The sequence below is a fragment of the Varanus komodoensis genome, unplaced genomic scaffold (assembly GCF_004798865.1).
Source record: "Varanus komodoensis strain SLA01 unplaced genomic scaffold, ASM479886v1 scaffold1, whole genome shotgun sequence".
Taxonomy (NCBI): Eukaryota; Metazoa; Chordata; class Lepidosauria; order Squamata; family Varanidae; genus Varanus; species Varanus komodoensis.
This window is the reverse complement of record NW_025335268.1, coordinates 90067801-90138597: the sequence shown is the minus strand read 5'-3', so window position 1 is coordinate 90138597 and position 70797 is coordinate 90067801. Positions and strand designations below refer to the sequence as shown.

General features: G+C 41.6%; 4 protein-coding genes across 7 annotated transcripts; 3 read left to right on the top strand and 1 right to left on the bottom strand.

The window, feature by feature from the left end:
• Positions 1–12196: 12196 nt before the first annotated feature.
• On the top strand, positions 12197–22924 carry LOC123025575 (endothelial protein C receptor-like). Its single transcript, XM_044434408.1, has 4 exons — positions 12197–12420; positions 16863–17114; positions 19560–19829; positions 20554–22924. Exons 1-4 carry the CDS (start codon positions 12354–12356, stop codon positions 20664–20666), a joined length of 702 nt encoding a protein of 233 aa, XP_044290343.1. The 5' UTR covers positions 12197–12353; the 3' UTR covers positions 20667–22924.
• An 865-nt stretch (positions 22925–23789) lies between these two features.
• Positions 23790–38253, bottom strand: DNAJB11 (DnaJ heat shock protein family (Hsp40) member B11). The gene is made up of 10 exons (XM_044434398.1): positions 38069–38253; positions 36126–36282; positions 34874–34971; positions 31641–31773; positions 29487–29629; positions 28882–28964; positions 27572–27629; positions 26447–26558; positions 26102–26261; positions 23790–24617 (listed from the first exon to the last, which is right to left on the bottom strand). The coding sequence occupies exons 1-10, from the start codon at positions 38134–38136 to the stop codon at positions 24553–24555; spliced, it is 1077 nt and encodes a 358-aa protein (XP_044290333.1). The 5' UTR covers positions 38137–38253; the 3' UTR covers positions 23790–24552.
• Positions 38254–38446: 193 nt separating this feature from the next.
• TBCCD1 (TBCC domain containing 1) lies at positions 38447–51237 on the top strand. Of its 4 annotated transcripts, none has more exons than XM_044434364.1 (8): positions 38447–38832; positions 41115–41476; positions 41812–41961; positions 42997–43369; positions 44621–44807; positions 44917–45414; positions 46521–46674; positions 49667–51237. In XM_044434364.1, exons 2-7 carry the CDS (start codon positions 41141–41143, stop codon positions 46648–46650), a joined length of 1674 nt encoding a protein of 557 aa, XP_044290299.1. In that variant the 5' UTR covers positions 38447–38832; positions 41115–41140; the 3' UTR covers positions 46651–46674; positions 49667–51237. The 4 variants fall into 4 exon arrangements, with proteins under 4 accessions (XP_044290299.1, XP_044290322.1, XP_044290311.1 ...); XM_044434387.1 differs by having other exon boundaries at positions 38449–38832; positions 42997–43363; XM_044434376.1 differs by lacking the exon at positions 38447–38832 and adding an exon at positions 39127–39166.
• Positions 51238–58765: 7528 nt separating this feature from the next.
• On the top strand, positions 58766–63876 carry CRYGS (crystallin gamma S). Its single transcript, XM_044431181.1, has 3 exons — positions 58766–58786; positions 61707–61985; positions 63583–63876. The coding sequence occupies exons 1-3, from the start codon at positions 58766–58768 to the stop codon at positions 63853–63855; spliced, it is 573 nt and encodes a 190-aa protein (XP_044287116.1). The 3' UTR covers positions 63856–63876.
• The last annotated feature ends 6921 nt before the right edge of the window (positions 63877–70797 follow it).

The following is a 70797-nucleotide window of genomic DNA, read 5'->3' as shown; positions in this document are numbered from 1 at the left end:
TGTGTTGTAAGCCGCCCCGAGGCTTCGGCAAGGGGCGGCATAGAAATATTCAAATAAATAAATAAATAAATAAATAAATAAATAAAATAAGTGTTTGAATTTTATTTCTGTAGATTAAAACATACAGTTATCACACCAAAGTATTTTGGTCATGCTTTTTTGCATCATATATAGAGTGGGATAGTGTAAATTGGTGTCCTGCAACAGCCAAGAGTTGGACCCGGTGGCCTTCCTGGCCCCTTCCAACTATTCTATGATCTTGAGATAAATTTCAGTGATGAGGTTTCCATTTTCAGCATTTACTTATCTCAACAAATAAGTAGATTTTTGCATTGGGTTATATTTCTTTGCAATGGTGAGCTCATTAACGCATTAATAGTGTTAATGGTTAATAATTGTCACCATTAGTACTTCCTGAGTTGAATTTCCTTCTGATCTTGCTGTTTACAGTTATTCGCCCCCCCACCCTACACACACATCCATATATACTGTACAATAACCCTAAAACTTCTGCATGCATTTGAAAGGGGTACTATAGTCCATAAATGCTTATGCAGAATAAGGAAGGGCACAGCCCTCTATCGTCCTCTCTCAGTGCAAGTGAGTCTCCAGACATGCAGGCTTACATGCATCCGGTGCAGTGTGTGAGTTGCAGTGGCAGCCATTTGTGCCATCCCGCATCTCATCTAGCTCTTTATGGCCATCTGGGTGAAATGCTGCAGAGGGGGAAGGAAGGAGACTGGGCACAGCCTGGGCATGGCATACGCCTTCTTCCCTACCTGCCTCCTGACGTGGCCCTTCAGCTCTCTCCAAGACTGATTTCTGAATGGCATCGCATTTCTTGGAGAAGCAATGAGCTCAGTTCTTCCGTGCTGGCTAGGAGGGAGGACGGGGTGGGAGTACCAGCTCTGAGAGCACCTCAGAGCTGGACCCCAAATAATCTTATGTCTTCTCAGACCCAGACAATATCAGGAAGCCATAGGATTTTGGCCTAAATATGTTAATTTTTTTTAATAAGTTTTATTCTTAATATACCTAACAAAAAGAAACTAAGAAGCATCAATCATCGAAAACATCAGACCTACTGGGTCAGCCCCCCACATTTTTTTCTTTTTATGTTAAACTATAAACATATTTAATTCTATGCATAGTCCCATTTCTCTAGCCAATAATAAAAAATCCCAGGTTTCATAGAAGTCTGTATCTTCTTTCTCCCTCAGAGACAAAGTCAGTCTATCCATTTCCGCACAGTCCAAAATCTTTTTTAGAATCAGTTCATCAGAAGGTGGTTCTTCACTCTTCCAGTGTTGGGCAAATGCAATCCTTGCTGCAGTAATTACATGTAGAGTCAGATACATTGCTTGTTTACTAAGATCATCAAGTACAATGCCTAATAAGAAAACTTCAGATTTAAATGTTAAAGGTTTTTGTAACATTTCCTCAAGCCATTTGTGTATTTTAATCCAATACTTTTTTGCTTTATCACAAGTCCACCACATATGATAAAACGTACCCGATTTGTATTTACATTTCCAACATCCATTTGACATATTAGGAAGCATCTTAGCTAACCAATTTGGCGACAAATACCATCTATAAAACATTTTATACAAATTTTCTTTATATGAAGTTGCTAATGTTACTTTAATATTTCTTTCCCACAGTGTTTGCCATTTCTCTAATTCAATATTATATCCAAAATTTTGTGCCCACGTTATCATAGTTTCCTTAACCTGTTCATCTTCCATTCTCCTCTCCAGTAGGAAATTGTACAATCTTTTAATCATTTTCTCATCAGATTTAAGAATCACGTGTTCAAATGCTGTTGACTCCTTATAAAAGACCCACATTCTATGATCTTTGGCATATCTTGATTGCATTTGAACCTTGTGCTACCAAGAAATATTAATTCGTTGTTCTTGTATTTCTTGATTCAGTTTTAATTCTCCATCATTATCCAAAATATCATCATATCTCATGATTGTATCAAAATTCAATGCATTTGGATATACGAGAGCTTCCATAGGTGAAACCCATCTTGGTAATTTCGTATACAGTTTTGTCTTTAACTTTTCCCATACCGACATTAGTGATTTCCTAATACAATGATTTAAGAAGCAACCATGTACCTTACACTTTTCATACCACATATAAGTGTGCCGACCCATTTGCAAGTCATGCCCTTCAAGATACAAGATTCTCTTATTTCTTAAAGTTATCCATTCTTTTAGCCACATTAAAACAGAGGCTTGATAATACAACATCCAGTTAGAAAGACCAAAACTCCCACTCCCTTTAGCCTCCTGGAGCATTTTTAATTTAATCCCTGATTTCTTCTTTTTCCATATAAATCTTGAAACTTGAGTGTTTAAATCATCAAAAAAATCATCAATTTTTATGGGAATCACTTGGAATAGGAACAAAAGCTTTGGTAACATATTCATTTTAGCTAGTGCTATTCTTCCCAGCAAGGATAATTGCAGATTAGCCCATTTTTCCAAGTCACTCTTAATTTCCTTCAATAGTTTATCATAATTGTCTTCTTTCAGGGTCGTACACTTAGCTGTAAAAAGAATTCCCAAGTATTTAACCTTTTTAACAATTTGAAGTTCTACTTGTTCTACCAGGGTTTTTCTCTGCTCCAATGTAGGGTTTTTTTTACTAACAATTTCGTCTTGTCTCTGTTTATTTTCATCCCAGTAACCTCGCCATATTCTTCAATCCTTTGTAGGAGTTTAGGCATTGTTACCAAGGGTTCCTCAATTATAAAAACTAAGTTGTCTGCGAATGCTTGCAATTTATAGCTTTCATCTCTGATTCTAGTGCCCTTAATATCCATATCATCTCTAATATTTCTATTTAACACTTCTAGAATCAATAAAAACAACAGTGGTGATAAAGGACATCCTTGTCTTGTGCCCTTTTATATGTCTATAATGTTTGTAAATTCTTCATTAATTATAATCCTAGCAGACTGTTTTTGATAGATGCTTAATATCGCATTAATAAATTTTTCACCAAACTCCATTTGAACTAGTTGTTGCTTCATAAATTGCCAGTTGACATTGTCAAAAGCCTGTGCATCCATGAATAATAACGCCATTGATTTTTCAGAATGTACCTCGTAATACTCTAAAATGTCCAAGATGATTCTCATATTATTCCTCATTTGTCTTTTAGGTAAAAAGCCATTTTGGTCTGGATGTATAAAAGTCTGTTAGATACTTTAGTCTTTCTGCCATTACAGAGGCAAAAATTTTGTAATCCACATTTAATAGTGATATAGGTCTGTAGTTCTGGATCTGTGCCAAGTCCATATCATCTTTTGGTATTAGTGTAATGTTTGCCTCTGTCCAAGTATTTGGGATTTTAGCATCTAGCAATGCTGCATTACATATGTCCTTAAGAGGCATAGACAGGATTCCTTCGAAAGTTTTATAGAACTCTGCTGGTAACCCATCCGGGCCTGGGGTTATGTCATTCTTTTGTCTCTTAATTGCCTCAGTTATTTCCAGGGCTTTTTTTGTCACAGAACGCACCGGAATGGCGTTCCGGCACCTTTTTTTCCAATGGCTTTTACGAAGTGATTTTGAATTGCCTGTCGGCATAGCAGGTCAGCAGCAAAGATCATTAACATAGTGCCTGTGGGCTGCTTTCGTGTCCACGCTGCCCGGCTTGGGACGCTGCTCGGCTTGGGATTGGTGTGTGTGGTCATGTGCTGAGTGCTTACTGCCGGCAGAGACGTGAGTTCCGGCACTTTTTTTTTTTTTTTTACAAAAAAAGCACTGGTTATTTCTATCATTGTTACTTCTTCATTTAACGCTTAATATGTTAATCTTTAAGATACCACATGGCTCTTTTTTGTTCCAGCTTCATTCCATTAATGATGTCCCTTCACCATGCATATTTTCATGAAAATATTTCTCCAGCCCTGCTTAGTTGTCTTTTCCTAATTTTTGTCATGCAATTGCCCTGCCTCGTTCACTGACTTTTTTTTTAGACGTCCGGAAGACATCTTCATCTTGGAATCCTTCTGTGTTTCCCCCCACATCTTCATATGTTTTTACCATGAAGAATCTGTTACAGGAAGAGCAGTGGAACAGCTACAAAATGTCTCTTGACTTGTAGTGCTGCCCAGAAGAATCCCAAGAAGCACCCGATGCTTTAGCTTTTCCAGTCATCTGGATTACCTTTTCTGCACCTTTTCCAGCTTCACTTTACTGGAAGGCAGTGACTAGGTTTGCACAGTGACTGAGGGGAATGAAGTCTCAAGAGCTCATTTTTTTCCACTTTGCCTGATGTGTGCCAGTTGCATGCTGAAGGGATTTCCATAATTACTCTTGGCAGCATGACTTGTCATGCCATATAAACTCAGCCCAGGTGACTTGTTCCTGTGGGTAACAAACAATCCAGAACCCTGGGTTTATGTGTCAACAAGTCACCCTGGCCAGATTCACATGGCACAAGTGGCGCTGCTGCTGCTGAAGGTAATTATGTTAATTCCCCCCTCCCCAGAATAAGGCAGGCACATGCATGGGCTGGAGAAATAAACCATCATGGTTCTTTTTTCCTTCATAAATGTGCAAACTTGGTCAGTTACTAGATTCACACAACACAAGAATGGTTAAGAAGCCAATGTGCTTTGTCCGTATGAGTGCTGGACATGTGTCAGCTAATTTTCTAATTCCACAATGGGTGTGAATTGTCATGACAACTGAACCTGGCAAGGGTAGGTAGCTGGGACGGTTAACAAACCACTCAGAACCTACAGTCTGTTGTTAACCTACAGTTGCTTGTTAATCACTCCAACAGGGTTCAGAAGTGACAATAACCCATGCCTGGCAAGAATAATTAGAGAAAGCACTCAGCACGTGCTGGAATGATTAATATCCCATTGTGGCTTGTTAAAGACTCATGTCATTCAAAAAAAGCCCAAGTGAATGATTACCTGTTGAGCCAGTATCCTGGGCAAATATGAATTGGGATAAAGCTTGAATGAAATGGTTTTGGAAACATACACACCAGCATATTGGGAAAGAAAAAAATGATCCGTCAGCAATTCTGTAGTATATGTCAGTTTGGTGCTGGGATAAAGCTCAGCATTGTGTTCCCTGTTTCCTTTTGTTCGTAGTTTAGTCAGTTTTCATTTACGTCAGATTGACTATATTCTTCATATGAATCATGGTCTAGGAGAACTAGCAGCACTCCCCACTGAATATTTTGAATAATTTGGAAATACATCTGCATGCGTAATCGTTGTATGTATGATGATTCTGTACAAGGTGGCTGGGGAATGAATAGTGAAAATGATGATGTGGAAGATTGGATAAAACTAGCTCTTTCTCCCTTCCTTTCACATGCATGTATATATACGGGATGTGTCTCTCTCTGGGAAGTTGTGGTTAAGAATGGTGTATGATGCCTGTATTCAGCCTGTAAGTTAAAAAATCCCCACCTATGACTGTGGCCTCAAGGAAATTATTGAATTTCCCATTTATCACCCATTTATATCACATCCCTGTTGTTCCTTTTGATTCTTCAACTCTGGCTTCAGGACCTGGGTCTTCTAATCATAATTCGTCAACTGATTTCAGATGTTCAGCTTCAGTTTTTCAGCATCAGTCAACACATCCATGCCAGGTCCAAGCTAAAGCCGGAAAACCACATTAAGAATCCTAGGCTGCTAAACTAGGTTTGATGAGAAGAATGTTTTGAAAGAAAGGGTGGAACTTGGATGTTAAAGGCACTCCTAAATCTTTACATGTGGTCTTGCATGTAAATGGAACAAGAAAAGATACACTTCTCAAAGCTTTTGCAACCACATGGAAGCTATCATGCTGACATAGGGAACTGTTTTATCGTCTCTGTGATTGACTAGAATATCCTAACCAGATTGCTACGTTCAACTACTGGCCTCATTTGCCAAGCAGTCTGAGTTACAAGATGCGCATGCTTTTATGCACATTTGTCATATTTGAAATGTCATGGGACATTATCATTTTTGGCCTTACTGCCATAAAACTGAAAATTCAAGGCACTTCTGAGTTCAGTGAAATGAAACATGATCTGTTTTTCTGACTGAAAATTTTCACATAGTAATTACGCTTTTTTTAAAGGGCTTGTTACAATACCTAATTGACAATCCCAGGAGTGTACCTCCCAAAGCAGGCCTTCTGAGCCCATGGTCAATTCAGTCTGCCTTCCAAAGAAGTAGGGGAAAGCGGTCCAGCTGTTTACAAGTTGCTGCACAAATAGGCAATATCACATCCTATTGAGTTTAGTAATTCCAGATGTTCAAGCAATTCCCTCTACACTAAATATCCCAGCATCTGTTTCCCCACTTCTCTCTCTCATACACATTTACATTGACAGCCATACATTGCCTGAGGATGCATCCTTATGTACATTCATTATCTAGGAGCAGGGCCCACAATTGAATAGAGGGACTATGTAGCCATTCATAGGATTGTCCTGTTAGAAACTAATTCTAGGAACTTTTGAATTATTAACAGGAGCAGTGGAGGGGCTTCAGATGCTCAGCATAAGATAAGTAATGTGCCCTGGCAATTATTAATGGATGTTTGCTGTGGAAAACAAAAATGTATGGGGGCATAACATACAAAAGGAAGAGAAAAATGCCCTAACCAGCACAACCTTAAATGGGGTTATATAGGTATTCAAGAACAATTGACAAGGATAGGTTCAGTTCAGTTCAAAAACATGTCGAACTGTATAGCTTTTGTCCAGCTATATTAAAAAGAGCTACAGCTTGGCAGTGCATATTCCCATTAGCACCAAAAAGATGCAACCGGCCAGTTCATTAAGGGATGTGCTTTGTATTACAGATGAGTGTATATGGATTTGCATCACCAGTGTGAGGAGGCAGGTTTTCATGCTGTTTCTGCATGAAGGTGGGTTGTGATGTAAGTAGATTATAGTGGATTTACATGTTATCTCAAGGTGTTTGTTCTGGTTTACAATTTAATACCAGATCTTCCTCACTAAAAAAAAAAAAGCAAAAAGACTGGAAAAGTTGGGAGAGATCCTTGGGGATAAAAAGGTCATGAAAAGGGCCCAGAAGCTTCCGTGAGTGAGGATACACAAATACACAATAAATTCCTCATGTAACAGAATGGTTTCCTATGGCAAGGTTTTCAGGCAAGGGTGCATTTTATCTCCTATCTGTAAGCTGAACACATCATAAGGATAGCTGGGTTAGGATCAGAGGAAGGAGTGAAAATTGCTCGAAGACACATCAATAATTTAACATACGTAGGTGATACCGTATTACTGGAGGAAGGAAGCGATGAAATGAAACAATTCCTGATGAATGTGAAAGAAAAAAGGTCAAAAAGCAGAGCTGCAGCTGAATAATAGGAAAACAAAAATCATGACTATACAAAAATTACACAACTTTAATATCAGCAATGAAGAAACTGAACTTTAATGTTTACACTAAAGAACTTTTGCATAGCTTGATTCAGTGATTAATTCATATGGAGACTGCTGTCAAGAAATTTGAAAAAAGACTGAGACTTGGAGGGGTAGCAGTGAAGGACCTAGAACAGATGATCAAGTGTAAGGACATTTCACTGTACACCAAGGCCAAGATTTTCCACACTATTGTATTACCAATAACTATGAATGGGTGTAAAATCTGGACAGGGAAGGAAACTGATATATTTGAGACATGGTGCTGGAGGAGAGAAAGCTGAACAAGTGGATCCTAGGTCAAATCACACCCAAACTTCCTTTGGAAGCAAAAATTATGAAATTAAGACTCTTGCACTTTGGGCACACCATGAGAAGGCAAGACTCACTGGAGAAGATGATCATGCTAGGGAAAGATGGAGGGCAGAAGAAGAAAAGAAAGACCAGGTATGAGCTGGATCCATAAAGGAAGCCACAACCGTGAGTTTGCATGTGCTGGGCAGGTCTGTTAAGGCAAGGTATTTCGGAAGGCATTCGTTCATAGGGTTGTCATGAGACTATTACTTGATGGCGTGTAACAGCAGAGAAGGCCCATGATAAGATAATAGAATAATAGAACAGTAGAATTGGAAGGGGCCTATAAGGTCTTTTTATTTATTTATTAGATTTATATCCCACTTTTATCTTAAAAAGAACTCAAAGCAGCTTATATCATTCTTCCAGTCTGATCTCCACAACAACATCCTGTGAGGTAGGTTGGGCTGAGAGTGTGACTGGCCCAAAATGATCCAGTTGGCTGTGTGGCTGAGTGGGGACTAGAACCCAGATTGCCTGAGTCCCAGTCCCATGCTCTTAACCACTATACCACTCATTGAGTCCAGCCCCATGCTCAGTAAAGTACTACAAGTATAAATGAATGCATAATTATTTGCCTCGGGACTGACTCCCCTCAGCTGTTTATAATTGTTTAATTGCCTTAACAAGCTGCTTTTGTCCATGGAATGATGCCCGGACATACTTCTTTTCCTTCACTAAGGCTATGTAGTTCTGTCTCCAGGCAACATTATCAGTTCCGTACCAACTGGCTTACTGAAGTTTATCTGTCTTGAAACAGAACCCTTGTGGGCTGCAAGGTCTGTAGTACACAGCATATGGCACTTTGCAATACAGCTCCTTTTGTTTCCAAGGCATTGTAGTTCCAGTATCTATAACTAATGGAATTGCTTCTGTGTGAGTCCATGTTAATGAATACTGTGCAGTATATCCTGTTTTAAAATGCCAATCTGAGACACATGTCTGTCTTTTTCTATACCACTCACCTGCCAAACCAATGCACCTCTTTCTTCTGGTTGTTGTTCCTTTTTTAACAGAGACTGGACATCCTTATGGCTAAGCAGTCTTCAGATAAAGTCAGTCTAAACAATTATTTGTATTGCCCTCAACCCTTTTAAAGGTTTTTCAACCAAGAACGCCTCTTCCCACCCATCTTATTTTACTTTGCATAATGAACTTCAACATCTCTATTTTTCATGTCTTGTTAAATGACCAAAATATTTTAATTTTCCATATTTTATACATTTTCTAATTTCTTGATCTTCATACATTCTCTTTATACTTTTTGCACTTTTTGTAATACTCTCTCTGTTCATGAAATGCATAATACCTTACCATAAATCCACATTTTAATTTTTCCTATCTTTATGAAACATCCTACTTATTTATTTATAGGCTGCCTTTTGCCCTGCAAGGAATCTGGGGCAGCTTACCTAATTCACCTTCTCCCAATTTTGTCTTTACCACAACACTGTAAGGTCTGTTCGGCTGAGATCCAGTGTCTGACCCAAAGTCACTCAGTGAGCTTCATGGCCAACTGGGACTAGAACTCAGAGTCCAAGTCCAGCAATTTATTGATTTAAAACATGTCTATGCTGTCTTTATCGAAGTGGATCTCAAGACAGCTTACAGCCAGAGTGTAACAGCACATTTTAGGTTTAAAGTTCACATTTTGTGCCATACAATGGAATGGAAAGTACATACCACCAGTATATATCAACAGAACTGAAAATCCATACAGTGCACTTTCTCAGGGTGAATGTTAATTTTTTTCTGTTACATATTACATTTTCAGCTTAAAAAAGCTTCCCTGAGCCACCTCTATTCTAAGTCTTCTTGCATTATTATGATCCCATTGCTTGCTCAACCAAATTTCAAGCTATGTATATTTATAAACATGCTGAACATATTTATTTTGAATGCTCAACTATTTCTTAGGCAACTTACTGTTTACTAATTATCACACACATTTTTAGCATTCATTTTTAAACCATGTTCATTAACTTTATCAAGTTATCTTTGAAACCATAAAAAATGGGGTATGTTTACAAGATGGGCCATTTCTGGAAATCTCCCTAACATACTTACGGAAATGCGTGTGTACCTGAGCAGATTGTTAATTCTGCAATTATTCTGAGGGCAGTACTACCCCATTCTCTTTCAGTGGTTTTACAGATGAACACTGGACAACTTTGCTGGGTACCTCCCACAAACATTCCAAACTTCATTGCTTTCAAAACTGGAATGTGGCAAGGAAAAGAGAATGATTTAACTTTGTCTGATTTGGCACACCAAAGTAGCCTCACAAACATCACAACACTTGTGCATAGCTGCATGGCTATGCAGCTGCTTTTTTTGTTAAAATTAAAAGAATTCTCCACAGTTATTTGGGCATTTAAAAGTATTCCTCTCCAACAAAATTAATAGATAAACCATTCAGCTGGTCACCGAGGTCAGCAAAATGTAGGATACAACTTCCCTTCCTCTAGTTATGGCCCATAGAATGAGGCCCCTCTACTCACACCCCAAGGTGAAATTGTGAAGATGGGAAAGAAAAGTCAACAAACTGATTCTGCAGGTGGAAGCTACTCCCAATACTTGTCATATACTAGAGCTACAGCCCTTGGCAGGAATGGTATAGAAGGGGATGCTGAAGGCTAACCCTGAAGTGTGCAGGCCAGCAACCCATCTGAATGGTCTCCTCATTTGATTTAAGATTGTCTGTTTAAAGTGCTGCCCCTGTTCAGTAGTTCCTTGGTGGATGATGGATATTCCAACATAATCATGGAAAAGAGGATGCCAGTGGTCATGCTAGCTGGCAGTGATAAGAACTGTATCAGAACACATCTGAAGAACACAAAGTTGGGGAAGGCCGCTTTAAAATAAAGAAAGGAGGAGGTCGTTCCTAGTTGTTTGTTTTCAGTTTTCCACAGCGCTACATATCTTATTGTCCTTCCTCTGCACACATCTGGCTTTTGGTTGCTTGGTTGAAAGCATCTGCACACATACAGAGCGTGAGAGAACTGCACGATTTTTGTTCACTGAATTTATTTACTCTATAACTGAAGGAGCATGCTGCTATGGCTGTTGGGCGTTTCTTCTTTAGGTCAATTACTGGTGAATAGTCCAGGATAGCTGGAGGATTGTGGAGCCAAACCTTAGGCCTGGTCTCCTAATATTTGAGAATCTCTTAAATGAAATACCCTTCAGAACATGGAGAAGGTGACACACTTCCAGTTGTGTGTGTGTGTGAATGCTTGCATGTAAAATACCAATAGGCAGTGTCAAGAGTGAAAAAACCACCCTTTGAGTTTCCATTGGGAATGTACAGTCAAAAGAACATTTACAGTTTATTCAGACCTACAGGAAATACATACAGCATGTAGGCAGTCCCTGAAGAGGCTGCAGTGATGGAGTCTGTGAAAGGAACTTTTATAGCCTATCAGTTACATACGGTTTGGAGAATGGGTAGGGGGTCAGGTGGAGAATCATGTGCACAGTATGCTAGAGGCATATTAGAATTTTTTAAAAAGTGATTGAATGGAGTTAAGACAACACAATATAGAAAGCATCTTCAGGACAGGTAAACAGTTAACATATCTAAGAGTGTACCTCCAAAGGACTCTCTATGGTGCACATGGGAAGCAAGAAAGATCAGGAATCCCATCTTAGTCGAAAGCTGTTCTTACAGTGTCAGGCTTTTAAGCAGCCCTATTCCTGCAAAGTGTTTGCTCATTTTGTCCTGACAGCGGTTTGGAGAGAGGCAGGTCATGCTCAATTGACTGGTGGTGAAACACTTCGGAATGCAGGATTTGTTTCTGAAGACTCGATGTGGTCTAGTGGATCTGCTCCTGTGAGGAAGCACCTCTTGGCATCCTTGCAAGTTTATAGGCAAAAGAAGTATTACAGATAATATAAGTTTCCTCTTTAACCAAAGGAGTTGAAACCGGTAGGGTAGACCCTGAATTAATCAGGGAAGTGAGGCATATTCGGTAACAGGAGTTGTGCCTTTGCACCTATGGTGAGTTTTAATTTCCAAAGTTAACCATGAACTCAAAGCTCAACGATCTGCAGAAACACTTTTTCTTGTCCCCGCCCCTGTGTAAATTGTATTGTGTTTATATATACCCTCTTTCCACTTTGAATCACTGCCCCTGTGTAAATTGTATTGTGTTTATATATACCCTCTTTCCACTTTGAATCACTTCCCCTCTTCTCCTCCCTTACTCCAGTTTCACGCAAAAAACTCTTGGCAGTAGCTGGGAAATGCTGGGAATTTAAAATCCATTACGACCTGGGATGTGGCGGCAGCAGGCTGTGGGGGAAGAGGGGCGAGGCCTGGCAAGGAAAAGGAGTCAGTTCCTCTGCCGCAGATGAGCACATTGGGAGGCAGATGGGAAGTACGCCCCACCCTCGCGCCCGCAGCCAACCCTGGCCGCAAAAGTTGGGAGAGCCAGAACTCTCCCCCAGGAAGACAGCGCACGGCAGCTTGAGGCATAAAAAGCTGGGCTCCCCTTGCACAGGCGCTAGCCTCTCACAGCGCTTTCAGCATCAGAGCTCTCCCGGCTTTTGCAAGCCAGTGCTCACCAATGGGAATGGTGCTCCTGCAGATACTCCTCTTATCCCAGGCTCTCGGCCGCTGGGTCTACGGTGCAGGTAAGTGCAGAGGCGTTGCGCTCCAAGGGTGCTTCCAGACCGAGCGTGAAACCGTTCCAAACCCTGTTTCTTTCCTTAACGAGGTTTTTTTTGGTAAGAAAAAGGCTGGAAGGCACAGCCAGAAAGACATCTTCATCAGCTGATCGCCTATCAAATTCTGGGAATGAGACGCGGTGATTGCACAGTGAGCACTGTGTTTGGAAGCACCCTCTGGTGCAGCTGGCTTAAAATACCTGCTAACGAGGTCCGGCAAGGTAAGGGTGGGCATGCCGAGTTGCTAGGAGTAGCAGGTATGCTTGGTCTGTATGACTACCTCTTCTTCCATCTCAACCGGTCTGATCTTTAAAAATATCTGCAAACACCCTTCCATGTGTACTTCTTCAGAGATCCTCTACAAGGACAGGCGCTCAGTTTATGGCATGTGCTCCCTTGAAGTAATTTGCCTGGTGTCAACAATGTTATCATTTAGGTGCCAGGCAAACTTGTCCTTATTTATTAGGCATTTGAATAGATTTTACTGACTTACCTGAGCAAGCTTTATGTGGCAATCCTAAACATGATTGCTAGGGAGTAAACCCCACTGAACACAATGGGATTTACTTCTGAGTAAATGTGCATACAACTAGGCTTCTAATCTCATTTTTTCAAGCCTTGTGAAAAAATGTATATATGCTGTATATCACCCCTAAACTCTGAGATGACAGAATGGTATAAAGAAGTTTTAAATAAATAGAGCAAGGGTGTTATGTAATTAAAAAAAAAAATCAGGATAGTGGAAATTTGGAAAGCCTAGTGATGATTTCTAAGTGAGGCTTAAATGAAAACAGCTTCATGTCTTGCAAAACTACCATCCAACACACAGAGCTGCAAATGGGAACCACAAATCAAATTCTGTCTCATGTTTTTATATTCTGTTATGGAACAGCTCCTCTTGCTCCACCAAGGCAAACTTGCCCAATCCGTGCTTTTTTTAAAAAACAGACTCTCCAGAGTTGTTACACAGTGAAATTAGAAATAGGTTCTGTGGAGGACTGGCTTTCTGAAATAAGTAAGAATCTCTTAAAATAAGACACATGTACAAGAAGTTTCAGTGAATCCCAAGGAAAAATCCACTCACTGATCTTCCCATGACTGCAGATGGGCCTTCTATGCTTCTACTCTTCCTTATTCCTTGCATACAAATACCGGGTGCTGACAGTCTCCATTTGGCTGAGTGCTACTCTCAATCTTGAATGCAGCTTTTACTTTATTAAGAACTTGAGTTAGCACTGTGACCTATAAGGCAGCTTCTCTACAATGCTGTGACAGGCTAGGCCAGGCCAGGCCAGGCATCTTTTCCTCTACTTCCTACAAGAACCTGCCTTTGAAGGATGGAAGGCAGATCAGGCAAAGAAGGAATGGTTAGAGAGTGGCCATGTTTATGCAGCAGTTTAAGTCAGTAACCCTGGCTTATGAAAAAATTATGAATGAACTGCGCACACTTTTCATTCCTTCACTTCTCTCTTCATGTGAACAAGTAAACAGGTTAGGAAAGGGAGAGCTTCATGGTAAAGCTGAACTTTGGATGATTTATTATGCTTAACTAAGGATTTCTAAGCCGACTTCTAACAAGGCTGGCTGACAATCTTGGCTTGAATGCAATAAACATAATGCTAGGTTTTGGCATAATAAAAAGCTCGCTTTCCTGCTTTGTTTACCCACAAAGTTGTAATGATAGAGTATATAGATTTGTGTGTCTCCCTCTGTATAAAGCAGTTGGTAACCTGAAGAGTTGTTCTATAGTCTTGTAGTCCAAAGATGTGTAAGCTGTCATACAAGAGGTTTGGAGATTCTCATAAGAATAAAGTTATATATTAGGCAATTCCTTATCCCATGAGTCAGTTTCTGGACTCAAATGTTATGCTGAGCCAGAAGCGGAGAATGAGGAGTGCATTGGATTAACTGGTAGCAGGTCCTTTGCCAAATGCATTTGTGGAAAGATCTGTCATCACAAAAACCTGATGAAGAACACCATTGATGGTGGGGATTTGTATAAGTCTCCATGAACTTACAGGAGCATTCCACTGGAGAGGGTTAGCATCCTGCTCAACTATTACTAGGAAGATCCATCAGAGCTAATGTACCTGTATTTGAGGACTTGCTGCAGTGTAGCACCAGCCATTCAGAAGCCAAGATGAAAATACTGTTTAGACAAGATAGCAGATCCCCACTCGTGCTGGGTTCAGATGTCACAACCAACTGTGCCTGGCATAGGTAATTAAGGGAAATCAGCTGGCATCCACATGGGTGGTTAACAACTCGCCATGGATAATGAACCATGCTTGTATTGTGTGAGATGGTACCTCTGTTGCTCTTGTCTTGCCTAGTCTCTGGCCACCATTGTCATGCAGACCCTGACAATAGGGATGAAAGGGCTATTGTCTTTCTTTACCTTTCTTTTAGCCCATATGTACAAGATGCTCCATAATGTATGGCAGGGATGGGTGGCTCTACACAGCCCTCAAAGGCTTTAATCTCACCCCTGCACTAGCAATCCTGCTTGGGCTTATTGGGAGAAGGGCAAGGATAAGGCATCTTTTCCCGTGTTCCAGATTGAGAGTATATTTGAGTGCACAAAGTCACAGTCCAAGCAACACTGCATGTAGCCCCTGGGGTCAAAAAACTGCTCACTACTTGTAGAGCCACAGGGCATGGCTCTTGCAGTGTAGAGACAGGTGCTCCTGCAAGCAGCAGAGCTGAATCTCTTTCTACCATGGAACATCATCGTGAGCATATAAAAACCTGGCATATTGGAGAGAATGTTTAAGATTCCATTCTGGCCCCTCAGGTCTCTACCATGATGGCTTCCATTACGATCCCTGTGCTTACCTGGCTAGCTATTAAGGCCATGCTCTAGTGGAAGGGTGGGCAAGTTGGAGGCCCAAACATCTGGAGGTCCACAACTCCTATCATCCCTCATCATTGGCTTCATTAGCTGGGACAGGTGGGAAATGTAGGCCAAAGCATTTGGAGGGACATAAGTTGCCCAACCTTAGTCTAGTGACCATGGTATAATGGTAAACTTTGCATTACAGGAGCTTACCATCGGAGAGTTCCAAAATACAGGCAGATGTGTTGATCTTTATCAATAAACTAGTTCTAGCAGTTTGTATCTCCATCAGGAAAGCCGTTCTGTAATGTCAACAGGTCTAAATTGCCCATTCAAGCTCAAGTCGCCCCTGAAATAATTTTACATTGCAGAGAACAATATACTGTTGCAGGAAAAATCTGTTTCCACCTTGGTAATTTGGGGATTTAAGCTAAGCTCAGAGGGAACAAGGGGTCTGAGTAGGGCAGCAGATGACATCAGCATCCCTGCCAATAATTTGTTTATAAGATTTATATCCCACCTTTTTCTTGGAAAGAACTCAAACAGGCTTACATCATTCTCCTCCTGCTCTCAATCCCCACAACAACAACCCTGTCAGGTAGGCTGGGCTGAGAGTCTGTGACTGGCTCAAAGTCACCCAGTTGGCTCCATGGCTGAGTGGGGACGAGAACCCAGATTGCCTGAGTCCCAGTCCGGCAACCTTAACCACTACACCATCCCTGCAAACCTGGCTCTGTTATACCACTGCTAGTGACTCTATTTTGGGAAGACTATTTACCTCTTTCTCAAAGGCAAACAATGGCCTGTGATTTAGCAAGACACTGATTTCAGACTAACCCGAAGTATCTCAGCATAGCTCTTACTGGTTTGATCATACAGCTTATCTTAGAAATGAGAAGTCAAAAGGATGTCTCACTACTTTTACTGTTTTTAATGTACATGGTGGGAAATTGGGGCAGCGAACACCCTTGCAATCTGCCTTCTAAAGCAACCACCTCATCATGCTTCACAGTAAGACCAGCCCTATGATAATATGAGGCTGGTATTTAACAAAGGCTGACAGGTCAGCGTGTGACTGTCTGTAAGTGGCTTCTTATTTCTTCTGAGGTGGATAAGTTAGCAATTTTTTTCTCCTATTAGTTGCCCTTTTTTCCTTTTGCATTGGAGCAAAAGGAGTTACGAGGTGTCAAAGGGGCCTCGGGAAAGGGTGGTCCCTGCCTGTGTGGAATACAATGGGAGGGCAGCCAGCCAAGCAGTGCCACAATCAATGCTGCAGACAGGAAAACATCTCTTGGGAGGAAAACCCAGCAGGGAACTTCTTCCTGAGTATGCCATGCTTCCTCTGGTAACAGCCTACTTGTTTGTGGGTGCTCCTGTGAACAAAGGAGAGGGAGGCCTGGATAATGCAAAAATACCTTGCTGCCATTCCCCTTTCAGCCCTATTTAAAGGTATGGGATGGCAAGAGTTTGGGGAGGGCACCATCAGTCATTCGGGGTAGCCACAGAGTGCATCTCTTTTAAACATGTGGTTTCTGCTTCATTTTCTTCCTCCTTGTTCTGCTTTTTCTCACAGAATTTCATGACTTCACCATGGTACAGCTTGCCTACTTTCCAGAAAGAATGTCAGCTGACATTTTTGGGAATGCCACTCTGGATGGGACACTCACCCACAGCCTGAAGTACCACAATGGCCAATTCAATGTGAGTCAGCTGTTTCCACTGGAGTCCTCGGACCTCTGGGAGCAGAGGAAGGAAAGCTTGCTTGAATACCTAAATATCTTCAAGGATTTGGTCTCCATCATTGCTCGTGAAAGGAAAATACTATGTGAGTAAAAGGCAGGGAGCCGGATGGTAATAGCTAAAGTTGTCATAGAAACTGGCTTACTGCTTAGGAAGATGTACTGCTATACACTAGTGTCTGGAAAATAGTGTGGCCGACTAAGGCTCAGGGATTTGCAAGAGGGGGGAAAACTATGATGCCTTTTAACCAATGGTCAGATTTAGCAACCTGTACCTGTGTAGATAGGGACTGCAGGTGGCGCAGTGGTTTAAACCGCTGTGCTGCTGGGCTGGTTGATCGAAAGGTTGCCGGGTCGAATCTGCACAACGGGGTGAGTTCCTGTTGCTCAGTCCCAACTCCTGCCAACCTTGCAGTTCGAAAGCATGCAAATGCAAGTAGGTAAAAAGGTACCACCTCGGTGGGAAGGTAACAGCGTTCTGTGCACCTTGGTGTTTAGTCATGCCGGCCACATGGCCACGGAGACTGTCTGTGGACAAATGCTGGCTCCCTCGGCTAGGAAATGGAGATGAGCACCACCCCCTAGAGTCAGGCATGACGACTTGATGTCAAGGGGAAACCTTTACCTTTACCTTTACCCTTACCCATGTAGATATTGATGGATTGCAACTCCTTCATACCTCACCTTTGGCCATGCTGGCAAAGGATGATGGGAAATATGGTCCAACATGATCTTGAAGGTTGCAAATTGCCCACTGCATGCCCTATAGAATTACAACCAGGGCAGTAATTGCACTGAGTTTAGAAGAACATGGTACTAGTTCCATGTCTACCAGGTGCTGAGAACTGAGTGCTGTCTCATGACTACCAGTAGCAGCATTGTAGTTTTGTTACAGGGCTTTTTGCTTATTCACGGGCATAGGAGCTGTGCAGACAGACCAAGGGCACAGCTTCTTCCCATGGTCTCCTTTTCGCACCAATACCACCAAATACGAATTGGCTCCATGATCAACACTTACGCATATGATAGGAACAGAGTTGAGTTACTGGGGCTAGTCTCTAGCATGAAGTTAGGTTATTAATTCTTATAATAAAACATAGTATCCCTATTTTAAGAGGTACTGGCCTTCCCAGCTCTGTTAGCTCAGATCCTCTAACCGGAGACTGGAGGAATGGAACCTGAGAAGTTGCTTAGGGAAAAAGGATGCCCTGCCCCCTGGACAATAAGTCCATTGTCTTGATAGCTGTAATGAAAATAAAACCAGCTAGCGTATATTTGTGCATTTGTGTTGTATCCCTAGGTGTACACTATGAACCATTAAAACACTTCATTTTGCTTCATCTATAGTGAAGCAATCGATCACCATCCCTACAAGAGTGGGTTGTTTAATGGGTAAAGAGGGGAGACTGGATTGCCTACAGCAGGACCTCTGTGGAGCTGGCCATGCTGATAGAAACATGAAATTCTGTGCTCCTCTCGGCATAAAGAAAAAGGATTTTTGCCACCGCTGAAAGAAGCAGCCGTTTCTCCCAGCACGGTCTGTGTCTCTGGTTTTGCTTAATGTCTGTGCAGGGTGCCACACAGAGCTACTCAGCCGCTGCATGCAATCCAAATGTTATCTCAGTGTATCTCACCTTGGAAATAACAAGAAGATTCCTTCAGAGAGTAGAGCTTGAGGGCCATGCTCACTCCAGGGGGAGCAACCTGTATCTTTACATGCCAGATTGGTGAGTCTAGTGGGTTGGTTAGGTATATGCTGATCTTAGGCAATTCCTGCTTCACTTGTCAAATAAGGCCACTTCTCCTTACAGATGAATTCAGGGTTAACAAGAGATTACTTGCTAAAGAAATCAAGATATTGCACAGCGCAAGGGTACAGTGCAAGGCTTACTTAGTGGTAAAGCTGGGATGGTATTGCACAAATGCATAGTTTTAGTCGAGCAGACCCAATTCTTGAATACCATAAAAGGCAGATCAGATTTCAGACTGTGAACAAACACTGAAAACCAAGTCTCTGTAGCTGTCTGTAGGCATTTATCTAAATAGACATAGTATATAGATGGAATGGGGATATTCACACATGCCCTCTCCCCAACAGTCCCCCCAGTGCAGGTGGACTCTTTTTAAAAGTTTCAATTATTCAGAGCAGAGGTTTGAAAAGAGTTTTTGAGCACATTTACTCTGAGAGACCTGCAGCCTCCAGCTCAGGGTTAGGGCAGTGGTAGGGTCTACTGGAGGGGAAGCAATGCTTTCTGTTGGACAGCACCGCTCTGCCTTCATTTCTTTTTCAGGTGTAGGGGTTTTTTAAGGGGTACATCTAAAAATATTCAGTGGGAATTCAGTAAGATTGCTAGCTAAAAGCTTATCATATTGTAGAGAGACACTTTTGAGAGTGTCAGCAGTTCTTAATATGGGAATGGGAAAAATGCTATTTTTTTGAGATGATGAAACAGGGACAGCTTGACATCTTACATCATACATGTGTGAGAGATACAGGGGACATCTTTCTAATACATCCTCATTGGTTGCAGACCCCCTACATGTGCATTGTAATACTGGTTGCCAGCTCTTTGCGAATGGCAGTAACAGCTTCTATGAGGTTTTGCTCAATGGGATGGAGTTCCTGAGATTCCATGCAAGCAACCACACCTGGGTTCCTTTGGAAAACTCCGCCAGGGCCAGATATACATGTAACAAGCTGAATGAATTTCCCCAGAGCACCGTCAGCCTTCAGCTCTTCCTGCAAGAAACATGCATCAACTTAATAAAAACTCACATTGAAATGAAAGAAGCCTCAACTGGTATGTGAAATCATGGTTATACAATATCTGAGAAGCAAACCTCCTTTGCCCTGGGCAATGAGTCCAAACAACCTTGATGTCAGTCAATGGAAAACCTTATCCAGATTCCCATAAGCAAGAATATTTATCATATGCAGTGCTCACACTTCAGAACCCATATTGGAAATGAGTGCAGAAATCTACCCCTTAAGCACCAAGTTCCATTGCTTTCATTGGTGGATGGGTGGGGAAAGCATCTAATCCTCATCACAGTAAAAACCCTCCCCCAATAGTTTCAGAAGGTGGTGGGGCACGTTACATAGACTTTCCAGTGGTCAGTCCTTCAGAATCCTCCATCTTTAATTCTAACAACAAATTTATGCCAGTATGTGCACTGTTCACTTTGGCATCCAATCTTTCTTGGCATAGAGAATAACATGGCTGCACACCAGTCAACAGAAATTTACTTTTAGCATTCTCTGCCTTGCAAGACAAATATACGATCCCCTGCTGAGGGATTGGTTGAAATGGTCTCACTGGAAACACAAAGCCACTTCAGTCATATAGTGTTCCCTGTGAACAAATCATCAGACACAAATCCCTTTTTCCAAGCAAGCCTAAATTTGCAGCACTTTTGCTAGAGATATGGCACTAGTCCAGCCTCAGAGATCTAAAAGATCTCAATCCTGCATTCACCCACTGAAGATATAGAAAGGTTCTCAAATCAACTCTTTTTGCCTTGCAGGGAAACAGAAAGGACGCGTTCATGCTCCGCTGGTGCTAGGAATCAGCATTGGTGCCCTTGCTCTAATAGGCCTAGCTGTTTGCATCTTCTTATGCACTGGTGGGAAGAGATAGCAATACATATCATCACATTATGTGGACCAGGTGGTGAGTCAAACCGAAATGAAGAAAATGATGCAGACCCTTTCATCTGTGACTGACTTCTTGGAGAAGAAAAGCATCCGTATGAACTTGTATGCCTTATCTCATAGCTAACTATGAGCACCAGTAAGGCCACTAGGGTCTTTTTATTTTCCAACAGGACAAGTGACATCTCCGCTCAGCTGTTACTATAATACATAGTACTTGGAGGTGCTGTTGAAGACATCCCAGAAACTTCAGCCAAGACACAGCTGTGAGAATTCTGAGACCAGCTGTTATGACCATAGCACACTGTTCTTCTCTTGCCTGGACTGGCTTCCATTCATTTTTGGGCCCAATTCAAAGCACTGGTTTTGACTAATAATGCTTTACACTGTGTGGGATCTTGGTACCTGATGGACTGCCTCCTCCCACATGTACCAACCTGTGTTTTAAGGTAACCCATGGAAGCCCTTCTTTGTCCCCCTTATTCTGAGGCACAGAGGCTTTCCCTCTCCCCACTTAGGGATGGTCTCCCTGAAGAATCTCAACTGCTACCCACATTACCTTACTGCCTTTTCAGTGCCAGGCTAAGACTTTTCTGTTCTCTCAGGTACTTTAGCCTTTGTTTAAACTAAGGAGAGATGGGCAATATGTGGTCCTCCAGATGTCAGTGGACTGCAACTCCCATCAGCCCTAGATGGCACACCAATAGTGAGTCTATGAGAACTGCAGTCTTAACATATGGAGGACCAGACATGTTACACTCTGCATTGAAGATCTACTGCTTTCGTCTCTGGTGTGAGGCTTTCTCTCCTCTACTTCATGTTGTGTTTAGTTATTTTATCATGCTGTGCTAGTATATGTCCATCTGGCTTTATGGTGTGCTTTTAGATTTTATTTTGCAATCTTTCATTTTATTATATTGTTTTAAATTGTGCTGTACAACACCTAGAGAAATCTGTTTATGAGGTGTCTAACAAATATTTACATGCTTCACTCAATGGAAATCGGACAAACACCAAAGCATAGCATAAAAAGAATTAACATGCATGGACCTCTTCTACCTCTCGTCAGCCCACCACCCCACACTTTTCTGATGATGCTTCCCGAAAGTGAGAATTACAGCTACTATTTAGTTCATTTGAACAGCATGAAATGTACTGAGATGGGATTTATCCATGGTTATACAAATGGAATTTAATGCCACACAGTGTGGCATTACTGGGTCAGTCAAATTAACAAATATGCCTGTCAGCTGCTATTAAATAGGCTGCCCAAATGGAATTTCTGATCCTCTGAGACAGCTGAATAGAAGTTTTGTGGAGAAGGAAACAGTGAGGGGGGATCATTGCTTTGATGGTCCATTTGTGGACTTCCTGGAAGCATCTGGCTTACCACTGAAAAAACAGAATGATGGATTACATAAATTTAGTCCTACAGGGATGTTCTTATGACCCTGGATCTAGAGAGGGGCATTGCATTATTGATTCCTAGACTTTAGAAAAGGCATCACTAAGGTAATATCGTAGAGGATTTAGTGAGGCAGGTATTACCTAAAGTAACCTATTACACTTCAGCAGATCTTTGATGCCTCTTGTTACATCTCCAATACCCTATTCTCTTCCTTCTACCGCCATCTATAGCATTAAATGTACAATGACAAGTTTCAACAAAGACAAATCTAACATCTCAAAAATATCTTCCAATGGGACTTTAAGGGGATTCAGGAGAAACAAGGATGTCAGCTTTAAAGTAAATCAAGCCAAGATAGAACTAATCTTCTCATAGACGCTACTACTGTGCATCTCATTTAAGTGTATCTTTTCCAGAAATCAGGATCCAATTACCCTTTATAAACATCCTTGAGACTACAGTAGTATGTTTTGAAACAGTATTTGGAAATGTCATATACTTTATCCTTTCAAGAAGCTAACAACTGAACAACCACTTCAGTGGTTTCTTGCACATTATTCACTGATGCTCTGAAGAACTTTTGAAAATTCAGTTAAGTTTTTCTGTTAATACCCAAAATTACTTTCTGCAGAATAGGAGGCATGTTGCTTTCAGCTTTGAGGTGGCAGGGGTGCTTAAAAAGCAATCTTTGAAAGTCTTTTTTGCTGTTGGTGGAGGTCTGTTTCATTATACATCAAAGCTTCTAAAAACTTTTATTATTAAGGGGAGGAAGGAAACTGGCTTTCCGCATGTATCAAACACTGACTATTTTGATTAAAAACATTCTAACTTATAAACAGTTTGTGGGCATTTTTCCAACACTAGTCTGTCACTAGTTCACTAGCTCACTCTAGTGGCTTCTTTCATAACTTAGGGAAGTAACTTCATTGCCTGGTATTTCAGATAGCATTAGCAGCTACCAATACAGCATTTTCATCTTTAACACAGAAAAGAAGCAACATTTCACTCTGATCACTAACCAGTGGGAGAAGGGATCCAAAAAGAAAAACTCCAGCTAACTTTTCATTAAAGAAGATATAAGCACTATTGCAACACATATAAAACTCCTTGTAAAACATATTTTGCTGTGTACATTACCCAAGATACTGTTTGGGTAAGGAAAAATTGCATACCCTCCTAATCAGTGTACTTTGCATGACTGTATGGGAAATCAAGTCCTGAAAGCCTTGCTAAGGCATGGGACTTATGGGCCATGTGCGAGACTGTGTTGCATGTAAGTCAGTTTCTGCAAAAGTACAATACCATGCATTTGATAGAAAACATATGGGGAACCCCAAGGTTTCCTGGTATCTGTGTCTCCATTTTGCATTTTATGTAACATAATTGTTACATAGTAAATGAGTTGGTGCCAAGGTTCCTGGCTTAATCAGTTGCATAAAATGTAAAGACAGAATTATATTGAACCACAGGCTAGGGAAGAAGTCATATAGTTTGATTCAAAGAAATAGGGGAAAAGCAGCAGCTATTGCCTGAAAATAGAGTTAATGGTACATTTGTTTTAGCTACAATAATTGAATGGCCTAGCAGCAACAAGGTCCTTAACTTCACTTAGAATAATGGAGAAGTCTTTTCTACCCTCTGACCCAGGGAATGGGGGAAACAACTGAAACATTGAAGCTAATTGTTATGACTGCACAGGCATTGCTTGCTGGATTGTCTGTTTATGAAATCAGAGAAAACAAATTCATATACTTTCAGTACAGTCTCAAAAAATTCAAGGCTGTGTATTGATGCTAACCTTAGAGAGGCATAGTGAATTGTCAGTCTTTCATGAACACTGTCCCCTGTGCTCATGGAGAACTTAGAACCTCTCTGAGTAGAAAGCAAAGCCTAAAGTACAATTCCATGGTATCAACAGGAAGCATCTGGACAATTTGAGGCCAATGCAGGTAACTACTGAATTGTGCAGAGATGAGGTTCTTTCATGTTCCAAATCCATTAGAATAGGAGACAATGGGCTAGGTATTTTTGCAAGATAACAAAATCAGGTCATTGTGGATATGTTTTTAACCATAACTTTCCAGCTTTAGCCCAAGAATGCCCGAGACAGAGGACATACAAGGTACAACAGAGGGATAAAAATTCATTCAGAAGGGCAAGAAAAAGGTAACATCAAAATATATTTTAAAACCAGAATTTCAATGCAGTACTTTTGTTAAAACACCTCACATCTCTCAACTGTTGGAGACTGACTGCTCCAAGTACAGCACCAGTTGTGTCCTGAATTAGGAAGTATCTTTTGCCGTCTTCTGATCTGTCCCAGAATCACCTCGCTATTGGTAAAAACAGAGCTTTCAGTGGTCACGCCAGCATCCCTCAGCTTTGTTCTACAATGACCAGAAGAAGAGACTGCAGTTTACAGCACTGATTCATTCATTGTAACAAAGTCCATTTGCCTCTTGTCTCAATATCCCTGCAGTCCATTGTACACCTTCTGCACGGATGCCTGTTTCAACAATTTTTTGAGTCCTGCAAAAGAATGTAAAAAAATCACCATACAAAGTAAAAAATGTTCCCAATATGTCAAAGGAAAAAATCAACCACATTCAAGCTGTTTTGATTCTTTGCCAGCACATTTCCATTCACATCCTTTTAGAACTAGAACGACTTTTTCAAAAGAGTGTTGAGAAAAATTCCCATAGGGAAGTTTATGCTAATACTTCCGACACAAAAACAGCTGTGCCACAAGGGCCATTACAGTACCGTGGCTACTAAATAAACTAGGAACAAGCAAGCCACTTGGCAAAGATCTGACCAGTTTTTAATCAAGCCTCATCATTTACTAAAGCAGTATATTTAAAATGTGTGCAAAGTAGCAACGGCTGCTGATTGCTCAACTGGCTCATTCTTCCAGAAAATGCAATAATCGTCAAAGAATACATCCATCACAATCTTTGTAATACATACATATTGAGGGCATGTTAAGGCAAATGGACGGAGAAGAACAGTGCATTTTGTACAGATACTGCTTTTTGGAGTACTTGCTGCCACAGAGCTGCACTTGATAACTTTTTGGTTCAAAGGGCTGCATGTGGTGCAAGCTCAGGAGCTACACATTAGGGATATATGGATGTTGTAACATCTAAACTTTGTGAATTGTTAAGTGCCTTTTGCTCCATCATCTGTTCATTCATGAAATTGGATTTTGAAAAACTGATGTATGCACTTGTACAAATTTGGAGAGATACAAGCTTACACCTCACAAAATGCAAAAATCCTCCTAAAGTAGACAGAAGTCTCTAAAATATGTATTTTCATGTTTTATCCTCTAGCAGAAATGCACCTTTTTGCTTGGTATTTTATTTTTGTATTTTTATGCAAGTAAATGTAAATAAAATTACAGAAAAGTAAACATAAAATAGTCTGGGAAAAGCTGTTGGAGTCTTCAAAATTTGAAGTCATCTGAGTCTGTTAGGTTTCTTTGATATCTCTATTGTGCATGTCTGTGTATATACAAGCATGCACACACACACACATATACCCTCAGCAATGTATGAGGATCTTTGAAGAAGGGAATATAAGGCCTTCTCTTTATTCTTCCCTCTATTACCCTAATAACAGATGACCTTTCCTTGCTGCTTTAAGTGCTGGAAAAGAGAGTTCTGCATGTGAAGGAGGGGAATACAAGTATGGAGAACTTGGTAGTGGTATCTGTTAACCCTCTTGGCTGCAGGTTGTACAGCCCTACCACAAAGCTTAATTGAATACATCAGACATCTTTTGGAGCATAATAGATGAAACCTGAACGAAATAATTTATGGTGCTCTTACACAGTTTAACTATAATACAGTCAAAATGGGCAAAGCAGCAGGCAAAATAACTTCCTGATCTCAAGTAGGAAGAACATATACAAGTTACTGCAGTTACTGATAACTGAGAATGCAGTTATTGATCAATCCATTTGGAATTTATTACTATAATAATGGCCTAGGATACAAAACTTGAATACATACCTTCCCGCTGTTCACTTGACAGCTGCTCTTTGGGAAAGTCTACATCAAATGTAATTATTAAAGAGCCTTTAATGTTGTTGTTGTCAAAATTGGGAAGACCTTCTCCTTTCTTCCACAGTTTAGCTCCAGGCTTTGTGATTTTATCCCGGGCAACATGGACCTAGCAGATGAAGCATGGTGGAGATTGTACAAGATTAGCATCTTTGACCAGCAACTTTTTACATATCAGTAACAGAGAAAGAATAGTATGTATTTGTGTCAACAAAATGCAAATTCCATGTACAAATATCATGGAGATAATGTAAGAATAATGATATCTAAACTGACCATTATCTTCAGTCTCACCTTATGTCCATCTAAATGACCAATATCCATTTCAAAGCCAATGAGAGCCTCAACCAGTGAGATAGTCACATTTGTATATAAATCATCACCTCTTCGTTCAAAGACTGGGTGCCTGAAGACAAAAGGGTAGACAAATATTAAGTACTTCTACAATGAACAAACTCTCGCAAACTCTCTTGTCTATAGAACTAGTATTAATGGTGCAATTCTATGCATGTTGAAACAGAAAACGTCCTACAACTCTCCCACATTGCCCAGTCAGCATGCTGGCAAATTTGACAACACATTTAAAAAAGACAGAGGGACCAAACATTATCCCTTGATTCTGTCACTCCCTGCAAATTTATCCCAGTCTTTGCAGGAGGAGATAATTTTCTAAAAGGATTCATCAAAATATGATACAGTGGAAATGTTTATGCAAAGGGATAAGAAGTACTTGTATAATCTGAACTGGCATCAATGCAATCAAAGCATTTGTCCTTATCTGACAGGAAAATAATTTCTATTTCTGCCATTAGCTGTATAGCAGCTGCTGGAGCCCTGAACATGGCAAAACCCTTTTTATCTTGCCAAATACACAGACTGAATTGGAACTGTTCATTAGTTCCCTTTTGTCAAGTGATAACAACTTCCTCTCTACTGCCTAACTCTTACTCATATAAGAACAATACCGCACTTAGGTGTGGTCCTCAAGCCTAACAATGATGCCAGTTCTGCTGGTGACTGTATTATACACATATAAAATCTTGTGCAGCCTGTTGCTACAGGTAAGGTTCTGTGCAATGAGGTACTACTCCAAGAAGGCATTTTAGAAGAGAACACAGTAAGAATTCTATAGTTGGGCCCTACAACCAGAAAAAAGGAAATCATAGCAGCAACTCTTTGTGGAATTTCTTTTTCCCCAGATGCTTATCACCCCAACCTGATTTAAGATGAAATCACCCTCACAAATCCAATGTAAAACAGCAAGCGCCTTCTTCCAGAAGGCATTCAGCTTCCCCATTCTGTATGTGATGGGGGAGAAAAGTTTCTGCTGCTTCATTCATGTTCCTGCATCACTGTCGAGTGATGATTTAAACATAGGAAAAACCATTAATATGTTTTCCAGTAAGCAAGATAACTTACTTGAGAACTTTTATTCGGAAGCGCAAGTCACCTGGTTCCCCATCAACGTGGGGCTCTCCTAAAGAAGCGTGAATATGGATTAAATTGTGTTAAAACTGATGCAGAAAATCATTTGTTACTTCTCAACAGTGAAACCCAACCCAGATTCTGCTCTGTAAGTTTTCTGTAAGTTACAGAGAACAGTTTCAGTAGGTTACTGTTTCCTCTACCAGAATGAGGATCCATCTTAATGGAATCCAGTATCTATGACAGTGCAGAAGGCACCAGTACAGATTTGAGGCTTGTTTAGATTGAGATAAACATGTAAACTGTTAGTGCCATTTAAGCCAACAACTGGTAGTTTAAATATGGATCCTTATGCTATGCAAGCTTACAGAAAAGTTTACAGATAAAAATAAATACATACATCTTCCTAAATATGATATGCTAGGCCACAAACAAGATTTCATGCCTGCAATAATTTAGTAAAGAATGAAGAGCTACATGGAGATACTTCTGCTTTGATCAATATATGGGTTAACAGAGAATGAGGAATATTTTGGAAACGAGTAAGCATGGGCACTATTGCATGGATAAGAAACAGGAGTAATTGTGAAAAATAAATTCTTATGTCCAGGATCCAAGAATCCTGTGCAGGACTCCCTCATCAAGCATAACCCAGACATTGCCAGAGCACATGGACCAGAATTCTGTAAACAAAAATGACACAAAAGGAAAAAAAAACTGAGTTGTGGCATTGTTTTCTGTAAAACTACAATTTTTAAGCCTCCAATAGTGATACAGCACTCTTTTCAAAACTGGCTTGAGCAGAAAGGAATTCAACTATGCTTGAAAATCAAGAAAAACACACTGGTCCTACAAAGCAAAGGTTATTAATGACTATCTTTCTGAGCATGCTTATTTTTCCTTGAGATCCTATCCCAGTCTTCTCCTGGTTAGCACTATGTTGTAAGCATAAGAAGAGAGGGAATCTTTCTCCCAAGACTGAAGCACATTTTGAAGACACACACTGGGGCAGAATCTGCCACCAAAGGCTGACACAGCAGATCAATTGCACATCTTGATGTCTTCAGTCTGTATTCTGATTTCATATTGCTATGTTGTCTCTTACTGTTCAAAGTGTAAATGAAAGCAAAAAGGATTTAAAAAGAGGTGATTTTTATATACCTGTTCCAGCACCCTAACAGATTCTCTTAACTTGAAAACTAATGAACAATTTTCCTGCTTTCTTACTGACATCAAAAATCCTCTTTTACTAATTCAGCTCCAACAAGATATCTAATTTATTAGAACAGAAATTATTAAGTTACCTTCCCCAATAAAGGGATATTCCATGCTATCTCTCACACCAGGCTCTATCTCCACTTCTAGGGTCCGTTCTTCATTCACAAGTCTGAGAAACAGGAGAGAAAGGCAGCAAACAATTAGAAAGAGGACATGCTTTTACCAAGTAAAGAAGTTTTGCCCTTTGTGACTGTGCTATCCAGACTGTGCAATTGCACTAATGTTTTACAGAGTGGTGGTGCTGAATCTATGTAGGTGGCATCCATAACACAAGAACTAGGCTCAAGCTGTCTCCATCTCAAGAAGCCACCTACAAGAATGCTGCAGGAAGCAGTCACAAGTTCCCACTCTGCATAACAGTGGAAGTACTTCTGTTATTTGGCAGAACAAGTTCAGTCAGGGAAACTGAATTGACAGGGCAACTAATTTAAGTTCCAGTCAGTCTGCCAGAAGGGTTTCCAACTTAAACAGCTTCTCTTACCTGCTTTCATTCCTACAAAAGAACAATATTTGATACCACCATGTGGCTAATACTGGTAATGTATCAAGTCCTTCTAGTTTACTCCTTTCAGTAGTTAAACTTGATCACAAACAACACATACGAAGAGCCAGAGGATGTCAAAAGACTCACTTGACATTGGGACATTCATCACAGACAACTTCTTGGGTCATCTGGAAACGCCCTGGACCCAACTGGGTTGTCCTCATTTCCTGGCGGCAATTGCATTTTCGCTTGCCTGGTGCCTGTCTTGCTACTGGTTTGTTTCGAATAACCTGTAGAGACATACAATGGAATCTCAGGGAAAAAATACTGTTCTGCCAAGGGAAGCTTTATGGAAGAAGGAAACTAAATTTACAGCAAGTCAAGCACTAAGAAAAAAAATGGTATAAGACGTTTCTTCAGTGGTAAAGATATTAAGATATGGAAAGATATTAAAAAATGGAGAAGAATTATAATGGAAAATGTTGGAAATGCAAAGAAGTAGATGGGACTTTCTACCATATGTGGTAGACTTGTGATAAAATTAAAAGATTCTGGAAGCTGATACATGTGGAAATACAAAAAAACTTTAAAAATTAACTTTCCTATGAGCGCTAAGAATATGCTTTTGAATATTATGCCAGAGACCTTTTCAGAGACTATGTCAGAGTTATTTAAATACATAACATCTGCAGCAAGGATTACAATTACTTCTAAATGGAAAACAGCAGAATGTCCAACAACTGAAGATTGAAAATAAGTTGGCTGAGTACGCAGTGATGGCAGTGTTAGCCGATTATAAAAACACAAGACTGAAGAATTTAATGATAAATGGAAATTTTATTATATGCAGTTTAATACAGAACAAAATAGAGCTCATAAAAATATTGATGATTTATACTTTAATGCCAATCTTATGCAATCATTTATAATTGACTTGGGGTTACTGGAAAATGTATTGGCTTAGAGAACTGTAATTATCTTTTTTACGAGCTTCAACAAATACTGATTGACAGAAAGATAAAACTTTTGCTTTTTCTGGAATTTTATAGGTTATGAAATTATGTGTTATATTTGTGTAAGATCCCCTGGCATTCTTATTTCTCTTTCACATTTTTCTGTAATCTATTTCTTTTAAGAAAACAATGAAAAATATTTTTAAAAAGAGTTACACAATCATTCTCTCTCATTCAAATAGTACCATACCAAGCACTTAGTCCAGATGACATGCATAAAGGGGGGGAAAAGTCCCATTTATTTTGGCTTGCCAACCAAGGCTCTACAACTGGCAAGATATAAACAAGGTAATCCATTAATCATCATAATTTGCTTTCTCCCATGGCAGACCAAAATTCAATAATGTAAGTACCGTACATTTAGAAATGCTTAGGTATGCATAGCAGGAATCCACATATTTTGGCTTGGCTTACCAAACAGTGCTTGCTGGTGGGTCACCACCAAGCTTTTTTCTCTGAACTGTGAACATGCTAGATGACTGCAAGTGTGGTATCCATCCCCCTTTGCAAAAGTGGTGCTAGAGACTCAGCTTGCTTCTATTATCCAGTGAAGTGAAATTAAGTATGACCCAGTCCCTACTCTCCATCCTAAGACTTCTGGGCACTGCACAGTAGGCAGGGAAGAGACATGTTCTTGATTCACCATACACAGGACTTTGGAGACAGCAAGAGGCAATGCAAGCCTTTCTTGCTATTTCCCCCTGTGCCTGAAGCCAAATTAACTTGGCAGGAGATGCTTTAATGAAAGATGCCTGCTTGATAAAGACAAAAGGCAGAGGGCTTGATTAGCATAAACCTTAGTTAGAACAATCCACTGCTGCAGCTGTTCCACTGGAACATTAGCACTACCATCTGTTGCCTTAATACCCTCAAGACCAGCTACTAGGCACACAAGCAACAACAACATACTTCACTGTGTGGTCTACTAAAGGCATAGCTATCAGCACCAGCAAAAGCATTTTGCTTTGACATCAAGATCCTACAGTATCAGCAGTTACAGCAACTTCTCAATGGTGATACAAAAGCAATAGTAATGAACAAGTTTGAAGGATGAATACTCTTCTTTCATAAAGTCAATGCAAGATACATCTCAAATATTTGCAGATGGAAAGTTTCAACATAGTACCTTGTTCATGTCTGCTCTAAGTTCTACCCTGATGTCTCTGTTTTAACAAGCGCTCAGCATTGCCACAATCTCAGACCTATCAGTTATTAATAAAATATGTGACCTAGAAACCAGATTTTGAGTAAGCTAAAAAGGCCTGTCAAAGTAGGTTGGCAAACTTACTTCTACAAAATTTCCTGCATATACTTCTTCTAGTGTAACTTCTAGGTCCACAATGATGTCATTTCCTCTTGGAATGTTTCTGTCCTGTTGACGAGGATTGCCTCCAAACATGAATCCAAAGTCTCCAAAGAAACTGTAAAATGAGTGAACATTAGTTTAAAAGAAAGAAAGTCAGTAGATGGGTGATGTTCATTTTTAGTCAATTATAGGGGAGGAGGCAAGGTAGTGCTAGTTAACTCCTTGAAAGATAGGATCAACTAAGTTTACAACCCCTTCCTGAGATCCATTTGGGTGATAACTTCACCTAAGGCACAACTTAATATAAACAAAAATAGTAACTGCTTGTTAGTCCTTGTTAGGGCAAAATCAAACTAGTATGCTCTTAAGAACATATTATAAAACACAATGACCTGATTCACATTTAATTGCTAACTATGGGTTAAACAACCCAGTTTCACTGAAGTAAGTTAGGATTCTGCCTCCCACATGAACTTCACTTCCATTTTCTTTCTGGATTGCAAAACTATTTAGGAATGTCCCATTCCTGGGTTATTATTGCTGTTCCCTGTCAACTCAGCTATCTGTGTTGAGAGAAACAATCCAGAATGCTGGGATTTTATACCACCACAGCAACCTGAGTTGTAATATTAGCCTTTTAACTGTCAAAAGGGTATGGAGAATAAATTTATGTTGATCTTGTGATAAATCTCAAGAAACAGCACACATGCAACTGTAAACAGTAAAGAACTTTCCATCACAAAACTTACCTGAATTATTATTTCCTCCCAAAAGAAAACAGCCACTGGACATTAACAAAACATATGAGTAAGGGAAGCATTATTTTATTATACTTCCAGTAATTGGCTGATTAGTTAAACCTTTATTAAACAGATGTTGTGGTACTGAGAATATACAAAACATTATTTATGCTGGGTTAAATGTAACCTAAGATCTGGCACCTCTTTTGAAGCAGATATCAATCAACTCTATTGATTGGGCAAAACAGGTTTATTCCAATTCATTATCCCATTCTTGAGTAAGAGTATGTGTGTCATATTTGTTCACCAATAATATGTATCGACTAGTATGAAATATGGCTCAGTGTTGCTATTGAGCCTCAATCAATATTTCCAAAGAAAAATGGGGCTCTGAAGTTGTAAAAGCAGCAGGGTCAAACTGAGATTCTCTCAGCTGTTTCAGTAGCATGTATTGCCATTCAGTTGTAACTGGCAATTTGCACTTAGCATGCGAAACAAAGAACGGTAAGAAATTATCAGTGAAGAGCTATAAGCTGATCCAAAGTAAAAGTCACCCTGCCTGTCTAAATTTGTCAAACTTCTTCTTGTGAATCTTTACATCTTGGTTTGCCATAGAATTAATTTTGCAATTCACATGAGACTATGTGGCACACCTAACACGCTCACCTACTGCCATGGTAGGAGGTACCATGTCAGGCTCAGCAAAGTAGCACATCTCCCCTGGCTCCTTGTTAAAGCACGGAGCCTGGCTCACCTTGCAAGTCCTTGCAGGATTGGTATAACCCTGTAGGTGCTTGCAGAAGTTACAGGAAGAGCAACAGGAGGTGGTACAAAAGGCTGCTCAGTCCTGCATAGTATTGCCACAGCAACCTGAGCATTCATGGCAGCTGCTTAATGCTCCTGATCTGGCTTCTGCCTTCAGTTCTGCCATGTCTTCATCTGTGCCTTTGCTCCTTCCTCTTCCTAATTCTGTCTTGCTTCTGTTCCTACCTGGCAAATGTGTGGTATCTGATCCTTGCCTCCTACTGGGCTCTGGTTCTACCATGCATTGTTGGTGCCTGACCTTTTCTTGCTCTTGCTTTTCTCATTGGTTCTGCCACAACTTGTCATTATCTGACCCTTGCTTATTCCGGACTTCACCTTCACCTCTGGTTCTGCCATGTCTTGCTGGGTATCTTGCAGGTTATCTATTCCTGACTCTGTCTTTGGACTTACCATTCCTTTTCAGTATCTGACCCTTGGCTGTACTTGACTGTCTTTCTCTCTGGCTCTCTTTATTTTGCTGGGATCTGATCCTTGTTTGTACCTGGTTTCACCTTCTCTAGCTCTACTGCATCTTACCAAGACCTCCATCGTCCTCAGTTCTGCTTTTCTAGTACCCGAACTACTACTTATGGACTAAAACACCCTATCTTGAGAATCCAATGCAATTCCTAAGAGGACAGGATTGAAGCATGGACATTTCAAAATTGAGTGGAGGAGAAGTCAAGCCAAAAAGATAAAAACTTAATACAAGTCATTACGTAGCCTTGATGACATAAAGAATGATCAAGGAAGAGAAAATCACCCTCTTTAATCAAAAGCTGCATCCTTTTCAAATTTAGCTTGATCATTTAGTTCATCCTTAAGACTTGTCTTTAGAGACAAGTATTTTCAGATAAATTATGAACCCTGGGTAAATTGCCAGGAAACTAGCATACTATGGGGTATGGTTGACTAAAAATGTAATAGCACAACATTGGAAAGACAAATGGCCACCTGAACTAACACAAAGAATGGAAGACTTGATAAATCATTCAATTATTGAATGATTGGTTTTTAGGCATAATTTATAAACAGATACATACATGGGTATCTGGGCTGTCTTTGCTGAAGTCTATCCATAGTTATCTTTAACAACGGTTGTACATCTTGTCATATATAAAACATATATGGACACACAATACAGATGTACTCAGTGTAACAGATTCACTCAGATTTCATTATTGTTCTTTTAGGGTTTTGTTTTTAAAATTCACAAAAAAGCAATACTGAAACAGAAAAGGAACCTGGGCTGTTCTTGTAATCAAGGAAGAAAGTGAAGTAGTAAGTGTGCAGGAGACAGCACTCTTGTTTGCTTTGGTGTAGTTATCACTAACTATGGTTTCTGACATATGCAGCTAGCAGTTACATGTGAAAAGATTGACAACTATGAGAACCAAAGGTTCCAAACTACTAGTTCTAAGAGGTCAGACAGTGTGCTATTTACTTGTGTGTTATGGCTTTAGTATGCTATTCTTTCCATGACAGAGAATAATGTTGTAATGTAATCGTACAATCTCCACTGATCAATAAGAAGATCCACAAGATAATAACAATAAAATATGGAAGTAGTAATGGCTTTGGGGAAACTAACATGGATATCCTCACACTGAATTGCAAGGTAAAGCTTACTCTCCTGGACAAGATAGCTTGGAGGAAGAAAAGCACACTTACTGTGAAAAAATATCTCCATGGGAACTCTGGTGACCCTCTTTCAACCCCTCTTCTCCATATGCATCATACTGCTTTCGCTTTTCTTCATCTGATAATACCTGTAGGGGGAAAAAGTGTACACATATGCATTAGACTAAGTTTTAAATAGCATGCTTACCTAGAACCTAATCCTAATTGCTTCTCTACCAAGCAGAAAAATATCATTGATTTCTCTTAAGAAAGGGTCTTAGACCTCAGAACAGTCTAACATTAAGGTTAAGATTTTAAATGCATTTATTCTTGGGACTGTGAGAATGAAGGAGAAGCAGCATTACCTAACCTAGATATAATTTGTGATTTTTATCTTGACACCACAGATCTATAATATAGTGATAATTTTATGAGGGGTACAAACTATTATTATTTCCTTGCCCCTGACTTTCAATCAACATTCAAAGGTTTATGCCTTATACAGTTCATTTGCAGCCCAATACAAGACTTACTCAAAAATAAGGCCCACTTAATTCAGTACTTGATACTCTCCCATTTATTGTGCTCAGAAATGCAACCTTAGTAATATAGAGAAGACCTTAATCTCAGCACAAGTGGCAGTCAGCTAGGTCAAACTAGTTAGCAAGCTCCTAACAAGTAGTTATTCTTTATGGAAAGGGTTTTTTCTCCCTTCCCCATCCACATGAAGCTTTTATTGTGTGATCATCTTGTCACAAACTTTATCCTGTCAGAACTTTACTGGGGCTTAGGAAACATCATCTTCCATTTTCACCCTCCCATGGCCCAAAGCTTCTTCTAGCTTTTTCCTTATTATTTTCTCCTCTGCTAAGCAGATAACACTAGAATAATTACCTTTTCATTGGTAGTGCTCAAAGCTGTCCTTTGGAAGCACCTTATGTACAATGTATGTTGTAGCCTGTTCAGGTTTGCTCTCCCACTATGTCAGGGGTGCAGAATAACCAGCCCACTGGGTTCCCCAATCTGGCCTGCTGAACTTCCTGGTATCTTCCAGGGAGCAGGACTTGGCCTAAAAGTTGCACCAAAGGAGGAAGGAAAGCTCACTCTGTGTTCCCAAGAACTTTCAGGGGAGCTAAGTACCAAGCTCTACCTAGCCCTTAAAGTAGTATGATAAAACCATTTTAGTTAACCAACTATTAACTTTAAGAAGTTATATCACTTAAAACACTGTCCACAGAACATATTAAACACTGACACAACATTCTAATGGTGTCCTGGACAGACATTTCCTAAGCACACTGACCTCATAGGCAGCCCCGAGATCCTGGAACTTTTCCTGCGCACGTGGATCATCGGGGTTCCTGTCCGGATGAAGCTGCAAAGCTAATTTTCGATAGGCCTTTTTGATATCTTTAACTGATGCACTACGAGGCACTCCTAAGATCTTGTAGAAATCTCTCCTGAAAAACAATGAAGTCAGTTGCTTGTCATGCCCCTCTTCCTTTAATGTCAACCTATGCTTAGGTCACAAGTTAGATGACAACAAGAGGATACATTTCTCTCTTCTCACCAATACTATTAATAGTTACTACAGTTATAATCTACCGAGAAACTCTTACATCCAGATTACAGCTGGATATACAAACAGCATATAAGCTTATCAGTTTATTATATTTATTTTTCCTTTCAGGTAACTCAAGGAAGCTTACATAATGCTCCAGTCAGTCTTACCCTCACAACAACAATCCTGTGAAGTAGGTAGGGCTGAGAGTCAGTGACTAGTCCAACATCACCCAGCGAGCTCCATGGTTGCATGGGGACTAGAATCCAGAACTTCTGAGTCCCAATCCTGCACTCGTAACCACTAAAACACACATTTATTGTAGGTATGTATTTGTCATTCTTTAATAACTTTTCCAGGGTGGTTTACATTTAAAACTCCACCACCACCACCACAGCACCCGTCAAGATTAACCCAATCAATCTGAATTTAAAGGTCTGAGAAAATATAATGGACTTCGCCTAGTTTCAAAATGACATTTGAGTAGGTACTGGGCAAGTCTCCCCAAGGAAGACCTTCCTACTGGTAAACCATAACAGAGAAGGTCCTTTCCCAAATATCCATCCCCTGGACCTCAAATGAGAGAGAACATAGGGGAATGCCTCTGATGACAATCTTAACATACAGGCAGTCACATGTGGAGACTGGTGATGCTTGCTTACAGTGAACTGCATTCGCCAATTTGATGTCCATCCTCCCAGCTTGGAGAGATCCCTTTGGAAATCCTCACAATCCCTTTTGGTTTTAACTGCCCGAAATAATACAGTGTCATCAGCAAGTCATACTTGGTTCATCAGCCTAACTAGCAAAGGGCATTCCTTGTCACAAGGCAGCCTGCCCCTCAAGTGACAAATGATCAGTGAGCATCCTTCAGAGGAATTACAACTCCATTCAAGACAATAAATATCAATCACCCAGAAAGATAAGCTACCACTGAGTACCTGGACTGCACCTTTGTTTATTGTCCCTTGGTTCATTATAGTAACCAATTGTTAAAAACAAGTACTTAAACATGTCTGTGGAGGAAGTTTTAACAGATGCATCTTCTTTTGCCCCCAACAACATAACGTGAGGCATACCTATTCATGTATTACACTTGGATCACACTTTTCCTTCAAGGAACTCATGCAATCCTTCCCTTTATTTTTATCCTCACAACAACCCTACAAAGTATGTTAAGCTGAAAGAAATGACTGGCCAAGGCCAATCCGCCAACTTCATGCCGGGGTGAGTTTCCCAACCTGGGTCCTCACAGTCACAGCCTGAAACTGTGACGACTACTTCACACTGGCCCCATTACACGACACCTACAGGAACCCAAATTATGAAAAACACAGGAAACTGGAGTGACTCCTGCTCATTCGAGAGAGGAGGAGGAGGAGAAAGGAACCAAGATGACCAGGAAAGTGAGAGGAGGCAGCCCAGCCTGGGTGGTGGAAGAAGCAAACCCCCAGCACCACGCGGGGGAAGAAGAGGTGTCATTGTGTGGAGTCAGAGGCGGTGCGGAAACGGAATGGAAGAGGTGAAGCATCGCCGCCGCGAAAGACCTTCTGTGGCGGCGGCGGGGGGGGGGGGTGACGAAAACGGACCAACGGGGGTTCCACCCTATCGCGAGGCCACCTGCGAGGGCTGCAGCGTGGCTGACGTTTCCTCCCTGCCCCTTCCCTCCCTGCCCCTGGGCTCACCCGGCAATGGCGTCCCCAAGTAAGCACAACAACAACAGGAGGAGAGCGCCGAGGGAGCGGGGGGACATGGCGGGGTCTCGTCGAGCAGGTTCCGCGCCCCCACCTCACTCACTCGCCGGTAACCATAGGCACGAAAGAGAACCCGGTGAAGGGAAGCGACCAATCAGTACCCGGCACAGCATATCCCTCTCGTGCGCCGTTAGCCAACCACAATCGCACACTTCACCCGCGACCCGGCTAGATTCGGCCAATCGGGAGCAACTGCGTCAACACATTGGGACACACGAGGGAGCGCCTCGTTGTCGTGCATGTCCAATCTTTGTGTAGGGCACTGTGGTGACGTAAAACAGAGTATAAAGGGGAGGAGAGTTGTGGTTTCCTATCCAGAGACATCAGACAAACTTTTTCTAAGTTTGTATTTCCTCTTCGACTTTTAATGGAATATTATTAATGGAATATTTTAAAAAATGGCGATATCAAATCCTCCATGTTTTTTAGGGCGTACAACCTGTATCAGTCCTGGCCAGCATAGGCAATGGGAAGAACCATGAGACATGCAGGCAACTGTTGAGGGCAATCAGTTGCTCCTTCCTGATGGCGGCAAATGACAGCCCAAACTCCCGTCATCCGTGGCCATGCTGGAACCCAACGAGATCTGAAGGGCCGCAGTTTACCCACTGCTGCGATAGAGCGACAGCCAGTCCTACGTTTTTGTCATAAGTAACGGGACTTACACTCCCTTATACGTGCGCAAGAGATTGCAGGTCAGTGAGAAGAGTGAGAGGATTTCCACGTCGGTGTATATTGTGCCTTCTTTTTTTTTTTTACACGTGAACCGTGACGTATGTGGCCTCGAATTGGGGCGCTGTCACGGAGACAGCCTCCCATTTCTCTTGTGGGATTCCTCCCGTGCAGAGAGGGCGCTGTTGGGCCCTGTCCATCGCAATCCCTATTCCAGCAGGAATGCGCGGAAATGATAGAAAAGGACTCGGCGGAAACGCGGAGGAGGGGTGGTGGTGGTTGTCGTGGGTGTGTCTTAGCTGTTCATAACAACGGTCCGGTCGTTCTAGGCGAACGTCTCTTTTGAAAGTGCCCCGGGTGAGAGTGTTGCTCAGGATTGTTGCCTGATATGAGACTGCGCAGGCGCAGCGGGTGCGAACCGCGGGCGTTTGAAAGCCGATCGGCTGCCAGACTTAGCGGGGTGGAGGCGTCGGTTGAGGCGGGCAGGTAACCGGAGGCGGGCGGTGCCCCCGTGGGTGGCCGGCGGGCCCACCGCCGACGGCGGCAGACAGCTCCGCAAGTTAGAGCTGAAGGGTTCCTCCCCTCACGGTACGGAGTTTCGGTACCATCCTAGAGGACCCTCTTCCCTAAAAACGGAGATGCTGAGCGAATAATATAGCTCACAACAACCTGGCGCCATTCGGATGTTTTGAACTACAACTCCTAGTATTCATGGCCGTTGTCTATGCTGGCTGGAGCTTATGAAAGTTGAAGTCGCTGACTGCTAGGTTTTATTATATTGTATAGTTTGCCTTTTTTTTTTCCTTGCAAGGAACCCGAGGTGGCTTACATTTTTAAAATATTCTCCTTTGCATTTTATCCTCATTACAGTCCTGTAAGGTAGGTTAGGCTGAGAGTCAGCAACTGGTTCAAAGTCACCCAGTAAGCTTCATGGTTGAATGGGAACTGGACTTTGGATCTTCTGTGTCCCAGTCCAATACAAACCATCTCAAAGACTTCCTGGCTGTATGCTGTCTCTAGTAGAGAGTGTGCTCTTCTATATCAGTTGTTGGGAAGCATATGTGGAAGGGGGCTATTGCATTTATATCCTTTTTTGGGCTATCTCCAGGCATCTGGATCTCCACTGTGGAAACAGAATGGTGAATTAGACAGGCCTTTGGTTTCATGCCGAATGCCTTGTGCTACTGTCAATAACTTGGATGAGAACAAAGCCCTATCTGGTTTATCACTCTGTCACAGCCTTTCCCAACCTGGTCCCCTGTTGGTGTTTGAGTGCAAGAACTGGCATTTAACTTGCTTGTTAGAGAGGTAGAAGTTCCCCTTATAGCAGCCATGATGATTCTTTTTCAGCAGGGCTTGTCCTTCTATCTGCTTACTGAGTCTATCCTTAATAATGCATTCAAGCAGCTTACCTAGAACAGCTGTTAAGCTAAACAACCTGTAATTTTCCAGATCCCCCTGGATCCCTTTTTAAAAATTGGTGTTATGTTGGCCATTTCCCAATCATCTGGTACAAAGGCTGATTTTAGGACATGTTAAATATTTGGTTAAAAGGTCTTCATTTTCATGTTTGAATTCTCTGAAAACTCTAGAATGGATACCATCTGTATCAGGTAATTTATCGATTTTCAGTTTATCAGTAAGGTAGAGAATTAAATCTATTGTCACTACTATGTGCCTTAATTCCCCTGACTCCCTTCCAGGATACATAAACTTAGGAACAGGTAGGTGCTCTGCTGTGAAGAATAAAGAAAAAAATCATTTAGCTTCTCTGCAATCTCCCCCTCCCCCCTTAGTGCTCCTTTAATTCCCTTATTGTCCCATGGTTTAACTAGTTCTTTAGCTGCTTTCTTCTGACATATTTAAAGAATTATTTATTGTTGACCTTGATGTTGTTACCAATATGCTCCTCAAACGATTACATTACTTCTAAGTGTCTGCTTGCTTCTTGTTTGTGCAAGCTTGTTGTCATTTTTTAATGGACAAGATCTCTCTGTCTAGTGCTAAAAAGACAGCTCCTCCTAAAAGTTAGTTGCCCACGAGGGCTATATAAGATCTAGTGATTGGCAGACCCATCAAACCATGGTTCATAGCTTAAGTCCAAGTATTAATTTCCCCTGTCACATAGAATGTTTTGGTTCCACATATATTGAAATGTGTGTTATCAATGAACAGAAATATATAATGATCAGCAGGCAATAGACCATTGTTAACTGCTTATGACTTCCTTATGCAAAGGTCCAGAAACACCTAGTATTCGCAGCTGGCTTGAGAAACATCCTTCCTTTCTTTTTATCAAATTCAGATGTGAGAGTCTTGTAGCTGGTCAAAATGGATCATCCCACAGTCAGTTTATGGGTGAAGATGGAACCTTTCATTGTGGGAGCCTTGCAAATCTCACCACCCTCCAAGTTTAGCATGCATTACCTTCGAAAAATGTCAACTTATGTCCGGATGCGTTCTGGCGAAGGCTATTATCCATGCCTTTCTTGGCCTATGTGGCGGCATATTGCTTGTGGGAAGCTGCAGCTGAACAAGGATCTGGCTTGGCTTTACTTTGAATTATTTGACAGTCTTGTTGAACGGACGTCACTGGAGCAATTTGAATGGGCAGAGGTCATGTCCAACTGTTCAACTGAGGAAGAGCTAGAGAAGCAAAGAAATAAGGTATGAAATAGCATTTTCAATATTATATAATCTGGTGTATGCTCTTCGCAGGAATCTTATTGGGGCTGGGTTTTAATGCACAGAACAATAGCTTATTTCTTTCTGTACCTCATGTGGGTGTGGGGGTGTATCAGCCACTCTGTAACATGCGGTTAGGTTGATTTAAGCCCACTGAAATTGGCACTACTTTAAAAGAAGTCAAGCAGTGGTCTGCCTGCATTTTCCATGCTTTACTGCATTAACTTGTTGTTGACTATAAAACAACTGTCCCTGCTAAAGAATATGATTCTTAATTTTCATTTTCAAAAATTAAACTTCTGTTCATCTCTCCATAGTTATCTGTGGATACTCTTCAGTTCCTACTGTTCCTTTATATTCAGCAACTAAACAAAGTCTCCTTGAGGACATCTCTGCTTGGAGATGAGTGGCCAAATCCTAAATCTAAGTCTTACAGTCTGACTGGAGAATCCACGAATCAGATTAAGGTATTGCTTTGAACTACTTTTTAAGTGTCAGCTGTCTTCCTCCTGTTGAAGCAATCTGTAAGTTTGAGATTAGAAGGGAAGCAATTGAAAAAAATTGAGGTTAGCTCATAAAAATACAATGCACTTAAGGATATCATTTGACATCAGTTTACATTTCATGTAAGAAGTAGTCCTTCTGATAAATATTTAAAATGGACTATTCTGGCATGTCTTAGTTCAACAAAATATTTCTTAACATAAAATTTCTCTTGTGATGCTTCTAACAGTTGAGTCTGTTGCAAGTGTTGCAAATATTGGTAAAACATTCATGTATCTTAAATATCTATAAAATAAAAAAATAGTAATTTCACTTATTTGTACATACATTCAGAGTAGAGCATTTGAAAAATAATGAACTGATCTAGGGGAAAAAACAAAGGTACAACTTTGCAGTCAAACCATCATCCAGTATATGATGCATATGCCTAATTTTTGGTTAAATTTTTGTCTAGATTAGCCTTTGATGTGGTATCTGGGCATGCTGGCTTGGGATGATGGGAATTGTAGTCTAGCACAACTTGAGGCCACCAAATTAGGGAAGGCTGAGCTAGTGAGAACTAAATTTATAGCTCTTTCCCTCTCAATGAAGACAGCCTTACATATATACTGTAAGTTGAGGAGTACTTTCTTATGCTCTGTATCAAATCCCTTTGCTGTGCAATTTATGTTTGTGTCTTCCATATACAGGGAAAATGTTGATGAGCTTTAGGGTATTAAGAGCATTTAAATTTCTGTCATTTTTTAAAGTGCTTGACTGTTACATGATGATCAGTTTGTAGGAAAACTGAACAGGAGCTCCATGATTCCTTTTACATTTGGATGGCTAGTTGCAGTGGGTAGCAAATGAAAGAGAACTGAATGAAAGAACGATTTATATTGTGTTGAGCTATTGTGAATGAATTGTACATGTTAGGATTTTGATTTTATGAAAACTTGTCCTGTGTATGATTGATTCTTCTTGTTGTTGTTGTTTTTTTTTTGTTGGTTTGATCCAAGAATTGGAATGACAACTACCACCAAGAATTTGTCCAAAACCATCTCCAGGATCTATTGGAACTGTTATTGGACCCAGATCAGCTCACTGCTTCCTCTCACTCCACTCACAGTAGTTTGGTTTCACCTGAAGCTGTTCGAGCACTCAGCTTCCTTATTGAAGGGTCTGTGAACAAGAACAGGACTGTTCACCGTCTGCACGAGCTTGCACTTTGGCAGCCGCTGCATGCAAGGAGTGGCTTTTCAAAGATCTCCAAAGCCTTCTGTTTTTCCAAGCTTGAGTCCTGGCTGAGGGCTTGTCTTACTGAGAACCCATTTGGCACATCAGCCTGTCTCAAGTCCGGGAAGAAACTTGCATGGGCACAACAAGGTACAGGTACCTCTGGGGTCTGTCTGTCACTCTCCAGAACTCAGTTTCCTGTATTGCAGCGTTCTAGGTCTTTTTGGCCTACATAACTCCCACCAACTTGAGCAAGCATAGCCAATGGTGAAAGATTATGTGAGTTGTGGCCCTTCTGGTGTTTTGGCTTATAAGTTTCCCACCCCTGCTATGCTGTAAGAAAGCATCTGTTAAACAATTGGACAGATTGCTGAATTTTCAATGTTCTTCTTTCCCACCAGCCAAGTTTTCAGGTTGGAGAAGGAGCAATAAGTAGTTGCTTCTGGTGGCGCTGCTCTGGTCATGTCTTTATTGTCAGATGTTTTAGCTTAAAACTGATGCCCTCAAGTATGAAAGCCTATTTGGTGTTTTACTTTAGGTGCTTAAATGGCAGCACTCAAGTCAAATTTGTTTAGCAATAACAGTGGGTATCAAGTTTGTGCAGGGTTTCAGTCCAGTAACTCATAAAGACTGATCTTGGATTTCCCAGCTCTAAGTCTCAAACCTTATGTTCCTGACCATGTTGCATTTATTCATACCAAATAGTATGTGCTTGTGTCTCTTCCTTGCATAATGCAGGCAGTTTAGGTTAAGCTGATATCTCTAAGTATCCTCTCTGTTAGGAATGGTAGTACATTTCTTATGTTAAGTTTGTTCTTTATTGTTGTACTTTCTAAGGACATAGTAAAACTTTTGTGGCTCTCTTGTTCTTTTGTCATATGTGGGGAATGCAACTGTTCATCTAAAGTCATATAGATTTGAGTCCACTGATGTTGTTATCAATTGGAAGGAGGCTACCAGTATGTTTGCCTAATGTGTGATTAAAATGAAGACTTCTTAGTGAGATATTTTACCATATGGGCAGTGCGTAGCGCCAAAATGTGCTCCTGCTATTTCCATTGGACTTGTAGGGCCCATTGCCTGCACAACAGGAGCTAGTGTTTCTGACAGTAATTCCTGAAACAAATAGAAACACCATTCTAAAATTGGAACTCTACAAGGATCTTGCTACAGAATCTGCCAGCTTTCTGTGGTGCTAGTGATGGGTAATATTTCATAATTTCAGTAAAAATGAAAGACTGTAGAAGTGCATATTACTTTGAGGAAATATATTGGTTATGCATACATAAGGTCTATTTATGTATTCTGAGGCTGTTAGAGTGAAACTTGCTGTTAGATGTCATGGGGAACACTGGCTTACAGAAACACTTTAAATATCCCGCCCCCCATGTTTAATTATTCTTGCAGTTGAAGGAACAACCAAGCGAGCCAAGATAGCCTGTAGTTCTCATATGGTCCCCTCAGCCCATCGCATGGTTGTGATGAGCCAAGTTTACAAGCAAACACTGGCAAAGAGCTCAGATACGTTAGAAGATGCTCATGTGAGGATTCATCGCTGCTGTGAATCATTCATTTATTTGCTGTCTCCACTGAGGTGAGTTAGTCTTCTCCAGTCAACCTTTCGACCTCATTTCAAATGTATGTGACTTATTCTGCTTTGTTTCCCCTCTGCTTTAATTTTGTTGGATTCCCCTCTCTTTCAGATCTGTGACCATAGAGAAGTGCAGAAATAGCACCTTTGTGCTGGGCCCGGTAAAGACGGTCATTCATCTCCATAGCTGTGACAATGTCAAGCTTATTGCTGTTTGCCATCGTCTGTCTCTGTCGTCAACCACCAGCTGTACCTTGCATATTCTTACCCCAACTAGACCGCTCATCTTACTGGGCAACCAGACATTAACTTTTGCCCCCTTTCATACCCATTATCCAATGCTTGAGGACCACATGGGCAGGGCTGGCCTGGCTACAGTGCCTAACTACTGGGATAACCCAATGTTGGTATGCAAAGAGAACTGTGACGAGAATGTGTTCAGACTCCTTCCACCCGCTGAATTTTACCCCTTTGTTGTTCCGTTTGAAATGGAAGGAGACACAACAGAAATACCTGGTGGGCTGCCACCTGTGTACCAAAAGGCACTGAGTCAGCGAGAACAGAGGGTACAGATTTGGCAGAAGACTGTGAAGGAGGCAGGCTTGACAAAGTAAGTAACAGCTTTCTTCACATTTAATAGCGAGTATGCTAATTCTCTGTGACTGACTTCTACAACACACTTCATTTGTACTTTTAAGCAAGTCTGATTGGCTTGTATTAACATAATAAAATTTTGAGTTAGAAAGTCATGGGCTGGATCTGCCTGGAAATGGGGAGGGAGGGACAGTTTCAGTGGGCTCCAGAGTATCGGCGAGCATTTTGGTACTTGTAGATACCATGTTTGAGGTGCCCAGGAATTTAGCACTGTAGGCTTAGGATGCAACACTCCGCTTGCTTAAGTCGCAAACTCCTACCAAAAGCTCCTGGGGGATTTTAGCAGTTGTATGACTTTATTCTGTCTAAATGTTCAACCTTCATAAGTTCATTCTCTTTATGATCTGTTCGTTGTTTTTAAGATCAAAGTTCAAAAAAATTTTTTTTTGCTCTTTTGCTGTTCTTTTTGATTGTCTAAATGTGAAATATTTATCTTCTCTTTTAGCAAATTATGTAATTATATCCAAACAGGGAGAAAAATACTTTAAATGTTGCCACTGGTTTTTCATTACTTGGATTGAAAAACAGTGAGGAAGTTTGGCATGGGAGCTTTGCTGTACATTTTGAAAGGATGGTGAAGTCTTAATTTGGTCTTGCAGGCCTTTGGAGCAGGTAGTCTAATATCCTTTATCTAAGGTACTCTGCTGACTTCATGTCTTTGCACACACTTAAAGGGCAACCCTATAGTAAGTTTAGACAGAAAAATGCCTACAGTTCCCAGCATGCCCCAGCCAATATGGTGGGAGTTGTAGGCCTTTTTCTCTGCCTAAAGTTGCATAGGATTGAACTTTTATTCTTAAATGTTTTTAACACTGTAAGCCAAGTCAGATGCTTGACCTCAGCCATGTGACCTGATAAATACTATTTAAAAGTATTTAAATCTTGGAAAATAAAATCTGCATATCCTTACCTAGACTTAGAAGCAGTGTGCCTGCTTGAATACGTTCTTTCATGGATTGGTCTATGGATGGAAGTAGCTCTCATTTGTCACCAAAGAGAAGGCTTGAATAATATGAAAATGAGTTGAATTGTATATGCTATGTGCTAATATTTTGGTTTCAGGCAGCAGAGGAAAACATTCCAGGTGTTGGTGGAGAACAAGTTCAATGAATGGCTGGTCCACACAGGCAGACATCAACAGCTTGACAGCCTGGTGCTTCCTGCTGCAGGAGCTAAGCAGGCAGCAGGATAGGAGTCCCTTTGAAGTAACATCGTGGTGAGTTCAACGATTCTGTGTTCCCTACTGCATTTTGAAAAACCACTACCTTTTGTTTTGTGCCAGTCTCTGGGAGAGAAAAAGACAAAAAGGAAATACTTCTTCATAGTGCATAGCTGAACTGTAGAACTTGCTATCACAAAACATAGTGATCACTGCCAATTTTGAGAGCTTTTAAGAGCTGATTCATGAATTCATAAAAGATGGTTGTCAGTGGCTACTAATGATGGCTTTTTATCATTTCCAGGATCAGAAACAGTATGCCTCTCAATAGCTGTTGAGGAGCATGGGAAGGAGGCTGCTATTGTACTCATGATCTCCTTGTGGTCTTCCTACAGGCAACTGGCTGGCCACTGTGGGAACAGAATGGTAGACTAGATAGGTATTTCATTTCCTCTAGCATGATGGTTACGTATGATCAAATGGGTACACTCATTGCCCTTATGGATTAGATTAGGTCCAAATGTTTACTTTAGCCTTCTCCAGCCTGGTGCCTTCCCAGTCTGTTGGGAATTAAAGTTCAAAGCATCTGGAGGTCACCATGTTCAGGGAGGTTGCCAAGGCTCCATCAAGCAATCAGTAAGTTTAAAAGGTTTAATTGGTAGTGAATCACTTGAAGGCTTTAGTTTTTAGAAATACTTTTATTAAAAAACCAAGCCTCTTCAAATTGCACATTATATAGAATTAACAATGCACTATACTGGATATTAGCTACCTTCTGTTAAGTTTGTATTTCTTGGAAAGTCATTCAGACAAGGTGTCATACTCTAATACCAGCTTGTCAATATTCTATCAACGACACATCCTGAATAACTCATTTCTCTTTCTGATTGTTGAGATCTGCAATTCGCAAGTTATAATTATTTCATGGCAGAGTTCCACTGTTTTTGATTGGACTTGATGCCCTTCTACAATTTTTACCCCCAGAATTCTGATAGGCTTAGGGAAGAGTGGTGTCTTGTCCCTGGGTCTGAACTTTAGAATTGGAGGTTTTGTTGGTTCAGTATGGTTCCAAAGCTCAGCAAGAATGCGGTGTCTTGCCCTTTTCCATTTAAGAGGAGCTCAGGGGCTCTTCCTCATCATTGTGCTCAGCTTCAGGGATGTATCACTGCTGTCACACAGAGCTGCTGAAGAGGAGCTCTCAGTGTGGGCTGGGGCAGGTGGTCCTAACTTGTTTAACAGAAAGTTTACCACTAAGTACATTTTTGGTCCTAGTCCATTCTTGAAATCTCTGTATTGTCTCTCTTCTGTCTATATTCATTGCAAGCTCCTTGTTTTTCCATTGAAAGCTTTGCCACATGCTCTACTGATTTTTTGTTTCCCCTTTTTCCTGCTGTTCTTCACAACCTCTCGTTTGTGCTTCCAGTTTCATTTTCAAAGTATAAGCAATGCCTGTCTGTGTCACTTGCTTTCCATCAAGTTACTTCTCTTTCTTTCAGCAAATTCTCAGCCAGTGTGATGCCACCTCAGTTTCACCTTCTGCTCTTAGTTAACTGTCTTCCAACTTGGTGTTCTTAGTCTTGTATCAGTGGTTGATCTTGTACATCATGCTAAGCCACCATGACAGTAAACCTGCAAAACAGTCAACAGTACTTTTGACAGAGGGCACGTGGCTGCTTGGCATGGCTTCTTTCATGTGCAGTCCTCCTGAATGTCTGCTCTTAGCATCTATCCTAGCTACCTTTTGGGTTCCAACCTCTCTCAGATTATTACATTCCTGACAGCCAGGAGCTCCCTCTCCTGACAGCAACATAGCTGTCAAATCTGCAAGTTACAAAGCACAAAATATTCCTGACAGAGAAACTCCATCAGTCCCAAATATAACCCCCTTTCCTCCCAGCCCTTTCTTCATATTTGTAGACATTGAATCAGTATTTGTTAATTTTTGGTTCTTCAAATTTACATGAATTGGATTACTTTTTGTTTCCTTTGGTCCTTCACAAGCACACACATCCACAGGCCCACAGTTTACATTCTTGAATTGAACCATCATTTATTTATTTAAAACTTTTTTAGACCATCCGGTTACTGAAGTCTTGGGATGGTTTGACAATACAAATATATATATATATAACAACAGCCGATAATGCAATACACAAGACATTGATATCTTGTTTGCACATCTTGAAATGCTGTTTGTCAAGTTCATTTTCTCATATCATCTTGAAATACCAGCTGTCAAATTCCTGGTTCACCTGGATGCTTGCCTTTACTGTAAATTCCTAAAGGGACAGCTAACTAAGATGGAGACTTCTGCTGCAGTTGTAATTACTGTGGCAATATGGAATGGTTATTCCTGTTTTGCACATTTAACAGTTCATGCAATATATGAATATAATAAAATAGAAAAGTGTGCCATGCAGTAGCCCTGTCAAAGCGCATATTTGCATACTTGTGCATGACCAGAGGAAGAAAAATCCAGCAGGTTTGTGTGTCACTCTAATCCTGCAGTTATCCATGGTGACAACCCACTGTAACTTATCAAGTGTGCGCCAAGTCATGGGCTGTGTTCTTACATCACAGCCAATACTCAAGTTGAACATGAATTGTGTGTGAGCTGTTGTTGTGTCATGGGTTGTTGTGTTGTATGAACAGAGCCATGCTAACAAGCTGTGCTTTATTAACCATGAACAACCCACAGATGAACTCATGGTCTGTTGCAGGGTCACAAGCTATGCATTGTTCCTGATTAACTGTAGTTTGTTAGTGTGACTGGGTTTGCATGGTCTCCTTGGTACTTCATACAGTACTGGCAAATAGCTGCTGATGCTTAATAGGCATAGTATTATAATTTCATGCTTCATTTAGTTCTTACCTGTATAGATTTAGTTGTTTATGGGTGGTAAACTAAACTGAGCACTTCCCCCCATAATTAGATTATTTCCATGTGTTTTATAGATGCCATCTAAAGAACTGCTACTATAGGGTCAGAAAGTTTTAGGTTTGTTGATTACTAGATTGAACAAATAAAAATTTGTCTGCTTTGTTACAGTTGTGGAGTTGCTCTCTATCCAAGTGAAAGTGTCTTCTCTTCAATGAATTGGGGCCAAGCTGGTTAAAAGCTCCCATGGCACTGCCAATGAATTTGATTGAAGAAATTCGGTTGATGAATTTGATGAAATCGGATTGCAGTCATTGTCAAGGAACAGATGGGCTTGTTCTTCCTGTTCCAGCTCTGCTCCTTTCCCAGGAAGTCATCCTGTTCAGGAAGTCAGCCAGGACCACACTTCTGTCCATGGCTGAAAGTAAAATTAAGATGTGTAGCATGTGTAAGTGTCCACGGAAAAGGAGTTACTGAGAAACTAGGGACAAAGTTCTGGCTACTAAATGAACCTTTCTTCTGATATTAATTGAACATTGATTATATAGAGTCATGAAATGTATTTTTATAACAGTTGTTAGCACTTCAAGTATGACAGTTAATCAAATTGGCACAATTCTCTGTGTTGGTCTTTTTTATTTCCTTTTTTTCCAGATTTTATTGAATGGTAATGTAAATACTTTTTGGAGACAGTAGATTGGATCCAGACTTAGCTATACTAAGAGCCAGACCCATTGGTTAATCACACTCTGAAATATTACTTATCCAAGGAGTATTTTTTTTACCTGTATAAAAGCAATGCTGCTCAGTCACCCTCTCCCTTAATATGCTTTAATGATATAACAGAATAGAAATGTTCATCTCCCTTCACAGAACAGGGTCAGTGTCAAGAGCTGGCATCTCCAGACATGTGCGAAGGCCTACTTCTCAGGAGAGAGACCTCTGCCAGCTGCTAAAGCCTGCTGACTTTGTTGCTGTTCCTTGCTAATACTTTCTGGTTCAGCAGACTACTTTAGCTAAACAAAATTGGTTTGCATGATGCAACACAATTTACCTGCAGTACTGTTGTGTCCTGCCAGGCACCTGTAGGCACCTAGTTTCTTGTGTCAACCCAGGCAGCAGGGGGGTTTTGAGGGCTAGGGAACATGATCACTCAACCACTAGCTTGTTTATGAGTCCCTGAGGGTTATCTAACCGCAAAGCACCCCTAACATCTGAGATGTATGCCATGACAAATGATGCACGCGTAGGTGTCATGTAAAAATAGCACCTGTGGGTGCGTGCCACAGCACAAACCTTGCGGGTGTATTAATCCACGCTGAGCTGTCATGTGCAAAAAAGCCCAGTGACAGGAACAAGGAAAAGAAGCAGCAGTTTTGTGTCTCAGCTTGTAGATCATGTTAAAGAGTGGAGCAAAGAAATGGGCAGAACAAGAGCAGTGAGAATGAGGTGGGGCCATGCAGTGCATCGTGTTCACGGTCCCCTCAATACTTATAGCTGGCCCTGGATATGTATTTGTGAATCCATAAAGCATCCTACCTTGTCTTTTTTCTGAAGAGGTAAAACAGTGACAGAGTCCAGGTAAAGGTTTTTAGGGAAAGGAAAGACAAGAACATGAACAGTGTGAAGGAATAACAATTAGCAAAACCTAACAACAACTGTTATGTACTGTTGCCCCTTGTAAATGGAATAAAGTCCTGTATACTCTTATAAGTACCTTTAAACTCACATTTGTGACCAAACATGTTTACTGTTTTCTTGAAGCAAACTTAGCCTCATATTTTCATCTTTACATGTCAGCTTTTATACAAGGTGGGAAAAATAGTTTCTGTACTGTGTTTAAATTGGCACACTAATCTAAATGACATGATTTAAACAAAAGTAGCATAGATTTTTACTTATTCCAGTAATTACTTTCTGAAATTTGTGTTCCTATTCAAAGTAAATGATATCAAGCTCCATTTCAGAGTGGGGAAAATTATCCAGGGGAGGTTTTTATGTAGTTGTCTTTCAAACCACCCAAACCAGAATTATTTTGGTGCTATGCTTCGCATTTAAAATGACTTCAAAGGATGCACGCCTAATTGGTCTAATGCTACAAATGTCAGCTCTCATTAATTCACAGCAATGCAAGGGCTATGTTAAAAATTTCCATTTGCAATGTCATATTTATAGTGGCAGAGACTTCTCCAGTTTGAATAATTTCTCATATTTGTAGAAGAGGATTTGCTTCAGGTTCCTAGATTTAGTTTTGCAGAGTTGTGTCCAAAAGCTACACACTTAATGCCCAAATATGCTGAAGATAGCACACAGAATCCCCATGTCATATTCTGTTACTAAGCCAGTTCCATGATGTTTGAAAGTTTGTAACCCTAACTGTATCCACCACCACCACCAAACAAATTCACTATTTTCACAGCAGTTTAAAGTCTTCAGGAAACAAAAGATATTTGAAGAAGGCTTTGCGTCAATTACAATAACTATTCTGTATTTCATACAGTGCAAATAGGCTGCTAGCCATGGTGTCTTTTTTTGACATAGTAATGAATCTCCATGTTGGAAAAACCTAATAGATGAACTAGAATTAAGAGAGAAGATAATCTCAGTATGTGAATGCTTAAGGCAGTAGGATATTGTGTATGTTTAGGTTCCAGTTATGTACAAACAGGAATGAAGAGGCATGCAACCCAACCATAACAGTGCTTTTGCTGGAAGAAATCCCATTTGTTTCAAAAGGGCTGTCACTCTCAGCCCCCGCCCCCGCCTTTACCATTTTGAAATTGACGCAATCATGCGAAAAAGGCATGGCAGTTTTTTTGGTACATGGGTTTGAATTCTCTTAATTCCCAACAATTACAACAAGGTTCATTTAGTAGAAATTTTCTTTCCATTGAATGGGAGGAGGATGGGAAGGTAAATGATCCAGTGAAGAAAATATTTTTTGCAAACAACTGTCTTGCATTCTTCAAAACATTAGATGCAGGCAAGCAGTTTGCTGAGAATTGTGTTTTTGCAAGCTGGAAAGTAAGACAGTATAAGTATTTACAAGTGATTCTTGAGGGGTAAATAATCCTGATTTAGCAATCTTCAAGCAGAGCAATCCTATCATTGCTGTATAGCATCTGGAGGATCATAAAGTGTGGTCAGAAAAATGCTCCAACCTCATAGCTGGGGATCTGTGTTCAGATCCTCCTCCTCTTTGCCTTGCAGCCTGTGCAGAAAGCACCGTACCAGCTTAATCTTTAAAGCTGGAAAAACCAAACACTGGAGCCCTAGTATCAGCCCACAAATGAGTTAAACTAGTAGGCGAGGAGCAGGTGAGTGCTGTTTACTGATAGACTTGTATGTCTATATTAATTACAGGTAACCATTCCAAATTTATATCACTAACTGAAGCCAGAATGGGTGCAGCAAGAGGGCAAAATCCCAGAAGGGTAACTCTGTGCAAGTTTATAGTTGGGAACTAAATCCCAGGAGAAAACACAGCAGGAATCTACAGCTCCTGCAGCCTTGCTCAAACAGGGAGTTGGTTTAAACTAAGCCAGGCTTAGAAAAGGAAGGAAAACAATATATAGCTGTATACTTGCAAGAGCCACTGTGAAGGCATAGCTGGTGGATGAGACTGTTTATAAACAGTGGCTTAGTTCAGTTTGGGACCACTGTAGGATCAGGTTCTTATGGCTGTAGAATTACTCATGAACTAAGGTTCAGAAATAGAGTAATCCAAAGTTTGAAAGTTTAGGTTATTACTTTGATTTAAATCACACAAAAAACTTCATCCTTTCAAACCACATCCTTTCAAAGGGCGTTCAAAGATAGGCTGGACATTCACTTGGTGGGCATGTCGTGAGTGGGGCCGGTTGGAGCCGGGGATCAGACTAGATGGCCTGGGAGGCCCCTTCTGACTCGCTCTGTTTCTATGTTTCAAAAATCACTTGCCCCCTGTTGTTTCCACGTCAACCCATCCACTATGTTGCTCTCCACCAAATAGAACATCTTCACACCCAGGAGGGACAATTAGCAAACCTTGGAGGGTGATGGGCGATACATTTGAGCTGTGCTGTAAATAAGGTATACTTAGGGGCTAATCTAATAGGGCTCAGAGGATTATAGGCATGTTATGTGAAGTAAGAGCTCCTCCCACTTAGCAAAGTGGTCAGATAGCCAGTTTTGCAGCATTTTGGAGGGGGAAAGGAGTTTAAGCTGCCATCAGGCTATGTTGTATCTTGCCAATTTCCCCTCTGTCCTGTTCCTGGGATGCCTACTGAGCCCCTGCTCTGAGATCACCCTTAGGGCTGCAGAGAAGCAGCCAGCTGTGGGTGGGTACTCCAAACAGGGATCCTCAGTTGGAAGGTCAGAGATGATGTGGGCCGTGGCACTAGGCATCTAGAAGTCTTGCAGTCTTTTAGATGCTGTCCGGGGGCCATAAGCTATGTTAGTAACTTAGGAAACCTCAATAAGTTGGGTGCAGAAGTAGTCATAATGGGAGTAGATGCATTAAAATCAGCCAAATTTAAGTTAAACGTCTTAATGCTTTCAGTGGGTCTACATGAGAATGACTAAATCTGGACATAACCTGATCCATTTATTGTCAGGCTATATCCACCCCCACCCCTAAAAAATGAACACTGAATTGTAAATCTCTGTATACCCCTTTCTTTGACTCAAATGATTACAGACAATAGGTAAGAGAAGGAGAGCTTTAGACTAGATTACTTGGTGTAATTTTGGATCAGAGTATGATGCTTCTTGGCTGTCATTTAGCCTTTTGAAATTATTTTCTGTTGTATCTCCCCTGCCAATAAACCCATTTTGGGCTTTTACAGTTAAATAATGTCTCAAGTGTATGGGGATAGTTTGCCAGCAAGTTGAAAAAATGAGGAGGGTAATAAGCTTCTAGCTAATTTTTGAGCCACACAATTTCATTTTTTTAATCTTCCTACACAAAGGAAGATTATTAAAGCTCAAATTAATGTATAAAAAGCAAATTTGTTCTAAGAGTTCCATGCTGAAATTTGGCATAGGAGCAATTGTGTGCATTACTGCGCATACGATACTTCTTTAGCGGTATTTGGCTCACCAGGGTAGTATTACAAGATTGCTGTCAGATACCCACTGAGGTCTTAGTTGCCCTGGGATGTACGACACTGTATGACACTGGGTTGGAGATGAACAATGAGATTGCTAACTCTAGTTAAAGGTATGCTCCTCAGCTTCCAAAATCCATAAAACTCAACAAAGTTTGCATTGTGCCCAATTCACCCACTTTCTATCACTGATCCTATGTAGACACTACTTTGATCATGGATGGTGGGACGGGTCACTTCCTTCCCCCTCCTGCTCCTCCCAATAACATCAGTAGAGCCTAGGAGCCTTCACACATTCAAGAATATATGCATGGACTCTGGCAATGTGGCTGGCAATGCTGGAAAAGTTTAAAAGAAGCTTCCATGGATAAGGGGTAAGGGAAAATTTGTGGTTGATATTGTAACTTGATTTATATCCTGCCCAATTAGCCATAGATTCTCTGGGTGGCTTACATACTTAATTTAAGCAATCCATAAGTAGGCCTGAGAAATTACTGGGGTGTGAGTAGCTGAACCTCTTGGCTGAATTGCTGAAATGTAGCATGCAAATGAATAAGGAAAGAGGGAATGAGTCAATGGCCATGGAGTGCTACAAGAAGGTAGTGTCCAATGTGTGAGCATTCTGCATTGATTGTATGGGAGCTGCTCTTACAGGAGGCGCTACTATATATGCATGGGGCACTGAGAGAAATATTCCTAAATGTGTGGCCCAAAGGCAGGGTGACCAATGCCACATGCAAATTGCAATGTTTCTTTTGTCCTTCCATGGAGAGAGACAATAGTGAGATGTAAAAAATAATAATTTGAGAGAGGCAATAGTGAGCTTTAAAAAATAATAATTTGAAGTTTTACTGTTGCTCACCTCCATGATGGCCTTTCAGAAAATAAGGCAATATGCTGATAGCTAATAATATATTAATAATGTATGGAATATGGGGATGTTTATGGGTGTTTCACTCCTGCCGCTTCAAGTATGTTTGAAAGGACATGGGGGAGAAATCAACCCAATATGGACAACATATTCAATATAAGGAGCAGTATGGATTGCATGAGCTGTACTTGTTCTTGATTTCCATGTGGTTAACTTTAGAGTAGCACAGAAGCCTGTGCATACTGGTGCACATACACAGGACTTTCTCTGCACAACTAGTAAGCCAGCTGTTCCAAGAACTCCAATCACCTGGAGAATACCCTTGCACATATAGTTCTTAGGTTCTGTTGAGTGGAGATCCCCTCCCTCCAAACATTCAGTATGAAATTTGTATAGGGCATATGATAGAAATTGGGTAGGCTGATTACAATGCAATCTTTGGGATTTTTTTAAAATGGATTTAGGGATCCTCCTTAATGGCATTGGAATTAGGAATGTCCTTTGCCCCAGAGGTAGACTCAATAGTTGCAGATTACAGAATCTGTATGGTCCACTGGTATGCTTAGATAGAAGGTCAAATGCCTGAAAATCAGAAAATAGAAGACAGACTTTGTTGTGTATGTATGGTCATTTAAATAAAATAGCAATCCAGGGAAAAGCAACATTAAATTGTGAAAAACAAGGGCTACAATCCCTAAATTACCAGGGTTTCTGGAAATGACTAGACCAGCTGGCAAGGAATTATGTAAGAGCAGAGGGCATGAAGTTCATAGCCTTGGAAAGCTCCATGGTGACAATTGCATGTAACAAGGCTGATCTCACTGTGAGGATTATTCCAGCGTTGGCATTTTGTACTGGAAATGAAGACGCTTCTGAAGAAATCAAGAAAATGGGTTTGCTTGAGTACAGCATCATCACCTCCATTCTGGGGTAGGTGCATTGCTTTCTGGAAGTAGCTTTCAAGTTCCCTACTCCCCTGAAATTACACTGAAAATTGCTGCAGTCTTTAGGGGACTTTTTAGGGTACAATCCTATGGCCACTGGATACTGCCTAGATGGCCACAGGATAGACTGGAGTCTCAGCTGCAATCTTGAAAATGTGTTCAAGGTTGCTGCTAGGATTTTGGCCATGGAGCTCCCTTCCTCCATCCTTGTAGCTGGTGGGGTTCTTTCTGCATTGTCTGCGGTTCCAAAGTTGCAAGCGTGACTTCAGAATTGGTGTTGTGGGGCAGTTCTAGGGAGTGAGGAGGGGAGGAGTGAGGCTCTGCTGGGACATGAGGAATCTCCCTTCTGGTATCCTATCCCATCCTCCTCTTCACTAGCAGGGGCAAAGGAAATAGATGCCCAAATCTGGCCCTCTGTATTTTTTGCTGGGCTTCTCCTGCACTTGCTTGAATGTCCATAATCCTATGAGTTCAGAGGGTTAATTTTTGCATGAGCTAGAAATCAAAGCATGTACAAAACTTATAGCATGTTTTCTTTGATGCTAACATCACTGCCAAAACATGCTGTGTTATGAAAATCATGCGCCTTCAGTTCTAAGGCCAAGCACAGATAGCTATGGCTTGACTGCCACCTTCCCATTATAGCAGAAGGTTCTCTGGGCTACCTGTAGTCAGAGAACCCCTGTGCTCTGCGGTCTTGCTTCTTTTGCCTTGGATCTCCAGGAGGATGAAATGAGCAACTGAAATATTGGTTTCGACAGAATGGAGCTTGCTAGAACATCTTCAATGGTTATGAAATGGTATCTTGATTTATTTAAATGTTTCCACTCTGCTGTCAAAGTCGACTTGGGCCAGTAGACCAGTGAACAAAAGAGAGCCACTTCTGGTGACCATCCTAATCAAGGAAGGAAGCACCTTGTGTGTGGGCCCTATTCTGGGCTTTTCCAGGGAAAATGGATCAGGCAATTTCTCTGTGAGTTAGGAACCTGACTGAATATTCCTGCTGAAGTGCCTTTATTTGCCCATTAAAATGTTGTCATTTAGGACATGAACCCCCAGCCATTTGGGGACAATGGGCACAGATGGACTTGTGAGACTGCGTCATGGGCACTCTAACAAAATGGCTGTGGGGGGCGGGGGTCAGGAATTGCTTGCTCATTCCTAAAGTGGCTGCTACAGTGGCACGGCTACTCAGACAATCATTTTCATAAGGCAAACTGGTGAGACTAAAAGAACACTAACTTGCTGAGATGCATATGTACAAAGCAGAAGTTTTGAACACAAGTAAATATAGTGCTGGAAGATTAGATCTGCAGAGTAGCAAACTCCCAGGTAAAAACATTTGTCCAAAAATATTAAATGCAATGCAAAGAAAGGGTCAGTGGGCCTGGTAGGCACCAAAGGAGGTCATTGGTGGATGTCAGCACCATGCTGGTCATCCCAGTTTTCAGGCCACTTTCTATTAATTAGTTTTAGGTATGCACCTCAAACTACAATGCAGAAATCAGATGTATGAGCAGTAGCAGAGGCAGGTTTGCTGCTGTGTGATATTTGAAAGCACCCCCATAGCAAAGGCTACAAGTAATATTTTCCCAAGTCCCTTCAGAATTAGTTTGATTGACCAGCTCTGGAACAAGTGATCAACAAAGCATATAGAGCTTCTCTTGCCCAGTTTAATGTTTCTTTCCATGAAGGTTTGTGAAGCTAAAATATATCAATATGCAAAAGCAAATGCTTCAGTCAGTGGCAGAGGATGATGTTACTGCCCCACAAATGAACCTTGCGATTTCTTTCAGATGAAGCTCTGTAAACAGGGCATCCTTCTTACTCAGCTAAAATGATATTTCCTTCCTCCCTTCCTTCCCCATATGAAGACCGACAGCTCTTTCAGGTTTGGTGACCCTTTGTGGGTCCCTCTAGTTGGACTCCGATTATATTATATATTATATTATATTATATTATATTATATTATATTATATTATATTATATTGTACTGAAGTAGAGATGTCAAACCATGTTGTCCTACTCTACTGAGGCTGCAAGAGCTTTTTATTTTGAATATTCTTTTTGACAGGAGTTTGGTGTTCTGACTCAACGAAGCATTCAGAATCTAATAATGCAACCGGCAGTGCTGAAAAATAAAGGGAGCAATGAAGCCTGCCGTTATGTTGTAATCCTGTTTGCTTTTCTAGAACTGATGAATAGCCACAGAATCACTGACTCAAGTTTTGGATCCCATTTTCATGACAAAGCGAATGTCTAGTTTAAAAATGAGCTCACTATAAAATGAGGCTTCCTGCCTTTTGCACTGGCAGCTGCTTCTAGATTACCTTTTCCTCCTCCAGGAGTGTTGTACTCAGCACTGGTCATGTCCAAAACGGGAAGCAGGGTAAGTATACTAGCAGCTGCAGAATACGTCCTTTCCTCTGCCTGCAAGAAGATCATGCTATCAACAGTTCATCTTTGCAAGCTTGGCAGAATTGAGGAAAGAACAGAAGGACAGTGAGTGTTTCCCTGCCTTAAGAGGAAACAGGTAGCTCTTTTCTATTTAGAAGACATACCTAGAGAGAGAGAGAGAAAAAAGGCCTGGAACTATTGGTGGATTCTCCTAGCTTTCATTCAAGCTGCTCCAGTGGTTTTGGTTGTCAAATGAGGTCCATGTGTGAAAATGACGGCATTAGTGACAGATGCATCCTGCTTCTTGTTGGTTTTCTTTGTTCTGTGAGAGATGGAAAATGGGTATAGAAGATCCCAGAGTTATTGGGGTGATTTTCAAAAGCAGATTTAAGCATGCACCGGGTTCAAGAATCTTGCAGCCTATGTGCATCTCATCTTGATACAACATGCTATGAGGGGAAGAAATATCTTCAACTGCTCCCTACAATGGTTGTTATTTGCAAGCTGGACCAGCAGTTGAATTTGGAATGCCGTGTTAGCAAACATTTCTTTTCTTGCATGACATCAACAAGCCCAACTGTAGCTGTTCACTGATGGCAGCAGGTTTCAGATTAAAATTTCAGTGGGGCAGCTCATAATTATGCAAAGTATGCAATGAGACTGGAAAATATAAGCCAAGAAGGAGGCTTTCTTTGCACTCTGAGATCTGTCATTGACTCATTACGACCACAATCTGGTGTAGGGTTTCTTCTATTCAACCTGCTAGAGCGTTTTTGTAGGCATCCAAGGCTTTTGATCAGAAGGTTATCTGCAGAGTCAGCATACATGTGGTACAATCCTGTTGAGATTGTGACTTGGTTTGCATGACATGATAAGCCACGGTGGGCAGCAAGCCATGGTTGGTTGTTGTGTGGTTCGGACTCGGACTGCTTTCCTCAGGTTGGTTTGATTTTTTCCCAGCCAGTCCCCTTGAGAACTCATGTTCTGTCACTAGGATCTCTTTCATTTCTGGTGGACTGGTATGTCCTCTGAACCTACTCTGTACCACTGAGACTGGAGGTGAAGGATTGCATGTTGAAATGCCCTTTCATGGTTTTAAAAAAGTGCACACAAACTACCTGCATGTAGAGTAATAGCACACCAGAGCAAAAGTGGATTTAAAGATCGGTGGGAAGTTTGTTTACACTGAGGAAACACACAAACGTGATTTTCCACCTTCAATCAGAGGAGGGACAGTGTCTCAGCAGGGCTATTCCATTTGTTTATTTCTGTATGCGTAGGTACATTTTAAGCAGCTTTGCACACTGATCTTGGTCTCTTACGACATTCCCACTAAATCAGAGCGAATTTGCATTTGTTGTGTTTGGTCCAAATGTCTTTTCTTGAGGTTGTGTAACCGTTGATGAACTATTTTATTTTCTGAGCTGCTTCATTCTTGAGGAAATGTGGTAGGTTTCCCTGCTACCACATCCATTGCTGTTGCAATTGCAGTGTGGGATGTGGTTGCACACAAGTAATGGGCACTTGTCAGATACTATCTGTGAAGTAACAAGTGCTAAAATCTGAGCCAAGAACTATACACCTTTTGCATACGCTCTGCACCCTATGAAAAATCTTCTCAGGTGCATTTGTACTAGTAGCAGTTTCTTCAAGGTGGAAATGAGCATTTTTAGTGGCTGCAGTTTTCATTGGGAAATCAAGTGTGTGCATGAAGGCTTGATCCAAGTCCAAACTGAATCCCCTAGGGGTTTTTTTTACATGAAGATACATTAAATATGTAAGCATATTTGTGTATGCTCTTGGATTCTTGTACTTCTAAGTAAAAAAGACGGGAGAGAAAGAGAAGCCATGAATCCCTAAACATCAGCAGTCCGGGAAGGTGGTGAGACCAAGCAAGTAGTTTGGGAACCTTGATGGGCTGGATTTGGTCTTCAGAGCTGAGGTTCTGCACCACTGGAAGAGTGCTCCTGTGGACTGGCTTGGTACAGATCCTGAAAGGCCCAGGGTTGTCCAGAGTTTCCTTGTCTGTGTACATCCTTTCCCCTCCTCAACCCCATTTTGTATATCTTAAGGAAGAGAAACATAGGAAATGAATTGGAATTAGGAAAAACAAAAGGGCTTTGTGCTCAAGAAGTGGAGGTGGAGGGCATTGTGGAGATGAGTTCAGGCAGTCAGAATCACACCGAAGGCATGCAAGCACACCCCTTGCCATTGCTGTAATTGTGGGTAACTATTGCCCACCTAATCTACGGCAGATTACCCATTGATGCTCATGTGGAAAGCAATGCTACTTTCCCCTGAACGAGTAGGTAAAGTTTTGCCAGCTTGGCCACAGCCCTGGCGTCTCTCTCTCTGATGAGGAGTGCTCTGGTGTGCCTCTGCCCAGTGCTCAGGCGGCAGGCCGGGCTGGCTACGCCATTTTGCTGTCTAAGGCAATGGGCAAGTGGCACCCCCTGCCCCAATTCTTTCCACAAAAGGTGATTGGATTGACCCCTGAACTGGACGTCTACCCTGAGGACAGTATCCTCCATTGGACTAGAACATGGAGGGCAGAAGAGAGCACCAGTTATGAAGGAGCCGAGGAAGGCAGCACCTCTCACTCCTCTGCCCAGCTCTACAGTCTGACGAAGACATGGATAGAAATAATTTGAGTTGGGGCACTGAAGCTCTTGCATGCCTAAAGGCCAAATTCAATTTCAGAGAAGCTCTCAGGGGCTGCGTTCTACTGATGGAGGGGGCAAATATCCTACCTAATGATATTTTGGCTTGCAAGCCCTTACTGTCAGTGGCTGAGCTTTAGGCAAGGGGACGAGTCCTGTAGATGCTTGCGTAGGGAGTGTGGCAGGCTGCCAAACATCCCTAGCCAAACCCATCTTTGGCAACCTTCTACCCAGCTGCACGACATCTAGTAGAAAACCTGTGTCCTTTGTGTTTTGCTTGCATTTCAGATCACCTTCTACGAAGGCAAGAATTTCCAGGGCCGCCGCTATGAGTCTGACAGAGATTGTTTGGACTTCCACACTGACCTGAGTCGTTGCAATTCCATTCGTGTGGAGGGGGGTGCCTGGGTTGTTTATGAGCGGCCGAATTTTGCTGGAAACATGTATGTACTGACCCATGGGGAGTACCCTGAATACCAGCGCTGGATGGGCCTGAATGACCGTGTCAGCTCATGCAAGTCCATTCAGTTAGTAAGTTGGGCATTTCTTTCCCCTCTGATTATCTGTGAAACCTGAATGAGTGAAGAGAATATTCTCATAGGTGGAGAGTCCAGGTGGGTACACTTAGCAATCTCTTTTCTCAGCACTTGGGCCTCTTTGCTCTGTTTTATTTGAGACTTATGAATGATCATCATGTGGTTGTACTCATTTGTGTGCACATGCACACACATGCACATGCATGCAAGGGAAGCTTGTGACCCTGCAAACATTGCAATGATGGGTGATAATGTGGAACAGTAGGCATTAGGATCCAACATTTGTGGGGCTACAGGTTCCCCTATTCTGCCATCACAGTGCATGGCCTGAAGACACATGTGGGGACTACCATGATGAAGCTAAGTAAGTCTGTGTCTGGTCAGTGCTTGGAGGAAAGACCACCTGGGAACCACATCTAGCTTCCTTCAGTTCCATGGTGGAAGAAAGGGATACGACTTAAATAAATAAAAGCTTAAGTAAAGGATGGGGAAACTCTTACCATCAAGACTGTCAGCATGTCTATTTATCCCGCCCTTCTTGCAAGGAACCCAAGATCCTTGCAAGAACCCTATCCCAAGAACCCGATCTGTTGTGGGAGGGTTCTTCCCCATCTGATCATCACAGCAACCTGTGAAGCTGGAAAGCTGGACATTCTTCCTCCCTCTTTTTCTCAGTGTTGGTACTACTCACTCTTTGTACAGTCAGAGCCAGTAGCATCTTCAGCAGGTGCCTCACCAAGCCACCCTTTATGATCATTCTCTGGCTGTGTATTGTGGCCTCCTATTGCCTAATGAATCTCCTGGTTTTGTGACTGGGATGGTGCTGTAGGATACAACCCCCTGACCCAACCTCTAGTCTGGGGTGCAAAAACAGAAAGCTTATTAAGCTCTGGTGCGCAGTATATAACATGCTGCTGAGGAGTGAAACCCAACTGAAGAGAGTAGAGTAGGAGGAGAAATATGCCACATTTGTGTTTATTTGATTTACATGCTGCCTGACTAGCCATAGGCTCTCTGGGAGGCTTACACCCAGTCATGGAATTAGCTGCCATGTAAGTTGATGCTCATAATAGGTAGTAAATCAGATTCTTCTTGAAGGAAGATGGATTCATTCAGGGACACAACTGAATCCACAGCCACAATGTTTTCTTTGGCATAATGGAGGGCTGCAGAACCTCAGTTCTGTTGGCTAATTCTGCCCCAGCTGGGATCTGTTGTGCCATCTAAGGTTCTCCAAATTGTCATGCCACCTTCTTCCCAGTCACCCTTCATTTGACAGTTTCTTGGCTTTTGTGTGGGGTTTCCCCCATCCTATAAGGTTGAAATGCCTCTCTTAAGAGCCCTTCTTGCCAGTGATGAAGGCTTAAGTTAAAAGATGCTGCCTTTGTGGTATCTGGACTCTACCCCCTTTGCCACCCACTTTTGGACTGTGGCCCCTGAAGACCTGCTCTGAAAGTGAATGTGCCCCCAGGCTGAAAGAGGCTCCATCCTTCTGCTTTAATGGATAATACCCATTGTTATCCCATTGGAGGACCCTGAACTGTGTCACTCTGCTTAACTCCTATGTAACATGTGTCTTCTCTTTGTTTTAGTCCAGTGGAGGCAAGTACCAGATCCAGCTCTTTGAGAAGGGTGACTTTAGTGGCCAGATGAATGAATTTACAGAGGACTGCCCCTCTCTCATGGAGCAGTTTCACTTCCGGGAAATCCACTCCTGCAAAGTCATGGATGGGGCCTGGGTTTTCTATGAACACCCCAACTTCCGCGGTCGGCAGTATCTTCTGGAGAGAGGGGAATACAGTAAGCCTATGGAGTGGGGGGCTGCCTCCCCAGTGGTCCAGTCCTTCCGCCGTATTATGGAGTAGACAGCAGCATGAAGTCTGACATCGATGGGAAAGCTGCCTAGATGCCACCAATAAAGCACTTGTGGGCTTGATGCTTTGTGATGAATGGGTCTCTCTGAGTGTTTTCTTTAAGGATGCTGATTAATCTCTGCAGTACCCCTTGGTAGGAATGCTTGTTTTTAGTCAAGTGCTTGAATATCAGGGCCAGAGGGGTCTTGTTGCTTTTGCGGTAGTCCCTCAGAGCCTGGCACACACTGCAGAAGGGGTCTATCAGAATTTGGTTGAAATGGGGCTGCTGGTCAGAGTGGGACTTGTACGTTTCATCACGGACTGCCCCTAGCCCTTCCCACATAAAATGAACAATGTAACGATGTGAAGGGGGGTAGAATCACCCAGTGTGCTTTCAGACAGAAGACCTGTGTAACACTAGAATCTCTTGAGATGAGACTATAGGAAAATAGGAAGTTGCTTTCATCTAGACTAGTCTTGTTGACACTGACTGGCAGATGCTTTCCTAGCCCCACCTGGAGATGCCAGGGGTTGAATCTGAGATCTTCTGCAGGCAAGCCTGTGTTCTGCCAGAGCTATGTCCCTTTCAGCTGTGGAGACTGGTGGCTCCAATGTCCATGGGGCAGTGTATCTGTTCTGAATTTTAATCTGTACTTTAAGGAACTGTCCATAGTGCTGAACTCTGGGCCAAACAAGTTCAGCACCATGGATAACCCCTTTAGAATTCAGGCTCCCCCCCCCCCCCCGCTGCCTTTCCAGTGGTGGGGGCATAATTGAACATGTGGGGAAGGGTGTGCCAATTGACTGCACAGTCCCCTGCCTCCATCTCTGTCATGTTTAGGAGACTATGAGATGTTATGGATGTGTCCAGCCCTACACGTGTAGGCCTTTTCTTACACATGTACATGTGTGGGCCTTTTCCTTGCCTGTAGTTAAAAAGCATTAAAACCTAAAGATAGCTAGCCATGGTTATGTTCCTTTTCTATCAGTAGCAATTAGACATGTTTATTTCTTCACCCAGCCTCCCCAGGTTCTTTCCTGCTCTTTCTCAGGATAGATTCTCAATGACTTCTTCCATAGGGGAGGAGAGGGGAGAGCTGTGCTTCATTTCTTGGCCACCAGGTGTCAACCTTTCTCTTCTTTCCTCACAGATCGGACCAAATAATGTGATGAAATCTTTGGGTAAACTCATTCCTCTTCCATTATGTTATGCCTCAAGTCTTAGAAAATAACAAATGTCCATTTTATTGGGCATTTTCTCTGCGGGGTGGCACTCTAGGGAAACCCTGGAATTTTTGCATATCAAGCAAGGGAATGGGGGAGTTTGGATAATGATATTCTGTGTATGGAGTGTGCACTTTTATAGCAAGGGCCCACAGCTCTTCCCGCTTGATATATGAGGTCATTATGAAGCAACGAAGCTGCGTATGCAGTGCTTGTCAGCTTCTATGATCTTCCAGCCCCTGTGAATATATTCTCAATTAAGGACTGCCTGAGCAGGAGGTGCTCTGATTGGGCCAAAAGAGGAGAACTCAGCTTCTCCCTGGTTTGTGGGCAGGTATCACTGGGAGTGCAGCTGGATGGGTGCCTTCCAGTGCCCTTTGAAGAGCTGAGGTGGAGTGGATCGGGAAAAGGGCCTAGCTGCTCCAGGGAGGAGGCGAGTGCTAGAGTGGGTCTGTGTCCTCTTTTACCGAAGAGTATTGTCTATTTGAAGGTACCTTCTTCTTGAGGGGTGTTCTGACCCCTGCCAAAGTCCACTTGAAAAATAAAGAACTGTCAGGAGGGAAAGATGCAGGAAACCAGATGCTGTCCAGCCACTCTTAGCTCTGGGACAACAAATTGAGCAGGCAAGCACAAAGGTGACTTGGTTGTCATCCCCACGTATGGTGAAATAAATGTTTTATTTAAATTGTAACATATATTTTTCAGTTTGCATTTATATCTATGTATATATAAATGTACATTGCACCTGTACATTTATATTATACATTTTATATGTATAAATTAGCATGTGCACATTTTATGCATATCTTTTTTTGGCAATGTGTAAATGGGCACCCTAGGAAACTCATGTGCTGGGTTGGGACATCATGGAGAGGCCACATATCACCAATATTAAAGCTCTGCAGTGGCTGCCAATATGTTTCTGAACAGATTACATGATGTTGGAAGTTACCTTTGAAGTTCTTCATGGGTTGGGTCCAAAATACCTTCAGGAGCACCTTTGCTCATATATTCTGCCTCACCTGCTAAGGTCCTCTGGAGGTAATTGTTTGAAGATTCCTGCTGCAAGATGAATGTCCTGCTTCAGAGGACTTTCTCAGTGGTTGCCCCTAAAGTATGGAATGGCCTCCCAGGGGAGATGCATCAGATATCCCAGATTGCTGCCTTCAAGAGGAAGTTAAAGATGTCACTCTTCCAACTGGACTTCCCAGATCAGTTCCCAGCTTAGTTTTATTTAATGTGTTTGTTTGTAGTTGAAATTTTAACTACTGTCTGTTTTAATCTCTTGTAAACCATCCAGAGCTTATGCGAATGGGTGGTATCTAAAAATCAAAATCAAAAATAAATGCTCAATTTAAACTAGAACTGAGCACAGATGGCATCCAAAAATTCTCCACTATCATTGCAGGCTGCAAAACTGGCAGTGCAATTTTTCCAAATATACTCTGGAGGGGTGGGAGCAGGAGAAGAAAGGTATCCAACCACTTCACTGGGATGCAGCTGCCCATCAGCAACAGTGGTGGCACAGCTTTGTTTTCTAAGGCCTCTTGTTTTGTTGTGTACTTGCTGTATTCAGCAAGATACTGATAGCTTGGCCACCATTTGGTATGCCACACAATGCCCTCAACTTAGCATTTTCTGGGGAAATGCACGTGTGTGGCGGGGGGGGGGGGGGAAGGGAGCTGTCCCCCAAAGGACAGGACATATTTGGAAAATATTCTGCAATGCCCCATCTTTTCAGATGGTGGGATGAAAGGAAAATTCCTGGATATTTGAGAGTGGGAAATATGTGTTACAATTACCTGGAACAGAAGAGATCTTTTTGATTAGTGGTCCCACTATCTCCTCCTTCATGGCAGCTGACTCCCTCTCTCAAAGAGGCATTAATTGTCTATTGACCTAGTTGGTACCCCTCTGTTAAATAAAGCCAGTGTCTGAACAGGCCAAAAAATTCCTGGAAGTCAATTTTCTGCTGGTGGTTTTGAATGCTTTTACTAAGTTTATCTTACTCTTTCAATGTTCACAAATTTCCTTGAAATAACTGAGAAATGGTGGTAAAGAAGTGTCTAAAATAAAGAAAGACATGCATTCTGTCCACTTTATATACATGTATATTTGTAAGCCACATTTGCTCCGTTCCAGAACAGTGCCCATTAATTTTCAGGGGTGTATGGACATGTAGGCCAAAGCTGAGAAAGCAGAGCCTTGTCAAAGATTCCAGGTGAGATTTCCAGCTCCCACACCTAGCTGGTAAACCACAGCAGCTTCCCATAATCATTCTACTAACAGCAATAAGAATCAAGGCCTTGCCCTCTCAGGCCACAATCCTATGCTCATTTAGATGGAAATTAGTTCTACCACTCCTGGCATCTCTCTACCAGCCATGCCAGATGCAGCATGCCGGGAACTGTAGGACTTTTTCCCCCCTGTATAACCTTAGAATTATAGAATAGTAGAGCTAAAAGGGGCCAAGAAGTTCATTAGGTCTTTGCTGTTGCAGGACACCAATTCCCACCATCCCACCCAACACCAATTAACACCATCTCACTTGCATAGGATTACAGCTGCAATAAATATTCAGGAACAACTGAGAAGCATAACATCAAACTCAGGGCAATTTGGGATAGGGATAGAGCCAAAAAAGTTGCTGCAATCCCTAAATTTGCTACCTTGGCATCTGCCTCCGCTGACCAATCCAGCGCCCAAAAGGTAGTATTTTACTAATGCTACTGCAACAATAGAAGTGTGGTGTCTTTTGTGTGTAGACTGGAGTACACACACAGCACAGTGCTCCACATGTGTGTCTGGACCGCTGGGCCTGCGAAATGGAAACGCGGAGTGAGATTTGAGTGTGGAAGCCATTTTGCCGACTTGCCCTACATTAGCATTTCCTCTGAGTGCCCTTTTATTGGATTGCTTGATCTGCCTCGCACCGAATGCAATTATCAGAGTTCCTTTCTCTCCCCTCCAAACGGCTCTTGCCCTCTGGTGAATTTCACATTGTGCCCCAGTGTTGGCAACCAATACGAATAACAATAAGGTGTGGTAGGTGGCGTTTTAGAGAGAGAATTTTTTTTAGATTACTTTTTCCAGTGGGGGCTCCCCTGTTGGAGCGGCAGGCAGAGCGGAGTACACACGGATATAAGCCACAGACAGAGAGCAAGCAATCGGAACTGCTCAGCTGATGCCTCGCCTTGACGGCTAATTTCCATTTTTTGGTATCAGGGGGTCTGTTCCAGTAATTGGCATGCAGATTGTGTCTGATGGGCCTGTTAGACAGAAGAAAAGAATCTGCTAGTTAGAATAAGCCAACCCCAGGCTGATGGATGGGGCAGAAGGAGGTCATTCCAAAAGAGAATATATATATGTAGGTATATATATACATACACACACGCTCTTTCTCTCTCGCTCTCTCTATGTAGAATATATATAAAAATTCACAGTCCGTGCCCTCCCCTTCGCCCCTTCTCCCTTTATCCTGCAAAGTCTAATTTATCATGTTACATTGAGACAAATCCAGCTCCTTTCCTCTCTCCTTCCTTTTTCCCTTTAAGGGATATTTGATGGAACCTATTCTTGGTTTTAATAACAAGACGATGGGGCAAGGAAGAAATTAAAGTGGTGCCATGGTTCATTACTAGTCCAAGATCCTCCAGAACTGGCCCAGTTGTTAATTACACTAAAGGAATTAATTCCTTCCTGCCATCACCCTTAATCCACTGGGCAAGCAGGGAGCTCTTCTGAGCCTGGCAGAAATCGGAGCATTTGCATGTGTTCTCTGTGCTTTGTCCAGAAATGATTGTTCATGCTGGCTCTCCAACTTGGAATCTTTTCCAGTGTGGAAACTCACTGGGCTGGAGCAACTCAAAGCTATGTGCCAGTGCAAGGAAAACCTTCTGCAAAGCCGTCATGTAGGTCTGGTTTCTGTGGCCTTCCATGACCTCTGGCCCAAATGGTGAGGCAGGTCAGCCTTCCACAGTTTGGTACCCTCTGCACCCATCATCCCCAGGCATCTGGAGGGCACCTCGTTGGGCAGACTGATGTAGACTGGAGCCCATGGGTGGGCCACTTGCAGCCCTCCAGATGCATTGGTCTATAGTTCCCATCAGCCCCAACCAGCATAGCCAACAGTGATGGGAGTTGTAGGCCCAAAAATCTGGAGGTCCACAAGTTGCCCACCCGAATGAATGTGTTAATTGTATAGTTGACAGGCTTTTAGGGGTGCTTCACAGATCAAGCTTTTATGTGCAATTACTATGCTTCATTCACAGAATTTTACAAAGGGTCCATTTGTAATCCGCCATTTTTCGCAATGGATCTTCCATCTTTTTTCCCCCCAGCAGCAACAAACCTGTTAAGGAGAGAAGGATGGCATAGCCACACTGACCATGTCAATGGCTTGAAGCCTTTTAGCTGACAGTGACGGGAGCCACCTGTCCGGGAGCTCGCTGGGCTTGAAAGATACCGATTGTTTCTGGACAATTCAGCATTTTGTAATCCATGTATTTTCTCTTTTATGATTGATAAATTGCAACATCACTGCAAAAATCTGCATTTTCAAAGGGTTTGCCCTTCTGATATGTTCTTAATCCACCCGTCTATGACTTTTCATTTAGCAAAAGAGAAGAGGTGGGGCTGTTCTGCTCTCTTGCCTTTAAAAAATAAAGACCAGTCCACTGTATAATTGTTCGTCTCTGCCTGTGCCTATCTGTGCCTATGCTTAGATCGCAGTATTGATGCCTGTTAGAAAAGTCATACAGCTTTTAAAAATGATTTATAAAGAATGAGGAGCACCTCTTCATTCTCTTATTTAGGACAACTCAGTCCAATGCTTAGCCCTTATGTCACCCTTTTTAGAGTTAAAAACCTCTTTGAATACCTCTCAACAAGCCTTGTAACATCCAGGTAAGGTGGGACAGGAATATTGTCCCCAGAACTGCAATGGAATGATCTTGGGCTGGGCTTGGGGGAGCTGAGAGACCAGGATCTACTTAAGGTTATACATGACCTAATCCTATGCATGCTGATTGAGAAATACGTCTCACCTCAGTGCAATTTATACATAACTGGCAGAAGCAGGATTTGAACCAGGGATTTTCTGTCTCACAACCCTGTACTACAGCAGCAGAATTCCGACATCTGAATCTTGTTCTTTATGCTTTGTATTAATCAGAAAATGTAATTTCACAGCAGTGTCAGAGTGCAAAATGCCTCCACTGCTTTTTTTCCAGGCACCATAGCAGTAATGATTCCATATCATCACTGGTTTCTACTCTTCCTTCCAAACCAAACAGCTCTGCTGTTGCTCTTGTCCGGAGAGCATGAGTGAAAGCTCTGCTATAAGATGGCTGCTAAAAGCCTGACACATAAGAACAGCTGTAGACTTACCCCTTCCTGATCTGATCAAGTCTTGCTCCCCACCTACATATGCTAATTTGTGCCTGTCCTGAAGCGGCTTCCTTTGGGGCTACACCTTAGACATGCTAATGCTTGCCAGTCCTGAAAGTTCTTCCTTTTGCATTGTCTTAATCCAGTCAAGCCTACTGTTTTACTCCAACAAACTCCCCCCTGCTTCCAAACTGTTTAAGACAAGATTATAAAAGCATCTTGTACAAAATCCATCTCTGTAGTTCCCTCAGGGACTACTTACATGCTGCATGTATTTCCTGTATGTCTGAATAAGCTGTAAATGTTCTTTTGATTGTACACCCTCAGTGGACTCTCTCTGGT

What these genes read in the sequence shown, in the direction of transcription:
- LOC123025575 (XM_044434408.1), top strand. Translation starts at nt 12,354, where the DNA reads ATGGGAATGGTGCTCCTGCAGATACTCCTCTTATCCCAGGCTCTCGGC. An exon ending in TCGTGAAAGGAAAATACTAT is followed by an intron (nt 17,115 to 19,559) that starts GTGAGTAAAAGG and finishes CATTGGTTGCAG; the next exon opens with ACCCCCTACATGTGCATTGT. An exon ending in AATGAAAGAAGCCTCAACTG is followed by an intron (nt 19,830 to 20,553) that starts GTATGTGAAATC and finishes TTTGCCTTGCAG; the next exon opens with GGAAACAGAAAGGACGCGTT.
- DNAJB11 (XM_044434398.1), bottom strand. Translation starts at nt 38,136, where the DNA reads ATGTCCCCCCGCTCCCTCGGCGCTCTCCTCCTGTTGTTGTTGTGCTTA. An exon ending in CATGGAGATATTTTTTCACA is followed by an intron (nt 31,774 to 34,873) that starts GTAAGTGTGCTT and finishes CTCATTTTACAG; the next exon opens with TTTCTTTGGAGACTTTGGAT. An exon ending in ATGCAGGAAATTTTGTAGAA is followed by an intron (nt 29,630 to 31,640) that starts GTAAGTTTGCCA and finishes ATGTCTCTACAG; the next exon opens with GTTATTCGAAACAAACCAGT.
- TBCCD1 (XM_044434364.1), top strand. Translation starts at nt 41,141, where the DNA reads ATGGATCATCCCACAGTCAGTTTATGGGTGAAGATGGAACCTTTCATT. An exon ending in ATGGGCACAACAAGGTACAG is followed by an intron (nt 43,370 to 44,620) that starts GTACCTCTGGGG and finishes TTATTCTTGCAG; the next exon opens with TTGAAGGAACAACCAAGCGA. An exon ending in AAGGAGGCAGGCTTGACAAA is followed by an intron (nt 45,415 to 46,520) that starts GTAAGTAACAGC and finishes TTTTGGTTTCAG; the next exon opens with GCAGCAGAGGAAAACATTCC.
- CRYGS (XM_044431181.1), top strand. Translation starts at nt 58,766, where the DNA reads ATGTCCAAAACGGGAAGCAGG. An exon ending in TGTCCAAAACGGGAAGCAGG is followed by an intron (nt 58,787 to 61,706) that starts GTAAGTATACTA and finishes GACATCTAGTAG; the next exon opens with AAAACCTGTGTCCTTTGTGT. An exon ending in CATGCAAGTCCATTCAGTTA is followed by an intron (nt 61,986 to 63,582) that starts GTAAGTTGGGCA and finishes TCTTTGTTTTAG; the next exon opens with TCCAGTGGAGGCAAGTACCA.